The sequence below is a fragment of the Panicum virgatum genome, chromosome 1K (assembly GCF_016808335.1).
Source record: "Panicum virgatum strain AP13 chromosome 1K, P.virgatum_v5, whole genome shotgun sequence".
NCBI classification, from domain to species: Eukaryota; Viridiplantae; Streptophyta; class Magnoliopsida; order Poales; family Poaceae; genus Panicum; species Panicum virgatum.
The window spans coordinates 40,431,604-40,499,588 of NC_053136.1; the positions used below are offsets into that span (position 1 = coordinate 40,431,604).

Sequence of the window (67,985 nt, forward strand, 5' to 3'; positions counted from 1 at the left end):
CTTGAGGCCCTGGACCTGATCGAGCTCTTGGAAGTTGCAATCCTGGCTGACCATCGCCTGCGATCTCTCTCAGGCTTTGCAAACTCTAGACGGGCCTAAAATATTTTTTTTATAAAAAAGACGGGCCTAAAGCCCGAGTGGCGGGAATTTCGTACAGCAGGCCGGCCTGCAGGCCGACATCGATGCCATGATGCGAACGGCCAACCACACCGCCACACAGGCATTCTCCAGTGGCGCCAGCGAGCCCCACGCTAGCTCCTCGCCACGTTCGTCGCCGCGCCGTCGAGGCATCGAAGGAAGCCTGGTGGGCAGACCGCGAGGCGCAAACCCCACTTGCGCAAACGCACACACCACTTGCACGAACAGGCTTATCCTCCTCCGGTCGGTGGTCGCAGCTGCACGGATTGAAGGTAGACAACGCTGGAGTTATCTGCCCCAAGCCAGGTAGCTGGCCGGGAGGATCCTCTGCAGTACTGCTCTCTGCAGTTGAGTCACTAACGTGTGGGCCCGGCTCCACATGTTAGTGAGAGGGCAGTACTGCAGAGGAGTTGCTTCTGCTGGCCGAGAGGATCCTCTGCATTACTGCTCTCTGCAGTTGAGTCACTAACGTGCTCGGCCGCAGGCCGCAGCCCGCAGCTAGATATTTTCCTCTTCCGTGCATCATCCCTCACCGAGCACCGGAGCTCCAGACACGGACAGGGCGCGCAACCGGAGGGAAGCAGCCAGTCGGCACGCGATGCAGAAGCGCGCGGTGGCGGTGGCGGTGGGCGCGGCGGCCGTCGTGCTCGGCCTCGCCGCCGCCGTCCTGGGGTTCGCCGCCGAGTATGCCAGCCAAAAGGCAAGCTAGCTAGCTAGCGGCGAGCTTGCTCCTGCTCAAAGTTCGCACGTTCCTATACTCCTCCTCTGCTCTGTTTCTGCAACCTGATCCGACGGTCATGGTCGATCGCCCGGCCGCGCCGCGCGCAGGCTTTCGTGAGGTCCGACGCGTTCCGCTGCGAGTACCGGCGCACGCCAGCGCTGGCCTGGGGCGTCCTCGCCGCGGTGCTCTCGCTGGCCGCCGTGGCGCTCGTCACCGCGGCCAGCGGCTGCTTCGGCCGCTTCAACGCCGCCGCACCCGCGGCGGCCGGGAGACGGCGCGGCGGCTGCGCCAGGACGGCGTGCGCGGCAGTCGCGTGGTACGTTGTCCTCCTCCTGCTGCTGCTGCCGCAACAGCGCCGGCTCCGGTGTGCTATACACCTTCTTTCCTCCGATTATGCGCCGGCGCCGCGGGCTATCGTTGTTGATTATTCTTGCTTGCTGCCGAGCGCGCGCAGGCTGGTGGCGGCGGCGGCGATGTTCCTGTACGGCGCGTCGCGGAGCGCGGGGGGGGGGGGGGGGGGGGGGGGGGGGACGGGGGGCTTCACCGCGATCAGGCGGCGGCCCGGGCGCAACAGAGACGGCGGCGACCGCCCCTTCGACTTCGTCTGCGACGAGCTCAGGGGGGTCTTCGTGTCGGCGTCCATCGCGGCCGCCGTTGCCGTCGCCTGCGCGGTCGCGGCCTACGTCGACGCCCTCCAGCAGAGGAGCCAGACGGCCACGCCCACGCTGGGCGGCGTCGCGATGGGGCCGCCAAACCCGGTTCCCGTGGCTTACCCGGCTCAACCGCCGTACGGTGGCTACGGCGGCAAGCAACCTGCGGGTACATCTTGAGCTTCATTGATGGCGTCGGCTCCACCGTGTGTCCGTGTGTTTGTTTTTCTGCGTCGCAGTGCCACCACTACTTCACAGTTGTGTATTGTTGAGGTATTTGCCAATTTGTTAGTGGGATTCACCACTTGAATATATGCCTGTGTTTTCAAGTTGTTAATAAGATAAAACGCAAGTTTGAGCCAACAAAATGCATCCAAGAAATTTATATTTACATAAACTCTACAACAAACCAGTCTTCACAAATGTAAATTTTCAAGGAATCTAATAATCTTGTTTCTTCTACAAATGCAGTATCATATAGAAGTGTAAACTCATTCAATAAAACAGTAACCAACAAGCCAAGGTTCTAGTGTAAATTCTCTTTTAACTTTCCCTTCATTCGAGCCCTAGAACTGTTATATTGTGACCCAAATTCATTGCATAAAAGGAAAGACCGACTTCCGACGTAGCGAAGCGAAGGCCTGTCGTCGGGAAGCTTGAGCCGGAGCCCCCCACGGTACGGTTCATATACCGTTTAGGGTCTACTCCTCGACATTCTATTCCTTTTGTAAGCCGCCGCTAGGCGTTGATAACACACACCCGATATAGTAAAAATTTGCTGGCTGGCACCCGTGGTTTTTTCCTTTCGCATTGGAAGGGTTTTTCACGTTAAATCCTCGTGTCGCCTGTGGTTTGATCTTGCTGTTCTTCGCCGTTTATTTGCCGTCGTTTATAACAAGTGGTACCAGAGCTTTGGTTAGGGTTCCGCGACCGCGATGGCATCGACGAAGTATGATCTACCGCCGCTGGATTACAAGATGAGGTTCTCGCTATGGCAAGTCAAGATGCGTGCTGTTCTGGCGCAATCTCAGGATCTTGATGAGGCGCTGGAAGGCTTCGGAAAGAAGAAGAAGGATGAGTGGACCGCTGAGGAAAAGCGGAGAGATCGCAAGGCCCTATCTCTAATTTAGCTTCATTTGTCTAATGATATTTTGCAAGAAGTGTTGTAGGAAAAACATGCTGCAGAACTCTAGCTCAAACTAGAATCGATCTGCATGTTCAAGGATCTAACCAGTAAGATGCATATGAAGTTGAAGCTGTTCACGCTGAAGATGCAGGAGGGTGACTCGGTGCTGAGTCACCTATCTGTCTTCAAAGAGATCGTTGCCGACCTAGTGTCGATGGAGGTCGAATATGATGATGAGCACTTAGGTCTTCTTTTGTTATGCTCTTTGCCCAGTTCGTATGCAAGTTTTTGTGACACCATATTGTTAAGCCGTGATGAACTAACCCTTGTTGAAGTTTGCGAGGCACTTCAGTCCAGGGAGAAGATGAAAGGCATGGTGCAGGATGATGGATCGTCCTCAAGGGGCGACGCTTTGCATGTTAGAGGCAGATCTGAGCATAGATCATCGAGCGACAACAATGATCGTTTCAAAAGCAATGATGGTAGAGGCCGCTCCCAGTCCAAAGGTTACAAGAAGAAATTCTGTAAGTACTGCAAGAAGAAATCTCACAACATTGAAGAATGTTAAAAATTGCAGAATAAGGAGAAGAGGAAAAATAATTCTGATGGTAAGGCTAGTGTTGCTTCTGCTGCTGATAATTCTGAATCAGATTGCCTGGTTGTCTTTGCTGGTTATGTTGCTGGTCATGATGAATGGATACTTGATTCTGCATGTTCATTTCATATGTGCACAAACAGAGATTGGTTTAGTTCATATGAGCCTTTGCAGAATGGAGGTTTTGTGCGCATGGGAGATGATAATCCGTGTGATATTGTGGGCATCGGTTCTGTTCAGATCAAGACCCATGATGGCATGATTCGTACACTGAAGAACGTGAGACACATACCATGGATGAAGAGAAATCTAATCTCGTTGAGCACACTTGATAAAGAAGGGCTCAAATACACTGGTTCAGATAGAGTTGTAAAGGTATCAAAATGTTCTCTTGTATGTTTGCTTGGTGATCTCAATGCTTCAAATTTATATGTTCTCAGAGGTAGTACTGTGCATGGTTCTGTTGTTGCTGCTGCTGTTAATAATTCTGAACCTAGTAAGACTGACCTTTGGCATATGTGTCTTAGACATATGAGTGAGCTTGGCATGACAGAATTGATGAAGAGAAACCTTCTGGATGGTTGCATCTTGAGTGGCAAGAAGTTCTGCGAGCATTGTGTCTTTGGTAAGCACAAGAGGATAAAATTCAATACCTCTGTTCATACCACAAAAGGTACACTTGATTATATACATGCTGATTTATGGGGTCCTTCTCATAAACCTTCATTTGGTGGTGCTCGTTATGTGCTTACCATTATTGATGATTACTCTAGAAGAGTGTGGCATTATTTTCTAAAAAATAAAGATAATACCTTTGCTGCTTTTACAGAGTGGAAAGTCATGATAGAAAGGCAAACTGAAAAGAAAATCAAGGTACTTCGGACTGATAATGGTGGAGAATTCTGTTCAGATGCTTTTGATGATTATTGCAAGAAGGAAGGCATTGTTAGGCATCACACCATCCCATACACTCCGCAACAGAATGGTGTGGCTGAGCGCATGAACAGAACCATCATCTCGAATGCTCATTGCATGTTGTCCAATGCCCGCATGAGCAAGCGTTTTTTGGCGGAGGCTGCTAACACGGCATGCTATTTGATCAACAGGTCGCCTTCTATTCCACTCAACAAGATGACTCCTATTGAGGTATGGTCTGGTAAACCTGCAGATTACTCACAGTTGAGAGTTTTTGGCTGCACTGCTTATGATCATGTTGATAATGGAAAATTAGAGTCTAGAGCTATTAAATGTCTGTTTCTTGGTTATGGTTCGGGAGTCAAAGGATATAAATTATGGAATCCTGAAAGTAGAAAGACTTTCATGAGCAGAAGTGTTATTTTCAATGAGTCTGTGATGTTTACTGACAGCTTGACCACAAATAATGCTTTAGTTGAAAAATTGCAGCCACATGTCAGTGTGCAGGTGGAGCTTATGGATGACAAGAAAAATGAAGTTGTTGGTAATGATGTTCCAGATAATGTTTCTGATACTGTTCAGCAATCACCTCCAGTTTCACAGTCTGTTTTGCAGCAAGAGGAGGATCTAGATGCACTTATTGCTCTTCACAAGTCAAAGAGGAATTGTGGACCTCCAAATCATTTAATTGAGGAGTGCAATTTGACTTATTATGCTTTGAGTTGTGCTGAACAGGTGGAGGATGCTAGTGAGCCAGCAACATATACTGAAGCCATTGATTCTGTTGATAAGGATAAGTGGATCTCAGCTTTTCAGGGCCATAGAAGGGAGTGTGATTTGTTCCAGGGCCTTGCAGGGAATTTTCTCTTTTTATATGGGGAGCTTGAGGAGGAAATATACATGGATCAGCCAGAAGGATTCATAGTGCCAGGCAAGAAGAATTTTGTTTGCAAATTGAAGATGTCCTTGTATGGTTTGATACAGTCCCCTCGTCAGTGGTATAAAAGGTTTGATTCATTTATGTTTTCACATGGCTTTAAAAGACCTAATTATGATAGCTATGTATACATTAAATTTGTTGATGGATCACCTATATACTTGCTGTTATATGTTGATGACATGCTTATTGCTGCCAAGAGCAGAAAAGAAATCACTACGTTGAAGAAATTGTTGAGTAGTGAGTTTGATATGAAGGATCTTGGTGCTGCTAAGAAAATTCTAGGTATGAAGATTACTAGAGACAGAAAATCTGGTTTATTATTTCTTAGTCAGCATAATTAAATTAAAAAAGTTCTTCATCATTTCAATATGTATGATTCAAAGCCAGTTAGTACTCTATTGCACCTCACTATAAATTGTCAGCCTCTCAGTGTCCAAGTTCAGATGAGGATGTTGAATACATGTCAAACATTTCTTATTCTAGTGCTGTTGGTTCTTTGATGTATGCCATAGTTTGCTCTCGCCTAGATTTATCATATGCTATGCGTTTGGTTAGTAGATACATGTCTAATCCTAGTAAAGAACACTAGAAGGCAGTTCAGTGGGTTTTCAGGTACCTCAGAGGAACAATAGATTCTTGTTTGAAGTTTGGGAGAACTGACCAGGGACTTATGCTACTGATTTGGATAGGCGCAGTTCACTCACAGGATATGTGTTCACTGTTGGCAGTTGTGCTGTGAGTTGGAAGGCTACTTTGCAGCCTGTTGTTGCTATGTCTACCACAGAAGCAGAATATATTGCTATTGTTGAAGCATGCAAGGAGTCAATTTGGCGGAAAGGATTGTTTGCTGAGCTTTGTGGAGTTGATTCTTGCATTAACCTGTTCTGTGACAGTCAGAGTGCTATTTGTCTCACCAAAGATCAGATATTCCATGAGAGAACAAAGCATATTGATGTCAAGTACCATTATGTTCGTGATGTCATCTCCCAAAAGTAAATTAAAGGTATGCAAGATCAGTACTCATGATAATCCTGCTGATATGATGACAAAGCCAGTGCCTGTTGCTAAGTTTGAGCTTTGCTCAAGCTTAGTTGGTTTAACAGCTTAGCCCAAGAGGCTATTTGGCGCCAGAAGCTTTGTTGTGTTCAGGTAATGATTTGATTCATGCTACAAGAAAGAATTTGTCTCAAGATGAAGTATGTTATATTGTGACCCAAATTCATTGCACAAAAAGAAAGGCCGACTTCCGACATAGCGAAACGGAGACCTGACGCCGGGAGGCTTGGGCCGGAGCCCCCACAGTACTGTTCATATACTGTTTAGGGTTTACTCCTCGACATTCTATTCCTCTTGTAAGCCGCCGCTAGGCATTGAAAACACACATCCGATAGTGAAGATTTGCTGACTGGCGCCCGTAGTGTTTCCCTTTCGCATTGGAAGAGTTTTCCACGTTAAATCCTTGTGTCTCCTGTGGTTTGATTCTTCGCCGTTTATTCGCCGTCGTTTATAACAAGAACTGGGATGGCCAATTAAAGAAAATGATAATGAAAAGGAAAAGGATATAGACGGATAAGGAGCAAATAATTTATGCCCCCATTCCATACTGTGTAAGAGGCCCAGTCCGTAGGCCCATTGACTGGTCTTAGACGTTGGGCCAACCAAGCACCGCCCTAATCTCAACTGTTGCAGTTGTATTTACAAGATTTTCGTTTCTAAAAAAAAAGGAAAAAGGCTGACACGCGACAAGTCACGCCAGGGACCAATTGCGCGACCTGCTGCTGCCCCCAGGCGCTTTTTTCTTTTTTATATTTTTAAAAAATCAAAATTTCAAAAATATATGTCCGTTTTGAAAAATTTCAAAAATCCCCCCGGTCGCCCCCCATAGGGCGACAGGCCCTAAGTGTAATTTTTTTTCTTTAAATTTGCAACGAGGTCTCTGGAAAAAAAGAGGCCTGTCGCCCCCCAACGGGCGACAGGGGGCCTGTCGCCCCCCTTCGGGCGACCGGGGTACCCCCATTATATAAGCATCCAACCCCCCATCACTCCTCATTTGAGCCCGAAAATTCCACCAAAAATCCAGAAAAAAAGAGAGGGGTGAGGAGAAGGGAAGCGGCGAAGCCCTGCCGGATTCAACACTTGTGATCTGCAGGTTAGTACATTTAGTTTATATATTTTTTCCATTTAAGTAGTACGTATTTAAGTAAGAGTAAATTAAGTAGGGGTGAGTAATTTAATTTAATTAGTGCTGTAGTAGAACCATTTAAGCAGGAGTTTAATGATACTTTAGTTTGTAGTTACGTAGTAGTAAATTAGTTTAGAAAATTAGTAGTACGCATTTATTATTACAATTGCAGTACTATTAGAGACGTGTTTATAAATTAATTATGATTTAGAATAGAATTTGGCATATGCAGTATAGAATTTGAGTGTCATCACGTAGTTATAAATACTTATACGTTGTAGTTGAATTTTATATTTAGTTTTTACGGATTATTAAATAAGGTAGTGAAGTAAAGAGTATAACTCGATAAGTATTATGTGATATACAGATATGTCGAGCAAGATGCAGTTTCAAGTATTTTATGGTGACTACAATGTTTTGTATGGGCCAAATGGAGTAGATCTTTCTGCCTTTAATTGCACATCTAGCGCCATAGATAAACCTCTGGAAAGGAGTTTTGGTTCCATATGTAAGTGGCTGCAGCGTGGGTTCCGTGTTGATCCGTTGACACATGTAATCACCGTCCAGTCTCTTGTTAATTGGGAGGTAGAAAGTGATTTATTGGAATTGATGATGATACACAGCACTGATGACTAGCAGAAGTACATGCAAGCAGCTCTAGAGCGTGGGTGGCCTCTGGCCATTCTTGTTCAAATCCGGGAGAATACACAAAATGAAATCCAACATTGTGCAGATCAAGGAACTCCGAGTATTCGAAGAGAGACCAATTATGTTGAGTAAGATGAGTCAGAAGAGACAGAGAACCAAAACATGGGACCACAGGGCCTTGCTGATGAGGGAGAGAGGATACATAGCATTGTGGACGAGATGGAGGCAAAAGACCAAACCGCAATAGAGATGGAAGAATATGAGGGCTCATCTGATGACGAGCAGTACTCATTGCCAAAAGAGTGGAAGGAGCATGGTTTTGGCAGTCATGTAGCAGAAGACGCACGAAATCAGGAGTGGGAGTACAGAGGTAATGAGGTAGTGCAAGGTGCAACATATTCAAACATTGAAGCCGTAAAAGATGCTGTGAGACTATGGGCAATATCATTGAAACGAGAATTCAGAGTCGTAAAGTCTGGCAGTAAAGAATATGACGTGAAGTGTGTGAATGTTGGATGTCCATGGCGAGTACATGCATTCAAGGGAAAATGGAAGTCGAACTGGAAATATTCTATTGTGACAGAGCACACTTGTTTGCTGTCAGAAGTTCTTCCCTCGCATCGCAATATATCATGCGACTTTGTTGCAAAGCAAATGTATGGGTTTATTATGGACAACTTAAATTATGAGCCAAAAATGATTGTTCGACACATTTAGCAGACTTATCAGTACACCATTAGTTATTTGAAGGCATGGCGGGCTAAACAAAGGGTGTTCGAGATGCGGTTCAGCACATACGAGGCATCATATGATAACCTACCTCGTATGTTATCCCAGGTTGCTGCTAGAAATCCTGGAAGCTTTTATGACACATACCTCGTACCAGCCGTGACTAGGGCCAAAGAATTATGCAACGAGCCTTCTTTTGCATAGGTGCTTGTGTTAGAGCATTTCAGTGTTGTCTTCCGGTGATCTGCATTGATGGCACATTTCTGACTGGAAGGTATAAAGGTCAGATACTCACCGCAATCGGGGTAGATTGCAACAACCAAATAGTTCCGCTCGCATTTGCATTTGTTGAGAATGAGAACTTAGACAGTTGGTATTGGTTCCTTGAACGAGTGAAGGTTCATGTTGTTGCTGCACATCCAGATGTGTGCCTTATTAGTGATAGGCATGCAGGTCTGCTGTAATCAATACTGAAATTGCAACGTAGAACTGCGACAACGCCTCCATTGTGGCCCGATGTCCAAAACAGGTGGTGTATTAGGCATATGGGTGCAAACTTCTATGACCACTTCAAGAACAAGGATCTTAAGAACCTGTTTAAGAGGTTGTGCACCCAAAATCAACAGAGAAAATTCAATGCATTATGGCAGATGCTTGATCAGTTGACTGCAGAGCTAGTGAAGGTAAGGGCATCAGGAGTAGGCACTAGTCAGGCTGCAGAGGCTAGTGATTCAATTGAGAAGCCATTTTCACACTGGATTCGAGGTGCACCTAAGGATAAATGGTCATTCCTTTATGATACCAACGGAATACGGTAGGGTATTCAGACAACGAACCATGCAGAGTGTTTCAATATGGTTATGCGTTCTTGTCGTGCCTTTCCTCTTGTGAGAATTGTTGAGTTCATCATGTATGGGTGCATGAAGTATTTCAGAGAGCGTTACACGGCTGCAAGCATAAACATCAGCAACCCCCAAATTCAGTTTTGCAAAAGAGTGACACAATATATGCAAGAGAAGATTGAAAAGGCCAAACTGCACCGCGTCATATCGACAGGTACAATGGAGCATAGATTTGAGGTTCTATGCAAGGATAGAACTGGTCGTGGTATCCGTAGAGATAGGGTGGTACAGGAGAGTTTGATTATAGTAGATGGCAAAACCTTCTGCTCCTGCATGAAGCCAAAGTTATTGCATTTGCCATGCTCCCATCTCATTGCGGCATGTGCAGAGTCTGGGTTGCAGCCAGGAGTATTTGTTTCACCTTACTTCAGCAACAAAGCAGCTGTATCCACCTGGGGACATGAGATATACGCGATTGGAATAGTGGGGCCTTTCATTCATGATAATGAGAATAAAATGTTTATTCCTGATCTAGCCACTAAGAAAGGCAAAGGCCGCCGTCAGACACGTCGTATTCGGAATGGTATGGACGAGTCCGAAGCAAGCAAGGCACAAAAGCGTTGCAGCCAATGTGAAGCATTGGGTCACAACTACAAGAAGTCTCCTCAGAATGCAATTCACGATGCTGCTGACGTCGGTCCTTCCGGAAATCCCAGAGATGGAGAACCTCCTACGTTCAGACGACCATCGGCGAGAATTGCTCGTGGAAGGCATTCGGTGTCATGATCCACAATTGTATTTCATTATTTGTAATATGTAGTAATGAAATATTGCAGGTATGTAATGAAATATTATTTGACCTATGTGTGCAGTTTGTATGAAACATATATGTACCTATGTGTTCTCATATATTTTTGAATGCAGGTATGGAGATGGACTCCTTGCTAGACCCAGTTATCGACTCGAGCCACAGGTCTTACTTTGCAGCAGTTGATCACCGAGCCCTAGAGGTACTACGTCCTCGTCCACCTGGGGAGGCGATCTCTATACACCACGATTGGTGTGACAGGTATGTAATGAAATATTATTGTTTATCACGTATGTATTCGTCGGTATTCCTTTGTTTCGACAATTTTGTTTATTGCAGGTTACGTGAGGCCGGTCTACTGACTCTGAGCCATCTTGTCGAGGTTGGGCCTATTCAGCTCGACCGATCCCTCTTGATGGCGCTCGTTGACAGATGGAGGCCGGAGACACACACGTTCCACCTCCTGTGTGGGGAGATGACTCCTACGCTGCAGGACGTGGCCTACCTCCTCGGCCTCCCTATCGTCGGGGAGGCTGTAGGTCCGCATGTGGTGGCGGCCTCGTGGAAGGATGACCTGGAGGCCCGTTTTGCCCTGGTTGACCGCGTCGAAGAAGCATGTCCGATCAACCCGCACCCGCGAGCAGCAGGTCCTTCGAAGACCTGGTTCCTACAGTTTACAGTACGTATTCATTCCATATTTAAATTTAATTGTTACAATTCACATGTGTCCATTGTCAGTTGAATTAATTAATCTTAATTGTTTATGCAGCCTGCCCTGTTGGCTGCGGATGCCAACGAGTACAGTGTGACCAGATCGCTGGAGGCATACCTACTTTGGTTGTTTGGTTACATCATGTTCAACAACACTCATGGCAACTCGGTCGATAGGATTCTCCTTCCGTATGCACGGGAGATTGCGGAAGGGGATGAGGACGTACTGTCCTACAGCTAGGGTGAGGCGGTACTTGCAGCCACTTACCGTGGACTCTGCGATGGCTGCATGAAGACACATGGGAACACTATCCTGGCAGGGTGCTCACTACTATTACAGCTTTGGTCGTACGAGAGGCTAGCCGTTGGTCGGCACATGGTCAGCCACGAGCCTTACCACGGGGGCATGTACGGCGACGAGGAGGACGAGAGGCCCACTATGGGAACTATCTGGATCTGGCGTCAGGTACGTTCGCAACAAATCTAATTTTGTTATTCATTGTTACATGATGCATTAGCGCACTTTTAATTTTACTTATTCAGAATGCAGAGGTCCTGGGCGCATGCGCAGGTTAGACGCGCATATCCTGAGTTTGTTTCGGAGCTCGACATGCTGACGCCCGATGACGTTGTCTGGGAGCCTTACAGCCCAGAGGCTGTGGCTACCCGTGCACCAGCAGGCCTGTCTTCGCACTGCTCCGCGAATGCGAGCCTGTGGCTTACTACCGCCGTCCTGGTTTATGACATCGCGGTTGAGGCATATTGCCCATGGAGAGTCAGGAGACAGTTTGGGCAGCGCCAGGAGTTTCGGGTGCCCACCGCGTTGGAGCGTGTCAGTCGCCAGGACCACAGGTAATTATGAATGAACTTGGCTCATACATTCGTGTCGAATCTAATGATTCTTCGTGGTCCACTTTTATAGGTTGTCAATGAGTGGCTTGCCGTGCTCTGATGATTGGCTCACCAAGATGCAGCCGTGGGTGGACCAATGGGAACAGGCAGACGAGCACTTGGTCCATCCAACAGGACCACACATAGACAGCTCCTTTAGGTCTTACCTCACCTGGTACTTACCCCGGACTCGGGCTCGTCTGGTTTATGTTGACACTCACCCGCAGCCACACCAGGCGAGGCCTCAGGATGGCTATGCCCAGCACCACGTGGAGGCACTAGCTGGCGCGGTGAGTCTTTTGATCATATTTGCATATATATTAATATTCATAAGATAATTCATGTGTTTCTAACTGTTCCTTTACTGAATGGATGCAGTTTCGCCTTTGCAACATGATGGAGACGGACTGCTCGACTTACCTGACGAGGGTACGTGCCGGATCCCCAATGACCCAGTTTGAGCAGACACAGGCATGGTCGAGGCAGCGTGACCAGTTGCGTCAGGTAGTGCACAACTTGGGAAGCCGTGTGCAGTACGAAGACAGCCACGGGTCGTCGCAGGCCTCGTCCTCGTTCCCGTGTCCGTCGACCGTGCACGGGCCGATGTCGCAGTTCTTCCCAAGTGCAGGTAACGTACATATCTCTTTAAAATTGGATCAAGTGTTCTTATATATTTACTAATATCACAAACAGGATACGATCCAGCTACTGCGTTCGGCCATACTAGAATGTTTAGAGGGACAGCACCAGTTGGCGGACCGTATCCAGGGATGGTACCGGGGCCACAGATACCGGACTACACATGTTAGTTTATGTTTCGTATTTCGGTTTCTACATGTCATGACGAAAGACACGAGGGAACGCTAACATCCGCATTTTATGCGTAGGATTCTATCCCGATGCGGGCGCCGGACCTTCTTCTTCCTCCTTTCGGCCAGATAACGAGGGTTTCACCTTAGACGACCTCGACAGCTTGACTCCAAAAGAGCCTGCCGCGCAAGGTGACCCCGATGTCTTGGGGTATTCACAGCTTGGAGGAGCACCACTTGGGATCTCTCAGCAGCAGACACCGCAGCCCCATGCGCGTTCTGAGCGACAGGTGAGGTCTCCGGATGTTCTCACCTACTCCGAGGGCCATGTCCGTGCCCAGCAGAGGGCTAAGAGGGTCCGACGCCCTAGGGGTGGTTAGATATATGTGATGTTTGTATCTCTGATGTTTATTTGTAATGAGATAGCTGTGGACCGCTTATTTGTATCCGATGTTTATGATTGTACTAGTTTACTTGTCATTTGTTTCTATAGATACTATTGATGTGAACTTGTTATGTTTGTGGGTTCCATAATGCTCGTGAAATAAGGGAAGTTATTGCGAATTTTTTTCCGTGATTTAATGAAGGACAAGTTAGGTGCGGTAGGAATTAGCGGCCGAGATCCTGCCGACGATGATGATGACTACACGCTCGAATAGCTCAAAATAGGAACCATAGTGTATCTAGCTGCGAGTACGAGATCACAGGTTGCCACTGCTCAGCACGGCGATCACGGGTTTCCCAAATGTCGCATTCTTTGCCCAGACATACGTGACAAAAGACGACAACCCAATAGCAGTGCCCTTCCACCTTTTCAAAAAGATGTGACAACACAACAACCAGACCAGCTCACCTTCAAAGCAGTCTCTCTGGCGAGGACGACGGACCTGTCATTCTACAGCGAAGGTCTGTGGCGTGTAGTGGGGAGGCGACATCTAGGCGCGATCGACCGAGCGGCAGCAATGCAGTGCTGTGAGTCAGCATGCACAGAGATGCATCGAGTATTCATTTCGAGAATCGAATCTAGCCTTTTCAGTGTTAGGTCATCTAGCCTCTTCACTGTGTTGTCATGTAGGCTTTTTAGGTGCATTTACACTCCACACTCCGGGTATCAGACCATTGTGCGCCTATAAATACTCCGAAATTTGTGAACTCCCAGCAGCACTCAAACACCAAAGCTCATTGTATACCCAATGTCTAGAGGTGGGTCTAGCGGGAAGAATTACTACGGTTTTGGGAAAGGAAAAAGGGAAATAAAGGGAGACCCCATAATATGGGAGGGGCCTCTTGGACCTGATTCCTTTCTGGAACCAGTGTTTGAGTTTCCGCCACAGCAAAAGAGTGAATTTACCTATGAAACTCCTCTTCGACAATACGATAACCGTAGAGAACCGTGGCCAAAATGCAGACATGGTGAGGACTGCTTAGTGCAGATGTGCACCGACGGGATGGATGGCGGTCGGCGTTTCTTTAAATGTCCACACGCATGGGTAATACTCGGTTGTTTCATTTCTTTTTCTTCAATGAGACACCTTACATGAAATTTGTTTTGCAGTCTTCCGATGCTCCAGAAAACTGTGGTTTTACTAGGTGGGTCGATCATGCACCAATTGATTCTGTTCAGGAGTTCATCGAGTACCTCCAGATAAAGATCTTTGATCTGGAATGCAAGGTGAACCATTATGAGGAAGTGAGCGAGGGTAACAAAGATGACGAAGTTGATGATACCAGCAATGCTGCCGGCTCACAGGATGAACCATGCACTATTCCTTACTGCAACTGCCCTTGTCACAAGAAGAAGGGCCCTGCGCCTTCGGCACCACCGCCTGCACCACTTGCAATGGGTGGATACTGCGGAGAAGGCTCAACGCAGTTTGCTACGTGGGGGTACGGCTACTAGGACTACCCTAGTGCTAGTGACATGCTGCATCGTTGTGTTTGTTCTGTTTTTTTAAATTACCTAAGGCATGTTAGGTTAGTCCGGAATCTGTTTACCGTAGTTTGCAACGGGTTCTGCCATGCCACTGCATGTGTGATGTGTGTTTCATTATCGTTGTATTATGATGTAAAATTTGATGGTTCACATTATGTAATGCATTTCTTAGTTCTTATTTCTTATCGTTATATTATGTAATGTTTATTTGTAATGAGATAGCTGTGGACCGCTTATTTATACACTTCAACGTTCGCCTCTGATCACTCTCGTATTTTCCATTACATACAATAGATGGTATGTTTATACTTCGATGCTCCATTACGACTAAGTACGATTCAAACTCGACATTATGTACATGTCCAGTGAATGCAAAGTTAGGTACGAGACATACATACAAGCATAATACAACATTAACAATAGTAAATGCGAATACATCTTAAACCGATGAATATCATATGTTATAGATCATGACATGAAATCATCTAGGTCGTCATCCCAGTTGACAGATGGTGGTGCTGCAGGTGGTGTAGTATGGCTCGACGAACCTCTTGCCTTTCCCTTTCCCTCTTTTCTGGATCTAGGTTCATGTAAAGAGGGAGGAACATCATGTGTTGGAGGCCATGGTTTGGGGGGCATGAAATCATCCATGTCATCATCCCAGTTAACACAAGTTGGTGGTTGAGGTGCTGAAGCATTACTCGACGAACCTCCGGGCATCTGTTCTTGCGCAGGCCAAGTACTATCACCCGAAGATCTTATCCACCTCCTTCGTCTAGTTTGCGGCATAAGTCCACCGAAGATACATACCAATTTACGGAAATTTGGTATCGTTTTGTTAATCAACTCCGTGTCCTCGGGGTAATCCTAGCATATAATTAAAAAAATAATGTTACTGTTTCATAAATATGGATTCGAAATGACGGACGAGATTACAACTGAATGAGAGTTACCTTAATGTGCATCTCATGCACCTCTGGCCGCATCCATATCTTACAAGAACTTTGTAAGAATCCAATGATATTAGGATGATTCGCAAGTTCACATACTCTCATGTATATCTTCCGACGTTCTAGCAGGTGTCCCTTTACATCTTGCGAAGTAATACCTCGAAATAATGTGAAATCTTTAAACTCTACTACTTTGGACAACACCATCTCTATCGTACCATCCGCTAACGGATCCAACTTCTTACTAATAACAAGATGGGTCATGATATCAAGTATTATATTAGATTTTTCTTCGGTCCATGCAAATCCTCCACAATTGGAGGCAGCCATTGCCTTATGCTGCAATATCAATAAGGTACTTTCATAATTCTATTCTAATCCATAATTAATTTAAAAACTAGTCTGTAATAGTACTGAATTGTAATACTAAACGAGTGTTCTAAAGCACCAAATCTAATTCAGCTAATCTGCTAATTAAATTAAATTGTTATACAATATCAATGGATTCATACGGAAGTTACCGGTAGATCACAAGTACGCAATTCGGCAGAGCTTCGCCGCTTTTCTTCTCCTCACCCCTCACTTTTTTCCTGAATTTTTAGGCTCAAATGACAACGGGAATGGCAGCGAATGGCGGTCAGGGCTTATATAGGGGGGAGGGGACCTTGTCGCCCCCCCCAACGGGCGACAGGCCCTGTCGCCCGTTGGGGGGGCGACAAGCCCCCTTTTTTTCCAGGGACCTCGTTGCAACTTTAAAGAAAAAAATTACACTTAGGGCCTGTCGCCCTATGGGGGGCGACCGGGGGTACTTTTGAAATTTTTCAAAATAAACATATATTTTTGAAATTTTGATTTTTTAAAAATATAAAAAAGAAAAAAGCGCCTGCCACGGCCCATGCTCTTTTTTATTTCAGATTTCACCAATTAAAAATATTATAATTTTTCTCTAAATTATCCGTTTTCAATTTCGATCATGTCACTATATTTATTACAACGAGATCTACAGAACTAGATCCCACTTATATATATTTTAATGATACTTTGCACTAGTAGTAACTTATGTTATAACTTTCTCTCTTTTCATAGCAACTTATGTATATATTGGCTTACTATGGTGACAACTTATGTATAAATCAACTTTTGTTTTGTGACAACTTCTGTGTATAAGTGTATGATAGATTTTGTTGGTAATAACTTATATCTTATATGTATAGCAACTCATGTTTATGTCAATTTTTGTTTTGTGGCAACTTTATTTTTATGACAACAAATAAAATATTTTTTGTTGTAACTTTTATCTTATATGTATAGCGACTTATGTATACAAAATCTTTCATTTTGTGGCAACTTATGTGTATAACAAATAGCAACTTGCTACTCGTGCAAAATATCTTCAAAATATATACAAATGGGATCTAATTCTATTCTTCTTATTTAGTAGAACATAATGATGCAATCGGTTTTGAAAACAAAGGTAGTACGAAGAAGATAAAATATTTTTTACACAGAATGTTGATGCTAAAAAGACATACGTACGTGGGGTAGGTAGCAAGACAGAAATAAGGTGAAGGGGTCGCGCGCTCTCCGTATGCACGACTGGTCGCGTTATATCCCAGCCCAAAAAAAATTACAAGATTTTTTGGACACGAAAGCCCGTACAAAACTGGCGGGCGCTGCATGATACTAAGTTTCCGAGGTATGCCTTAGGCAAGGATGAAAGTGCTAAACCTGAAAGCATGGCCGTGGGAACCCTGCCCATGAGAAATAGCTTGATGGCACATTGGCAGTGCGTAGAATGGAAGTGAGGTAATTTGTGGAAAGATAAATAAGCATAATAAAAATGTAATAATACATTGATCCCAGCCTCCCAGGCAAACAGCCAGTTCAAACACATACTCATATGTATAAGCACGAGCCGTCAATTACAATGTAGGAGTAGTGGATAAAGCTTAAATCTTAAATAGAACAGGAAGACTATGACTAAACCTAAATAGAAAGGATATATTCATTCTGTTCGCTGCGTTCAGCTAACAATATTTTTCTCTCACATCAAACCAGCACCAGCCAGCAGTACTTTTTTCTTACAAAAAGTCAGCACCAGCCACAAGACACAGCACAACGAAGTTATGTGTGCGCAGGGACAGATAACTCCGTTGAGGCACTGGAAGGAAGCCAGGTCGGCAGACTACTGCGAGGTGTAAACCCAAACGCACAAACACTTCCACGAACAGCTGATCCTTTTTTTTAGGGCGCCACGAACTGCCGATCCTCCTCCGGTCGCAGCTGCACATTTTTCTTTTCTTTTTTATCTTGTCGATGAAATCATCCGTTTGACTGATCGTGCTCTCGTGATGGTTACGATTTGAATGTTTCGTTGCAGGAGAGCAGGTCGTACTACGATAGTGTCGCGTGGTGGTCGACCGAATCCGGGAAACGCGTGGATCGGAGCACGTCCTTTTTTATACCCCAAAGCCAGCCACTCCTCTGCTGCAGCCTGCAGCCTGCAGGTAGACCTTTCCTCTTTCGTGCATCTCTCACTGAGCACCCGAGCTTCAGATTCAGACAGCGCGACCGGAGGTCGGAGGAAAGCCAGTCGATACGCGATGCAGAAACGCGCGGTGGTGGTGAGCGCGGCGGCCGCCGTGCTCGGCCTCGCCGCGGCCGTCCTGGGGTTCGCCGCCGAGTATTTCAAGCACAAGGCAAGCTACCATCTCTGCCGCTAGCTTGCTCCTCCTCATCAAGTTCACTGTTGCTTGTGTCCTTACCCTTATCGGATCGTGACCGCCGCAGGCTTTCGTGGGGTCCGACGCGTTCCGCTGCGAGTACCGCCGCACGCCGGCGTTCGGCTGCGGCATCGCCGCCGCGCTGCTCTCGCTGGCCGGGGCGGCGCTCGTCACCGCGGCCAGCGGCTGCTTCGGCGCCGGCGCCGGCGCTCCCGCGCCCGCGCGTGGCGCCGGCAGGAAGGTGTGCGCGGCGCTAGCGTGGTACGTTCTCCTCCTCCTACGCCCACGCCGCGCTGCCGATTACCAGTTTTGATTCGCGCTAACTGCTGCGGCCGATGGGCGCAGGTTGCTGGCAGCGGCGGCGGCGGCGATGTTCATGTACGGCGCGTCACGGAACGCGGGAGGGACGGGGGGCTTCACCGCGGTCCGCCGGCGGCCCGGGCGGCGCAGCAGCGACGGCCGCGCCTTCGACTTCGTCTGCGCCGAGCTCAGGGACGGAGTCTTCGTGTCGGCGTCGCTCGCGGCCGCCGCCGGCGTCGCCTGCGCGATCGCGGCCTACGTCGACGCCCTCCGGCAGAGGGACCAGCAGACGGCCACGCTGGGCGTCGCGATGGGGCAGCCGCAGTGGCCGTCGCAGCCACCGTACCCGGCTCCCGTGGCTTACCCTCCGTACGGTGGCTACGGCGCCAAGCAACCTGCAGGGTCAGCGTGAGCTTGATCGATGACGTCGGCTCCAGCGTGCGTTTGCTTTCCCTGCGGCGATGTGCCGGCGCCACCAGCTGTGTATTGTTTTGTAGTGATGATTTCATTCCAAATTATAATTTGTTTGACTTTTTCAATCTAATTTAACCAGTACGGCGCGAGGCCTGCGCAATCGGCTCATGTCGAGACACCTGCGCCAGCCCACTGGGAGTGTCAACTTGGCATTCGCTTGCACGCAGGCCCACCATTTGTTGCACCAGCCCACCGATTCCGGAGCCCAGGAAAAAAAACCACAGACAATTTGTTGCGGCCGATCGTATGGTGCGGCATACCCTAGGTTAGTACACGTACTCTCTTCATTCCACACTAAATCAATTTCTAGATCTTAAATTTACCCAAAATAAGTGTACATCTACAAATAGGATAAACTAACTCTAGTTTTTTTACTTTCTCTTCACTCGAGGTACAAGGATTACATCTTGATAGGAGTACATACATATATTTACACTAACATTGATCTCTTCCCTAAAACTTTAGAAGTGCACTTATTTTGGGACGGAGGAGTAGCTGTCTGTCGCCTCCTCCGACCGGGCTTGTACCCTAATCCCTTTGTCTTGGACGTTAGAGTCTTGCACGACACACCCGCTTCACAACTCGTCCACTCCCCTACCCCCAGGCACCCCTCGACGTCTGGGCGGCGGTGCCATCGTGGCTTTGCCTTGATGCGTCCCAACCCTAGACGGGCAAACGACCATACCTGCGGATGTCAAAACCTGGCCCCGCTCCTATCCAGCCGCCGGCGCCCAGTCCATGGTGTCATGGCCGGTGGCCTACTTCAACCCTCCTATGTGCTGGTAAAGTGGTGAGCAGCTTTATCATCTGTTTGTTCCGTGTATACCCCCCCCCCCCCAATCTCTAACCTTAACTTTTCTTTGATGCAATCTAATTTGTTAGCTAGTTGTTGTTAGATTTTACCATTTAGTAGTTGTGTATCGTATTGCAGCGCAATTTTATGAAACTTTACAGTTGCTAAATGGATTTTACCGGTTCGCATATGAAAATTTTGGTTCGGCATACCCCATGTAAAAATTCTGGCTACGCCGTTGCTCACCAGTCACCACCAGAAAACATATCCATCTTCCGCAAGATTTTTTCCAACTTACCTTCCAGTGTTTGAGATTCGTGCAAATAATTATAGCCCTTAGATCCAACCACCGCGGCCCCGCCGCCCGCACCCAACGTCGCCGTGCAGCCGCCGGCACCGGAGAAGAAGATGGAAGAAAAAAAAAATTTGTTCAACATTTTAAAAATTGATTCAACATTTTTTAAGATGCTAGTTCAACATTTTTGAAATGTTGGTTCAACATTTTTGAGATGCTGGTTCAACATTGGTTTAATATTTTTGAGATGTTAGTTCAACATTTTTCAGTAAAATTTTAAATGGGCCATCAGCTGGGTCCTAATGGGCTTTATAAATAAATTAGTTATCCATCTTGCGGAAGACATATAGGAGCCCCCGTCACCACCACCTCTCGTCGAGACTCGAGAGGCCTCATGGCCTCAGCCTCCTCTCCCCAGCCTTCTAGCAGAGTGATGCTTATAATGAAATTTAAATGCATTTTTCTTAATTCTTGTATATGTTTTTAAAACCGTTTGAAGCATAGTGATGCTTATAATGAAATTATTAGAACGAGATCTGATATGAATACACTTACTTTTATTTTTAAATATAAATGATATCAAAACCCTTGTTCGACACTTTTTTACAAAATATTGTAGCATTTCCTAAGCGTTGATATAGTTTTTGTGAAATATGTAAGGCAAGTGTTGATAGGTGGAAAAGTTCATCAACATTTTGAATGTATTGGTTTCAACATTCTCAATCTACAATTTCAACGTTTCAAGTTTACAATTTCAACATTTAAACACACAATGTTGAACATGTGTTAAAAATTATCAAAATGGATTTCAAGACATGTTGAACTAACCCTTTCAAAGTTTTGCAAGGTACATAATTATAAACTTAATTGATGCACGTATCTGGAGAAGGTCGTTCAAACAAAAGTACAACAAAAAAAGGGGGACTGGACTTTCTTTCTCTTTAGCATATCTACAGTCCACGAGCCTCACGCTCCAGCTGGCGTAGTCGGGCCTCCTCCTATTCCCACGCTTGCTAGCTGTTGGGCTGCTCATAGGCCGTGGGCCTGTTCGATGGGCTGCTCTTGTGGACTTCAAAGATGAAAGGAATTCCAAGATGAAAACGTTAGCGACCTTCCAGAATCCAGAAGATAGACGGGATTTTCTCAAAAAAAAAAAAAAAAGATACACAGGAGTCTTCCCCGGCTCCCCCCTCTCTCTCGCTCGCTCGCTCGGCCGCCTTCTTTCCAAGCGGCGACGATAGGGGAGTGGCGCCGCCCTTGCCAGTTCTTCGTCGGACGCTTCGCCGTCCGACAAGGTATGTCCGCCCTTTCCCTTCCCTTCCTTTCCTTCTGTGCGAAATCGAACACCCAAACCCCCTAACGTGTGCTATTTGTATTCAGATCTGACCATGGATTTTACCTACTAACTTTGCAAAAATTATTGAGTGTACATGTGTACACCCATGTCCAATACTGGGTCCGCCCCTGCCTCCATGTTAGAGGAGTTGGCGAGGGAGGCAACAATCGACGATGTGGCGGTTCTCGTGGAGGGGAATGGCGCAGAGCAACATGGCAATGGCGAAGTGCTGAAAAGTGCTGAGGTTCCCCAGGTTGGAAATGTCGAGCTTATTTCAAATGTTTAATTTTGGCGCTGACTGCTACGGAAACTTGTAATGTGTCGTTTTGTTCGCTAGGATTTGGGGGGGATTTCGGCCAAGGAGGTGCCGCTGCACGAGGGCAAGGAGGTGATACTCGTGGATGATAATGATAGTGGACAGGAAGATGGTGGGAAGGCTAAGGTGGATGAGAACACGCCACGTTTCGGGCTGAGATTCAAAACTTACGATGATGCGCTCAAGTACTATAAACAATATGCGGAGGATTCTGGGTTTGCAGCGATCATTCTGAAGTCATCCTATCTAAAGTCTGGGGTGTGCCGGAGGTTGGTGCTTGGATGCAGTCGAGCTGGGAGGGGGAGAGCAAATGCGTGCTATCTGTCTAGAGAGTCAACCAAGATCAATTGCCCAGCAAGGATCTCGTTAAAGTTAAGGCAAGATAGGTGGCTTCATATTGATGATGCTAAGCTCGAGCACAATCATCCACTTAACCAGTCTTCCGCGTCACTCACTAATTGTTACAAAAAGCTAACAGATGCCAAGAATGGGGAACCTGCTTCACGGTTGAAGGGTCGCAGGAATGCTCCATCTGAAAAAGAGCAAGGGAACTTTACTGAGATAGGAAGACTTAAATTCGGGGAAGGAGATGATGAGTATATCCAGAAGTTTTTTGGGAACATGCAGAACAAGAATCCTTACTTCTTCTACTTAGTAGATTTGGATAGTCAAGGGCGTTTGAGGAACTTGTTCTGGAGTGATGCTAGGTCAAGGGCAGCAAATGATTACTTTGGTCATGATGTTGTTTACTTTGACACCTCATACTTGACAGAAAAATATGATTTGCCACTTGTTTTCTTCACTGGGATGAATAACCATGGGCAGCCTGTTCTCTTTGGTACTGGTTTACTTTCAGATCTAAGTGCTGACAGTTATGCTTGGTTATTTAGGGCATTTTTAGCATGCATGAAGGGTCGCTGCCCAAAGGCAATCATCACTGAGCATTACAATGCTATTCTAGATGCTGTTCGAGAAGTTCTCCCTGAAGTTAGACATCGCCTTTGCCTGTATCGTATTATGAAAGATGTATCAGAGAATTTGAAAGAACATGCAGAGTTTAAAACAATCAAGAATGCTCTGCAGAAAGTAACATATGGATCTTTGAAGATCCCAGAGTTCGAAGCAGACTGGAAGAAGATTATCGAGGAGCATGGACTTGGAGAAAATGAGTGCCTCAGTTCCTTGTATGAGCACCGCCTACTCTGGGCACCTGCATATCTCAGAGACAAATTTTGGGCAGGCATGTCTATTTCACAGTGTGGGGAGTCTATTTCCTCGTACTATGATGGTTTTGTGTACCCAAAAACTTCTTTGAAGCAATTTTTCAGTAAATATGAGATGATATTAGAGAACAAATACAAGAAGGAGTGGCAAGCAGATGAAGAATCCTCCCATAGGACTCCATTAACAGTAACAAAGTTCTACATGGAAGAGCAGCTGGCCAAAGCCTACACAATAAACATGTTCAGAAAATTTCAGGATGAGTTGAAAGCAACAATGTATTGCGATGGTATGCCAATTAAAGTTGATGGTCGACTTGTCACTTTCGAAGTAAAAGAGTGCTCATACATGGAAGATGGAAAGGACACAGAGAGCAGGACCTATGAAGTGTACTTTTGTAAAGAAGAGAAGGTTGAAATTGAGTGTGAATGTGGTTTCGTTCAGTTCACCGGCGTCCTATGTAGGCATGCATTATCTGTGTTGAAGTTGCAGGAGATATTTGAAATCCCATCAGATTATGTTCTGGATCGCTGGAGAAGGGACTATAAGAAATTGTATTCTAAAGCAAACAAACCCAATGAAATGCCCCTTGGTGGCATTGTTGAACGCTCTGATTATTTGTTCAGTCAATGCAGTCAGTTGCTCAATCTAGGTTTTGTATCTGAGAGAAGGTACCTTGTTACTCTGAAGTTACTGAGAGAAGCAGAAAGATCTCTCCTGGAAGATGGACTAGCTGCTAGAGACAGGCAGTCAACACTTCTTTCATTTGAGGCTGATGCACCAGAAAATGGTCAAGGCCTTTTCAATCCCCAGTTTTCAGAGAGCGTAAAGCATTCTCAATCAGCTCATGCAAAACGTCGCGGTCGGCCACTGAAGAAAGTGACAGAGTCTAATGCTGAAACTGTAACACAGCCAAATAAAGAACAGGTTAGTCTTAGTTACCTTTTTTTTTTACTTAAGGCATGACTCACGAACCCCAGATGGCCAGACCTCACACTTCAGTTTTTTGTGGTTGACTTATATTCTTGTTAAGCAGGATTTTCTGCGGTCATCATTTGTCACAGACGATACGAATATGATCCAAGGGTCCTCAGCCTCGCATCTTGAAGGTCCTCACATGGGAGTGCAAGGAGGAATTGATTTAATGGTACACATTATTTTTTTTTGTCTGCCACTGCTATTAATACTCGAATATATTTGAAAACTCTTGCTGAAAACTTGCACAGGAAGGAATACCAAATCTCTCATTTAGTAATAATTTTGGAATGGATATCAATCACCAACATCAAGTACCCAGCCACCAAAGGATGCAGCAGAGCAATTTCATGCAGGTTTCTGTCATTCAATTGGCCACATGTTTATAACGTCATATATGTTCTTTGTTTGCAACTATTTAGTTCCTCTGTTTTTCTCTCAATAATGGGCTCCCTGTGCATCTTTGCCATGTAAATTGTTGACACCTTGTTTTAAACATTTCAGGTGCAGGTAGAACCCCATGGGTTCACAAATCAGTGGGTTTACCACCCAATGTTGCAGGTATTTCTAGTCAATATTGGTTCTTGACTTTGAAGTTTATCTGCAGGTATTGGAGTGAAAATGACTCATATGACCATGTTGCAGGATAATCCAGTGCTAAGAACTCCTACGAGAAGAACAGGGTAGTGCGTGTTGTTTGCATTAATGTTTCAGTAGAATTTTGGTAAGGGCCCAGCTTATCCTTTTCTGTGTAGATATTCGACCTCATAATTTTTCCTTCATCTGCCAACATCCAAGAGTTTTAAGTTTTCTATTTCGGTATACTTTCTATTTTTAAATCGTGCCACCCATGCATATATTCTGTGTTAAATGCTATTGCTTATTTACTTAGATATATATACCTGTTACTGTATGCTTGTGCAAGTGCGTCAAACTGTCGATATGGCCAAAGTTTGCTTACTTAGTATTGACATAACATCATTGGTTCAATCTATGTTGTTTTGTGATCAATGGTCATCATGTGAATCAATAATAAAAATCACATCTTTTGGCAAGATTCTATAGCATTTGTCCAATACTATCGAGTCTAAGTATTGATACACTTCATCTTATACGCTATCACTGTTACATTTAGCCTTTCTATGGCATGAACTTTTTCTTCCTTCATTTTTTTTAAAAAAAAAGTCAATTCATGTTTATTTTGTATTGTTGTGTAGAAAGTACTCATGTATAATGAGGGCGAGTGATTGTGATGTCGAGTTTGCTGCTCATGGCTGATGTGACGTGAAGAGCAGATCCTTGTAGATTCTGCTTTTTTTCAGGCATAAAGCTTATGTTGAAACTGATTGCTACGGTTTCTCACATGACTACTTTTAATGTTTTGCATTACTGTACACTGTTTGCTGCTGTCAATTGTCATACTACCTTCTGCTAATCATGCATGTTTAGATGTAAATTCTCACCATTATAATTTCTTTAGAACTGAGACGAGCAACAATTTCTCTGCTTCACATGTAGTTATGACTCTCCAGATTCAGTAACCCACAGCATGTATTTGAGCCTGATTGCTGTTAGTATAATGTTTTTTTTTTTACATTTATGCACCTAGGGATCTGCATGGGATACCTTATTTCGAATAATATAGCTTGTGCTGATGACTGATTTGGCTTAGTAAGATTGCATGTATTCGCAATATGTATCAGATGTTTCCATAGCCAATTCCTACTTTAAACTGATTCCAAAAGCAGAAACATAATTGCCTACTTTGTTAGAGTCCTTTACAATTTACAATTATGGAAATGTATCATGTCAATGTCGTCAAGATTCTACATAGCTATAGTTGCCCTATAGCTAATTTCTGAGCTGACCACAAAGTCAGAAACAGATAGCTTTTATGGCCACGAGAACCATGTGACTTTTATAACCTCAGTTAGCATCACCACCAATATCCTGGCTCAGCAATCCATTTGTCATAATAGGATTTCCTGTGTAAATTTCAGGTACAGTGACTTCTCTGGCTCCTGTAACGACTGCCTGAAGTCCTGAACTAACCTGAGGACACGGAGGCTGTGGCACTCTTGACGGCAAGAACTTGGTGAGGGTCCACTGGATACTAACATTTTTGTTCTCTGGTACTGTTAGCTGTAGCTGCTGTGACCAGGCTGAAATTTTCAAGCTGTACATAACCATTAGCCCCATGTGTAAATCGTCCAACGCTATAGATTAGGTTATTAGAGGACTTTACGTGCCCCTGCAAAGTTTAGTGGTCAGAATGTTTCTGGATACGGCACTGCCGCATACAATTAGGAAAACTAGGATTTTCCATTGCTTTCTGGCAAGGCTGGCAGCTTTGTGCGGAAAATTGTCAGTTTTTGAAGGTTGTCCTTGTCACCGTACAGGGTGCGTCCGTACAGATATGCTCCGGACTCTCTTTTATAATTGCCTACTGCGTGCCAGTTTTGATAATGTGGCAGTGGACGTATTGTTTGTTGGGTATTTACAGTATTGGTTTGTTTCTGGCTTGAGATGAGATATATACGCTATAATTAGCTAAACATATAGCTGCGTCCATTTAGCCTTGATATTACATGTTTGTGTGGTAGCGTCGGGATTTTTTTTTTTTGTTTACCATACTAGTAAAGTGTAGTAAATAAGGTTTAATATGTATACAACATTTTTATTTGAGTAAAACTAATTTTATTTTTATGTCAAAGGAAGCCTGAATTTTCAAAAAATATCTAATAAATAACAATTTTAGATTGAGTAACCAGTAATTTAACATCACATATAAAATTATTCAATAATCACAAAAGATTATCATGGTCCTGAGCCACAATTATTTTCATCAACTTTGAGCTTTAGCAATCTAAAAATGTTATATATCTCCCAGATACATTAATGAAATAAAATAAACTTAGTAAACAATAATGTTTCATTGAACTAATGTAGATACCAAAACAACATATATAACTTATCTAAACCAAAGTTTAAATTCGCTAGTCTAAATGCATTTCAACCAATTAACACCGCCATGTAAGATTCTGCAATAAGATCTTGCAACCGGACATTTTCAAATGCTTCGTATTGTATAGGCTTCTCTTATAGTGTCCGTCAGCCCACCTGAAAAAAAAACTGCAACACCAAAATAAATGCCCCATTAGATACCATAGTCTAAATTCTCACATATGAGTAAAATGCTGACATGACAGCTCAAAATGTCTTCTGTAATCTGTACTGTACCACCATATTAGTGATGTGAGGTGGTTGATCTAGAACAAAAATCATTTCTTGGACTCCACCAGTTCGCAACTTCTGAATTCTAATCTCTCTATAACTTCCAATGAGCTTGAAAGTTCTGAAATTTTCTAATTAGCTTTTATATAATATTTTTTTAAAAAAATTCTAGTGTCTCCTATGTTGGAAATAATGCTTGTTGGGCCTCCTTGTTAGCAATCATCAGTGTGACAATATTAATGATTGGAAAATTACAGATCACAATATTAATGGTGCTGGTTTGCCTGCTTTGAGCTGACAGGAACTGAAAAAGGATGCAAGTCCAACAAACCTGCTGTGTTGTGGCCTTGAGGGGCTACTTTTGGAGGGAAACGGCGTCCTTAACATTGCCAGACTCCTTGCTAACGGCGTTGCTGAAGTGCACCATCTGCGTGCTGATGCACGGGCGACAGCATGACGAAATCTATCTTCTCTACTTCTTGCTAACCCGGCGGATAGCCTGCGTAGCCCCGCTGATAAGCACGGAGCGGCCCCAGCGACGTCGTCGAGGTCGCCAATCTTGATCACTGGCCATCTTCCGATTTAAATAGTTTTTTTCTTCCGATTTAGATGCCAGGCCTTCTCTATCTATTAGAAAAAAAATGTATTTCCGAGTGACCGTTCTTGTAGGCCCGTCGCATCAAATCCCTCTATCCAAGCTCCGCGGGCGTAACAGAGAGACGCACCTACTGAAACCAAGGATTGAGCCGTTCAAAAAAAAAAGGCCAAGGATGTGCTTTTGCTCAACTATATTTAAAACAGGTTCTCCTGATTCCTCATACTTGGATGTGCTTTTGCTCAACTATATTTGCCCTTGTAACAACAGCCATATCTTTCTTCCCAGGTTTTCTGCACATACAAGGACTTGCTGCAGTGACAAATTTTACAAAGGGATGCCGGCACTAACAATTACTTCTTTGTGTCATTGTGTGATCCGAGTATCTGCACCGGCAATGAAAATGAAGCTGGGGAAAAGCACTGGTCTTCATTTTGATCTTCCTGGAGTTCTGAGTGTAGAACTCGGTTTACCTGCGCTTTTTTCATTCTTTCTTCTCGCTGATTCCAGCAAAAAATGGCTGCATCTAATTTCCTCAGGCACGGCACCAGTGCAATGTACGAGTCCCTGCGTCTTTTTCCTTGTGTAATTTTTTTTGTTGGATTAGCTGTATCATGGCTCATGAGTACATCGTCAGATGCCTCTTAATTTTGTTGGATTAGAATGTTGGGTACTTGGGTATCATGGCAAAGGGGGTCACTATTGGAATTTCACTTACAGTTTACTCTTTAGGATCTTGCACCATGTATTCCTAGGTTTAGGAGTTCTGAAGTTGAAAAGAAACAATCAGCAGTGGCATGCAGTTTTTTGAAGTAAAAGGTGCAGAACGAAGTTGCAACGTGTTGCTCGATAGTAGAATAATTTTGATGGGCGGTTCCTAGAAAAACACCAATCATTTGAAAATTCATACTCCTAAGTTTTTGAAGAGACGATTGATCATCTACTGGTTTCATGACATGTCTGGTTCGGCATTTTACAGAAGGTCCGCCTGCAGATTCTAACTCCACAAATGGAGGATCTGTCCTTCGACGAATGGTGGGCTAAAGCAAGTGGGAGAGTGGATGGACAGGTCCGAAAGGGGTTAAATTCCATCATCATTCTAGGAGCTTGGTCCATTTGGAAACATCGCAACCATTGTGTTTTTGATGCGATCCTTCCTAATCTGATTATCACTGCCATGACCTGCAGCAGTGGTCAGTGGTCTCTTGCTGCTGGGGCTCGAGTTTCCCGCCTCCTCGCTCTAGTGCCACTAGTTGCTTAGTTTTTTTTTTGGGTCTAGTTGGTCTGGTCTTTTATTTTTCTTTTAGGAGAAAATAGCTGGTCCTGTGTATGGATGGGTTACAGGCCCCTAATTCTGTAATGCTCTCCACTTTTTACTTCTTAATATATTGATAGACAGGCACACAGCTCTCCTACGTGTCCGAGAAAGAAGAAAGAAAAACTGCTTTTTTTTTAGAATCACACAGTACAACGAATACGCCCACAACACGCACGCACATTCACACCCTATGAATACACGTACGCAAACCCTACCCCTATGAGCACATCTGAAGGACTGAGCACCGACAAATCTGAAGATTCCCGAAGTCACCATTGGCGCCTCGTCGTCAACGGGAACGTCGCTTACCACTTAACGTGTAACACCGGTAAATCCTAAGAAAATCCTAAAAAAAGATGCGAGCACTAGGGTATGAACCCTAGTGGGTAGCGTCCCACTGGACCGTCCTACCATTGGACTACAAGCCAATTCGCAAAACTGCTTTCTATTACTTAAATAGATGCGAGCACTATTTTTTGTACTAGCAATATGTATGACAACTTGTATGTTCAGGGTTACTGGCAGAACCCAGCTCCAGTTGTAAGTCCATTCGCATGCAGAGTTCCAAAACGGCTCCTGATCCCATCGCCAGATAAAACCTGAAGGTCTTATTCGGTTTAGAGGGATTAAACTTTCAACAAGTTTAAATCCCCCTTAATCCCCTCCAGTCCCCTTATGGAGAGGATTAACCAAACAAGCCCGAACTAGGAACATTGAGGTATAGATTTGCTATTTTAAATTTAAACATGTGCAAAATTATTTGAAGTAGAACAATGTAGGAACCACGTCCACAATAAAGCTGCTAAAACCATAATCCATAAACGGATCATGCATTACCCGAACATCCACGAACTGTTACTTAAGAATTTAAAGTAGATCCACTTCCATAAGCGGATCTGTATTTCCACTTCCATAGCAACCAGTTGAGATTTTGGTTGTGATTTACCTGCCGAACCACAGCACTGCAACCATACGCATGTCAACATCTTTAAAGCAAGTCTATCTTACTAATTGGAAGTTACCCTATCGAAGTCAGACCAGAGGCACAAAAAATGGATGCAATGCTTTTCAATTTGCACATTGCACACTGCAATTAGTAGCTCAGATCTCTTGAACTTTCTGCCCGATGAGATAGTATAAATACGCCACCTATCTAAATAAGATTGATGTTCCCAAATGCTTGACGCCTGTACCAGCTACTGCCGTGCTTCCTCTTCCTCTTCATTGTTCTCTGTTTGTGATGCTAGCTTCACAATGTCTTCGACAAGGATCTTTCCTTCTGTAGGTGTACAAGAAGAAAATTGTCAGAAAGATAAGAAAATTGGCCAGATGCTACAATGAAATAGCACGTAGATGTCATGGGTGAACGAACCTTTATCTTTAGAAAGGTTGCTGATGAGCTCTTGGACTCCTTCCTTTCCTATTGTGTCCTTAAGATAAGCTGCCGCTGCCGCCACCTCTTCAGGGGTCACCTTGCCATCATGGTCCCTGCAAATTATAGTGAAACGATATCAAAATGCTGAGGATCTACATGCAAAAATGGTTATAGTGGCGTATTACAAATGACTTATCTGCTTTATAAAGTAATCTATCCCACATGGTCACGTATATTTGTTACTGGGATCACAAATACCATGCTTTTACAGTTACTTTGGCAAGGAAGCTATGAGTTATCACAGTAGTGTATTTCATGAAACAATCAATCTTTGGAATCATTGTCAGGTAAATCACAGAAAAGATGGCATAGAACTGTGCGGTGCAAGGCAAATCAAGTTACCACTGACCGTAACTTAAAACAAAATAAGTTTCCTTGTGAGTAAAAAATTACCAACAACAAAATGCACTGCTGACAAGCAAACAACATAAAACAACTCCATACATAGAAGTGACTTTACCTATCAAGAAGTTGCCAACGGTTTCCTATTTGTGCGTCCACATCATCGATCTCCTTTTCTAATTCTTGAAGCATAGCATCAACCTGAATGCAGCAAAGGCCAAAGCTATATGTGATTCGTGTGAATAATGAAACCCTCAAATCATAAATATATATTAAAAAAGAGAATATAATAGCATACAGACGCCAACAGCATACTGAAGGTACAAATGCATGCAGATGCTTGTTTCCTTTTGTAGCCTTTTTAAAATTTCAAATAAGAAAATGTTTAATTCAGGTAGACTTAAATTCAGAGGTCATTTAGTTGACAAGTCTGAAAAAAACAGTTTGCACTCTTCATCTCAAACTTTTCAGATATTTGTTTATAGTTTTCACTGTCAATATTCAAGGCTATTTAGGCAGCAGAGTTCCAATAGTAGTAGCATAAAGATATAGGAAATATAAACATATTTTAGCAAGAGTGCTCAACTAATGGCTATAGAATGCACGGAAGGATTTCTTACCTTCTCAATCAGTGCTGATGAGACTTTCTCTTCAGCAGCGGCCTCAGCCTGGTGGTCTGACTCCTCCCTAGCAGCTATGTATGCTCTCTTAGCTTCTTCTTCACCCTCTGTGCCCTCCTTCTCGAGCATGGAGTTATATAGTTCTATCTGCAATAGCACAAAAGTCCTACTAAATCTCAAGAGTACATCTTATATATGCAGTACAAAGGAAGATGGAAGCATAAGTTTGTTAGTCTAATCCGCTTCACATTATACCTCCTTGTTGACAAGGCCCAGGAACTCTTGACGCTCCTTGCTTACAGACTGAAATAGAAGTTAGAAAAAGGTCAGATAGAGAGGAAGGGAGAGATACTAGTATTACAGAAGTACATTGCTATTACTGTCAGCGTGTATAGTTACTAAAAGAAAAAAAAACAAAGGTCACTAGGAGCATACAGATGCAGATGCGAGCACCGCCAATGCTCGGCTAATATTACAGAGTTTTTCCTTGTCATGCTGTTTTGCCTTTTGCAGTTCTTCTTCTTCCCTAGCAGTAGCTTCAGTCATTTCTTTCAACGCTAAATCTTGAGAGGCACCATCTGGTTCTTTGAGCTTTGCCTTCTCTTCTTTCTCTTGTTTCGCTTTTTCTTCTTTCTTCTTCTTTTTCTCTTCCTCCTGAACGTGTTTGGGATTCAAAAGCATCAATAACAGAGTTGGATCATTGCATTAAAAAAAATAAAAATAATCAAGTTAAAGCTAATTAAATGCTACTACGAATATTGGATGACTATCAAGTAAACTGCGTTATCAGATTTGTGAAAGAGAATATAATCAACAATAATTACAGTATGAATCTTCAAGTAGGTTAGACAAGATGACAGCATTCGGATTAGAGACTACACAAATTGGGAGCATGCCTCAGATAAAAATACAGATAGGGGGTGGAGTGTTGGCCTAAACACGAAACAGTTGGTCACCTATTGTTTAGCTATTTATTTTGGCTGAACGGCAATTTAAACAGGCTAAACAGTCATTAAACAGAATAAACGGCTCATAAAACGGACACGGCAAGCTACTGTGTAGCATTTACACAATTGCACGAGCTAAATGGATGTGTAAGCGAACAGTTAGGAAAATAAATTGCAAAGTTTCATTTACAATAACATTTCCATTAAGGTTCTCTCAATTGAATATCTTCTGGCTTACCATGGAATTGCATATTCCCTTTAAATAGTAAGGGGTTCTAGTTCGATATCCCTACCAATCCCAAGGGATTATAATCCCTATCATCCAAACAAAGTCTAAGAAATTGTGTTCATCTGAACATCTACCGCATGAAAATATATGAACAGGAACTCCTATGAGGTTTAAGCATAAAATCTAACTAGGGGTTCAAGCATGAGAAATAACTAGGGTGCAGCAGGGTATGCAATATTGGTGCACAAAAGTAGTCATTTCAAAATCGGAGACAGTGCGTTGGGCAGTCAGATAAAACTGAAATATGTGGCTTCAGTCTTTAAGAAAATGTGTTTTGGACCAATAATAAAACATAAGTTCTAAAACTATGAGACAGCACAAGCCCACTCCCGCTAATTCAATGGAGGGAGGTTCTCTATCAACATATTAATGCAGTGGTTTTATATTCCCAAATATTATAGCTGCATTAGCAGAATAGGAGGTTAAAAACCACAATCGTTTAATTGTTATAATCTATGTGTCATCTCTACTGACAATAAAATAAGGTCATCCTATGTATACATCACCTTGATAAGTTCTTCCTGCATCTCAAGGAATTCCAGTTTTCTCCTCCTCTCTGAAACAGAATCTTCAGATGGCAGTACTGTCCCAACTGTATCCACAACTTCATCTGGTAGTGAAGATAGTGTTGCTACAACAACCTCCTCAGGTTTCACTTTACCAGATACAGTAAAAGTTCTGGCAGCATTTTCAAACATAAGAATGAAAGCACAAACAGAAATAGCATGACAACTGGGAAAAAGCCTACTAAACTTTTTTTTTTTAAACAGCCTACTAAACTTACCTCGAAAGTATGAGAAGTGAAGATGGCACAGAATGATTTAGTGAGAGATCCAACCAGTCTCGGAGCTGGGCAAAACAAAGATGCAATGAATGTTATTAGCATAGTTTTGTATGCATTTACATGGCCCCTCCCTCCCTCCCTAAATAGCTACCTTGAGCTTGTGGCTAAACCCAGAAGGTCCTGCAACCCAATTTCAGCTGTGTTTAATTCAAAGTGCAAGCTAAGTGCTGTAGTAACATACTAACATTCCTTTGACAGTACAGAGACTTGAACGGGCATGCAATAAGGCCATAAAAAATGTGAACTAACAAAGACTAAATAAAAATATAATAGCTACTAGGACAAGTAAACATGGTATCACATTATTTGGAAGAACAGAAATCAGGACCTACATAGAAATGGATGGAGTATGGCCCAAGTCTTTATAGGAATCCAGGATGACTACATTTCATAGTAGTTCCAGTTCTAGGCACAAGTGTTTAAGTCTGTCTCAAAATGATCAATAACATTCTATAAAAAGTGTCTAGGCACTTGGCAGATTTGAATCATTAACTAACATTCTATAAAAAGTGCTGCAAATCTGTCTCCAAAAGACAGGAGTTGTGGAGTTAAACAAGAATGGACAGCACAATAAATAGCTAAAAACAAGAAAATAATTGAATTACTTGAGGCCATGCAGTACAAAATTAAGGGCATATCATCAGCATCAGTGAGATAACCTGTTGTCGCATCTCTTCGGTTGACAGCAAACCTAGGAGACCACGTTCCCGGCAGGCTTGACGAAGTTCCTCTTCAGAAAGAGACTCAACACCCTCAGCTTGAATCATCTTATCATCATTCTTAATGCTGCAATCATAAGTACCATTACCAAAAGAAAGGACAGCATTTTAAGAAGACAGTTCGAATGGCAGTGTATTAAAAAAAAAAGAAACTGGACAAAGGGATAAAGAACTAGCAAATTGTGTAAACAAGAAAAGGAATCATAACACTGTCTCATATATAGAGAACACAAATCTAGTGCTGATTGCTGAACCTAGACTATTATTCAACCGAAACACAATTTAAATCCACTAGAAAGAAAGCAGATAGTCAATATGATTTAGCAAGCCTACTAAGCTTGCACGTCTATTAAAAGTACTGCACATTCTCTTGGTGAACGAAAAAATATTTCAATTTGATAATTGCCAAATAAGCTTTCTGAACAGACCATAGACACTATTTGATCTCCAAAATTGACCATTTCTGTTCTATTGGCATTAGGTAGATAAGACCATAAGAATATATAGATGCTCCAGATGCAATCATGCAAACTAAATCAGCATTAACTTGTGTTTTCAATTTAAATACTTACTCTTGCAGCTTTTTGCGAAGCATGAACCTCAAGTAGTTGTCTGTACCAAAAGGTCGGATACCCATATATTTGCACATATTTACCAGGCGTGGTCTGCAGAATAAACGTGAGTCAACTGTTTGGTCCTAGAGTATTTTTGATGATCAATTTACACAGATGATAAAGAATGTCTAACCTGCTCATATTATCCAAAGTAAGTTCATCATTGAAAAGCTTCGCGAAGCTCAAGATTTCATCATTCGAGACCCGTTCACCTCTCCTAACCTAATTCAATTTAACTATATTATCCAATCCAAAATAGCAGAGGCAGTTTACAATACATAATGAGTAATGATTGGATCACAGAAAGAATTCATACCTTGTTCATAAATTCATCCAGATCTTCAGCTGTCTGTTTTATGTCTCCACTACGAGATGTTTGAACTTCCTTTGCCATTTCTTTTGCTGTATCTTGCAAAAATTTTGCATATTCCATCCTTGCTTTTAGTTTCCTTTTCAATGCTTCCTGCACAGGAAAATGAACCATGGTTTGATCTATATAATTACGATACAAATGGCAGAGGAGTGATTCAAACATGACATGCAAAAAAAAGGATTAATCTACAGAAATGAGAGCGACAGTAGGGTATGCTGCTCCGTGGAACTAATGTACTGATACCACATGTGTGACAGTGAGTTTTATACATTGTTGGCAGCATTCACATGCAGAAAAATGTAACACCACACCAATATAATCTCAGGTTGTTAAGACCAGTCAAACACATACCTCTTCTTTCATTTTGTCCTGGAAAGTTGATGGCAGCATGTTTGGAAATAACTTGAGGAACACTGGCAGCAAGAATTCCATGAAAGGAACAATTATGAACACAGCAAATGGTACCAGCCTGAAGATATCAGCTGTTGTGCGTGTCAGCTGTCGTCTCTCTCTTCTAGAAAGGCCTTTTCCACCAGCAAGTTTCACCAGCAATCTTGATGAGATCCTAACATCCGCCCAGAGTAGTTTTGTCCCTAACCAATAATGCTGCAGTGTAGAAACAAATTCATCCTTCCAATGCTTAAGCTTTGCAGCCCAATCAGCCCTGGACAAACAAATAAGTAAAGTTTCATAAGTTAAGAAGAAAAATACCAATCATTCTTCTTATATCTATGCATTTAGGTACAAATGAAAGAACTGAGACCTGCTCATAGAAGCAATAGCTCGCAGAGCAGGGCCAATACCCAGAAGCCTTGCCCAGAATTTCTGTATGACTGATTGGCTAGCCTTCAGAGATTCTGGTACCTGCTTAGCTTTGGCTTTAGCTTTTGCAGTGCTAAGACCTTCCACAGCTTGATCACATTCTTCTGGGGATGCCTCTTTTTTCTTTGTATTTTGCTTTTGATCCTCACTATGTTCATCATCAATATCCAACTTAGGTTGCCCTGCAGTTGCAGTTGATGATGTGTGGAATGACTGCAGCATAGATCTAGCTCCCAACGGCAACCTGAAGTCATTCTTTCCAATTCCACAATAAGAAAGAGATATCCCATGAGCTGGGCATCGCAGAAACCCATTAGCAAGGCCTGCCAAGTTCCTCTTAGTCAAATTCACACTACATTGCCCCTTCTCAGATTTTGAGTCCCCAGAGATTTGCTCCAGAAACCGCTGTGCTGTTCTTGGCTCAGCCCCCAAACCAATTCCTCCATGTTGGAAGGTAGAGGAAGATGAGAGGATAGGTGTGTTAATATGTTCCAAAAGATATTTCCTTCTCCTAGCGATTGCTCGTGCAGCCATCTTCTCACTTTCCAGGTGGGAAGGCCAAGTTCATGCCTTAGGGTATAATCCTGAAGTAATCCCATTGTTGAAACAGAAGTATAAGCTTTGACTATTGACAAAAAGGAAGAAGATAGTGGCAAAGAACAAAGATGCATAGTGAAAAAAAGACTTAACAACCATAACAACAATTTGATAGTTCCAAAACAGGCAAATGTCAATTATTTTCAAGGAATCTTAGGATGTTGTGCCAATAGTCTCCTAAATTTTCTGAAAACATAATCATTAAAAGAAACACAATACTGCACAGATTTCCACATAAAAAGCAACTACCAACTTTGTACCCAAAGTCAGCTGTTCAAGCTGTAAGAACCACAAGGCCCGGAGTCCTAGTTCTGATATATTGTGATTAGACCAAGCTTGCATATTCTGTCCAATCGAATATACATTACAACAAGCAACTTTAGAATGTTGTTTTCTTTTGGGGGGCATGTGACCTCAGCATTTAGTGCATGTCCTCTGCTGGACAAATATCTAGAGTCTTCTGGCAGATGCTGGTAAGAAGTTAATAAGAATCATACTTATTCCATGTCTCAATTGTTCAGTTTTATCACTACTAACTACTCCCTGCGCTCCAAATTGTAGGTCATTTTTCCTATGTATCTAGACATTACGTATATCTAGATGCATAGCAAATGTTATGTATCTAGAAAAGCCAAAATGATCATCAGTTTGGAACGGAATGAGTATCATAGACGGTGATGGAAGTTTGATAGAGGTTTGCCCTCAAAAAAAGTTTGATTGAGGTTTCAGAATGAATCACGAGTCGACAGTTTGTGAATATCAGTAACAGATGGACTACAAATCAGTACCCAATCATTCCAAGCAATTCCTACTTCCCTTTTACAAATTCAAATTCCTTATATTTTACCAAAGTCAACTAGGGATTTGATTATCCACATATCAACAGAAAAACTGCACATATCTGTTAGGATGTAATCAATCTATATTCTATACCCACACTTCTACAATCAGGAACAGTTCAATTCAGATCTTTCAGTTTACTAAGCTCCATGCTACAATCGCAATCCATATCAATGCACCCATCCTAAGCGACTCAACAGCATATGAACAGATGGGTCTTCTTAATAGAATTTGTTTGTGGAATCCATTCATCATAATGGAAGTGCAAGGTCAAGTAGAATGTCAATACCCCCTATTTACCATCGTCCATCATAATTGAAGTTCATGTGGATGGATGGAGGCACAAACCACCAATAATTACAACAACAGAGGGCAACAAGGAGCCAAACGACGCGTATCACTAGTACATCACTGCAACATTTTATAGTTCTGTAAAAAAGGTAAATAATCGACTCATTGGGATCGATAACCAGTTAAGAGCAGTTGAAATTCGGTCCCTTTCGCTGGCCCCGAAATGCCCAAAACTCAACGATCGCCAGCACTGAAAAAAAAGTCCCCCTAAAAATCGCAAAATTAAAAAAAAAAATGAGCCGCGCGCGGAGCCACTAGTTGGCGATCGCACCGACTAAACCATCCCAGGGTCATCACCAAACACCGAAGGAATCGGAGAGCAAACCCTACTCGCACCAAACAGAACCATAATGCCGACCAAAAAGTAATCAGGGAGGGAAAGGATCCGCCTCGAGCGAGGCGACGGGGCGCTCACCAGGAGAGGGACGCGGCGCCGAGCGGAGGCGGGGTGGATGGGCTGGCCCGGGCAGCGGCGCGGGGTAGGGTTTAGGGCTTTGGATGAGTGGGGAAGAGGGAGGGGAGGGGAGGGGGAGGGAGTCAAATGAAGCAGCCGTGCGGAGAAAGAAAGAAAAGGAAGGGACTCGACACTGCAGGGGCCGCGAGCCGCCGCACATGTCTTGCAGTGGATGGCCAGTCTCCTCTCCTCTGCTGCTGGGATCTAATAACTAACCGAGGCTGCATAATTCTGAACGGAAGTCGGAAGTAATTGGGTTTCAAAATTTGGCCAACCAAATTATTGGCATACTAAAATAAGGGTAGGTTAAATTTATTTACAAAAATATGGTTAAGAATAAATGAGATAGCTAAAATTTTGACCATTAATTGGTTTGATGCTAAAATACAAGTACTGGAAGTGGGAATTGACACAAACAGCTAAAATCTGGGCCATGTGAACGTTTTCAATTTGAGTAATGAGCAATGCTAATTTTTTGGAAATCAACCAAACGAATACCAAAAGTTATAAGCACGCCTATATTTTAACATGGCATATTTTAGCACTCAACTAATCAGGCTCATACTCGATGCGTAACAACCTCGAGACTAGCCTGCGTTATCGTGTACGCTTGCGAACGATGCTGTTTTTTCGTAACTCCCACTGGATGTCTCTTATTTCAAAATTCAAATTTGCAAATCTGCAAATTTCTGAAGTTGTTGTTGTCGTCGAGTAGGCAGTCCCGATCTTCTCGGCAGCCCGTTTTAAAAAAAAAAACACGCGAACTGACTTTGAAAAATCGCCCGGAATTGTTATCAGTCTGATTTGTGGCGGCGCATACCGTTCTGCAGAAGATTCCCATTGGGTGCCCTCCGCAGATGGCATGCCCTGGGACCTGGGTGGCTCACTGCGACACTTGTCACTTTGTCAGCTGCGAACGTGTCTCTTCGCTTCCCCCGCTCGCTCGCTGAATGTGCAGCATATTTCTCGGGCATATGCTTCGTCTTCTCTTTCAGCACACAAACAGTCCAAGCATCTTCCACCCCACCCGGGCACCCGTGCATTGCCTTTCGGTATCAAGTTATCAACTCATCAAATATACCAAATAAAAGGTTACCAGCTCATCCCCCAGCGCCTTAAAAAAAATCCCCAGCTGGTCTGCTCGCATCTGCGTGCCGCTTTCCTTATCAAGACGCGAATTCGGACATGCCAATCGTCCAAATAAAGGGAAGGAACCCGTATAGAATTTTCGACGGTCACATGACGTATAGGAGTTCGCAAAAGAAAGTGGGAATGTTCAGAAAAATAATACACTGTTCGGGGCGTTCCAGTTTGGATGAAGACAGCTCAAGAGAAACTGGGGCGGAGGCATAAGCCTAGACAGTCATACAGGCTACACAAACTATATTCTCCTTTTGGGAGCGTATAGAACCTGAGAAGGAGCGGCTTCTATTTCGTGACTCGGTGCGATTTCTCACTGTGTTTACTCACATTTGCTTTTGCTAAAGGGAAGGGAGGAAATCTCTGACGACCGCCTCGAAGAACTTTACAGCTATCTTTCTCCAGCATGTTTCCTGTGTCAGGTAAAACGTGAGAGTATGAGACCCACGGCAACGCAGATTCTGATGACATATCAGTTAGCCATCAGAATGGACAGACAAAGTTGACGACTATCAAGCTTGCAGGAAATGGCAAACACTACTTCAGACAGGAACTGAATTTGGGGTTGATAGACGAATTCGTATGATAAGATCAACCAGAGACGTACCATGGAAGTTTGAAGGTGTCTCTCCAGCGAGCCTGCTTAGCACAGCTTGCGTGTATCTTGTTCAGCCGCACAATTATCTCCGCGAAGATAGGCCTCACGGAAGGCGTAGGATCCCAGCATTCTTGAATCAGCCTGAAGCGTGCCAAAGAAACATCATGAGTGGCCACATGGCACGACGCTAGACAAAGCCTTTCACCTATGCAAAGTATCCACTGTGAGTGACCCTGAGCCTAGTGGGGTTCCATTCCGCTAGTGTGGTCGAGTTGGCAACAGGGAAACTTGCTTGATCGAAGTGAAAACAAAGCTAGAGCGTGTGATACACTCACTCTTTCACATCACTGGGATAGTTTTTGGGTTTATTCTTGAATGGTGGCCCCAGCCCCTCCAAACAAATCATCTTAGCTGCTTCCTCCTGTGACTTCGGGTGGAAAGCATGAGTTCCTTCGATCATCTGAACCACCAATAGAACGAGTAAGTAATGTAAACGTGGATATTGCCAAGCCAACTCAGAATTTAATCTCAGCTGAATGACGTATCGCCTTAGATGCAGCAAATGATTAACCTGGATTCCTTGCATGAAGATTGGATAGATTTGTGTACCTCATAAAGAATGAGACCGAATGCAAATACATCTACACTTCTATCAAATGGTTCGTTTCTGTAGATCTCTGGAGCAGTGTATACACCTACGCACATTGAGAAAAAAAAATTCAAAAGTTTGATCAGACCTTGCCCAAACCACCTATCAAGTATCTCTAATCATGAAGCATAAAAGAAATTTGGCATGAGATTGATTATAGGAACAAACTAATACAGCATCCACAAAGAAGCCACTAATGAAAACGAAACTCATGGACTTACATTTCAACAACAAAGGCATAGTAAATAAAGAGGACCGATAAGGACTAACATCAGTAGTATATCATATTGATTGGACTAATTTTGCCTAGATGGTGACAACAAGGTCCACAAAAAACCTTTTTTTTTTGCAAATGCAAAAAATCAATGTGAATAAGTGCAACGTACTGTCTAATTGTGTCACTGGCTGAGCCATTTGTAGTTTATCTTCGGAGACTTTAATCAAATTCAGTGATCCATAACCGGCCACCTTAAGTTGTCCTTCATCGTCCCGCACAATGTTTCTGCAACCTTACCAAAGTATCATAGCGTACAGTGTACATGTAGCCACTATTTAAAGTCTTGAGCAGATTCAATGATGAAATAATGCTTAAACAACTTACTTTGGTGACAAATTTCCATGAATGATTGGCTCAGGTTTGCACTCGTGGAGATAATTCAGTCCCCTGAACAAGAAGAAAGAAATCATGAAGAATCTTTCTTTTCAGTTCAATGGTAGAGCTAACAGAAACAAGTTTCATAGTGTTATTTTAATTGTATTCAACTGAAGCAACACAAAATTAAAATATGAGAACACGCATCTATGCTGCCACAACTAAAAATACTAACTATCCTGCCATTCTGATCAATAAGCTGGAAACCAGTATCTTATTTCCAGGGGAATAATGAGTATCTTTACACTTCAATCAACAGTTTGCATGGTAAATAGAACTTCACCATAAGGACAAACATATACAGGAAAAGATAGGTGTCATGAATATTCACATACCTCGCAATGTCAAGAGCAAATCTTATAGCTTTGTGAGACTTCAGGCGACCTTTGATCTCAAGATAACTCGCTAAATCACCCTAATCATTAATCAAGAAAAACAGATATAGTCATCAATGACAAAAGAGTCATAGTCTTTATGTGGAAAAAAGCGCTACATGAAATTGAAAATAATCAAACTGAACACATGCATTTGTCTTGTTAAATCATCCATAGTTACTTACCTTTTGATGATACTCGGAAACAATCATCATTGGTACATTTTGTGTGACAGCTCCCACAAATTGGACCAAATTTGGGTGTCGTGCTTTTTCAAGTAAGGTAAGCTCGTGTTTGAATGCATTTCTGAATTGAAATAATGACAGAACTTAGAAATATTGCATGGAAAAAGAAACAGGAAGCTCAAAAGTTAATTAATAGGTTAATCACTGTGGAAAAGAATAAGAAATAACAACACTTCAGATTTCTTTTAGATTAGTTACAGTTTAATTATATGACAAACTCCCTTGTACTATCATTTATTAAACATAATGGATAACAAGCCCGAATACACAATATGCTCTCTAGATGACCATGACAGCCCAAAGTCTCAAATTTGGATATGCCTCCATAATGAAAACTTTAATCTGCTGAAATTGTGGTGCACATGAAAGATAGGTTCAGAGTGAACGAGAAAGAATAAATGACAGTAGTGATTATTCAGCGCCATTTGACATAAAGCAATGTGAGAAAGAATGGACACTGCAATTAATATCGAAGGTTACTAAAGAGTTTGTGGAGGCAGCTATTACATGCTATCTGCATCTGAGAAGCTGTCTTTGTCAAGTATCTTAACAAACACTTTTGAGCCATACCATTTCGCCAGATAGGTACCCTGTAAAAATAGTATGGCAAGTAGCACTGTCAACATTCTCTCCAAAGTTTAATTCAAAGCAGTGTGCATTAGCATGAATGTATACAGAAGGCATAAACCATAATTTAATAAATGTAACACATATATTGAGAATGAATATATACGAAATTATGGAATCATCCTTGGAGTAGCTATGTGGAAGTAAAATCTATCAGAAGTCGATGAATAACCAAAACCCAAAGTTCGTGAGAACATGCAGAACAGAGCAAAATGAAGAATAAATGGAGAAAGTTAATAAAAACACATGCCTTTGTGACCTCCTCCCCTCTTCGGAACTCAAGTTCAAGTGGGTTCAGTTCATACTCTGGAACCTCTTTAGGATTTGACACGGCCATTGGAGTCTTTTTGGTTTTCTAGTAGGGAGTAAAAACAAGCACATGTTAAATTTACAGGTATATGTGAAATCAAAGCTCCATTTTTGCGCAAGTGAAATATTGTACCGGAACTTTTGCTCCTCTTGCTCTCAGAAGGTTATATACTTCAAAGTGGCCGTAATGTTTCGCGTCTGCCGCTGGCTGAAAAACGTGCATAAAAATGCAGTCAGGTTTAATCGAGTCAGTTAGATACGTACTTCCTCTTATCATGCAGGTCTAATCAAACTCGTTGACTATTCTCTGTCAATATCCGATTCCACGGGTTGAACCATAAAGTTCGTTCAGTTCGGTTTACATGATCTAGCATTGCTCTGTAGCCGTACATTCAGTACCAACTGAAGTAGTGCAGCGAAAGTGAAAGGTCTATGTATGCATAGGCTGCGATTCAGAGAACTGAACAAGACACCACAACTAGAACGATCGTCTTCGCGTAAGAGGAACAGAGAGAGCTAGTACTAGTAATTCATTAATGAAGTGCCGGTACGGTTGACGCACCGTGCTTCCCCAGCGGTCGCGGGCGTTGATGTTGGCCTTCCAGTCGAGCAGCAGCCGCACGACCTCCCCCTGTCCCTCGCAGGCGGCGATGTGCAGCGCGGTGCGGCCGTCGAGGTCGATGCTGTCGACGTCCACCCCGCCCCTGAGCAGCTCCTCCACCCCGGCGGCGTCCCCCTGGCACGCCGCGAAGAGCAGCCGCATCGTGGCGTCCAGGTTCTCCGGCACCGCGAGCTGCTGGTGCGCCGACGATCCGTCCGGCCCGCCCCGCGGCGTCGGGTCCAGCGACGACTGCCTCGCGATCGCGAACCGCGTCGGCCCGCCGCGCCGCGGGGTGTGCGGGTCCAGCGACAGCTGGCGCCACAGCCGCGCCGCCCCCGACGAGAGCTGCCGCGAGATGCTCCGCGTCATCTTCTTCGCCGCCGCGTCCATCGCTCGCTCGCGCCGCGGCCTCCACCGGAGGCCACCGCCGCGGGAGGAGGGAATCCGCTGGGGGGGCGGTGCGCGTGGGATCTCGCGCGCCCGCGAGAGGGGTGGGTGCTTTTGGGGATTGGGGGCGGATGATTGGGCGTGGGCGATGCTCTGCCCCCACCAATAACCAATTGGCCGACGACTCGATCGAGGCCAGCAATACAAATTTATATATATGGATCGCTGGGTTTTGGTTGTACGATTACTTCTACTGGTAGTGGTAGTAGACTAGCAGTTGAGCTCGAGCACAAGCAGCAACGGGATGGGATGGAGATGTGGAATTGTTTCGAGCGGCGCGGCGTGGGGAATAAAGACGAGGCGACTGGGCGAGTGGCGAGTAACCGCTCGGGTGCCGGGAGGAAAAGCGCGGTGAGGTGAGGTGGGAGGGGCTTTTAAAACGCGGCCGAGTGTAACCTACTGGGAGGCTGTGACGCTGGCTGTCACTGAGAAGCGGGACCGGAGTGGGGATGGGCACGTTGTCAGTGAGGGTGAGCGAGGAAGGTGGGGCCGTGGGCGGTGTTCGTGATGTCGCTTCGTGAGAACGCTTGCCGACGACTTGTTTTCTCTTCTCTCTTTTTTTTTTGGTTTGCTTCGCGGTTGGCAGTTGGCACTGTAGTTTTTTGTTTGTTTATATATCTGCCAACCTGGAACGCTGGATGGGCTATCAGATCAGAGAGCCTACGACTTGTCTTTGTTGAATTTTCTTGGCGTGCTTAATGTAGTCTTTGAAATACTAGTACTAGTATTACCCGAGCAGTTGCTGAAGTAATTAAATGATAAAGTGCTACTCTTTCTGTTTCAAATTATAAGACATTTCAACAATTTTGAAGAGTCAAATTTTTTTATATTTGACCAAATTTATATAATAGAATAATAAAATTTATTATATAAACTAAGTACTATTAGATTCTTTATTAATTATATTTTTATAGTACATCAATTTGATATATAAATTTTTATATTTCTCTCTATAATCTTGGTCAGACTTGAGATTGTTTTGATTCTCCAAGATTCTTGAATTGTCTTATAATTTGAAAACGAAGGGAGTAGATTTTATCTGGTGAAAACGTTGATAGAAAAACACATTGGTGAAAATGAAGCCCTGGTTGTGAGTGCCATCACTTTAGTGTTGGTACTGTGATTTGGTGGCTTCGCCGCAGCGGCGCCATGGCTTTCGGTGGCGTTCTTACCGCTTTTGTGCCATCACAGACGAGATGCGGACAGCAGCTATTGGAGTATTGGTCCTTCCTTTTCATGGAACCATCATCAGAAAAAAAAAAGAAGGGGTGGTGTGCAGCACGTAGCGCTTCATCGAAGAGTCTCTTTGTTTCGGCGTCGAATCAAAAGTGGCTGCCGACCTGCCGTGTCTGGGATCGGGGGATCTCTGTGAGTGTGCGCGCTCGATCTGGTTAGCTGACGAGGCATTTTCTCGTGGATGCCCGATTATCCGACAGGAGCACTGGGGGGGGGGGGGGCAAAAAAGAGATGTTACAACACGTACGCCTGACGGGGTTTTTAAGTGAAAAATCCTAGTCGTTGGATCAAGACTGCACGGCTCATGCACTTGTCCCGTCGGATCACTGGAGATTATTCATTTTCTTTGTCTTCTTTCCCATCTCTTCTTCCGTTCTTGGTATGAGCTGTGTTGCAAAAAGTATGAGAAAATTGTTTGCGAAAAGTATTGTAGTACTTTTTGTTTGTATGTGGTAAATATTGTCCTATCATAGGCTAACTAGGCTCAAAAGATTCGTCTCGCAACATACATCAAACTATGCAATTAATTTTTTTTATTTACCAACATTTAGTACTCCATGCATGAGTCATTTGTTATATTTAATGTTTCGATGTGATTTCAATGTGATGGAAAATTTGGAAAGTTTGGAGGAGTTGGGTAAACTAAACACACACAGGATGGTACGGTTGTGGTTTCGTCAGAGCCGGGGCTGCTGTGCGTGGAACGTGCCCTTGGACTCCCTTCCGGTCACGCGGACTGAGACCGTCAGACCGACTCCACCCGCGGACAGTGGTAGCAGGTCACTGGTACTCTCTACTGCACTGTTTGCTTGCGAGTTGCGACCCGGCGGGTGGGGTCCGGTGGTGAGGTACGGTCTACGGTGGGCCGGTGGCAGCTCCCTTGCCGTCGACGCTAGCAGTAGCAGCGCACCCGATCGGTCGTCGGTGTCCTCCGGCTGATGAGGATAGTTAGGCCAGATACGTCGCATGTGGTTTGGACTTCCTCGTCGTCATCATAATGGAACGCGACCCGATCGACCTGCCCACCAATTATCCCTTCTTCCCGGGGGGGGCCATGTCGGCCGTCGCGCGCGACCGCGAGCCAGCGCCGGGTCGGGGCGGGCTCGGCGCAAGCGCCAGTGGGGAAATCACAACTCCCAGCCGACCTGGTGTGTACCAACCAGCCTCGTGCTCCCGCCCCTTGTTCTCGCAAAAATCCCGGCAAGGAAGAGCCCATGGGAGCGTGCGGAGACGCGGTGTGGCCGGGGCTCGGCTGCCGGCGTCCGCCGCCATCGGCACAGTTTGATCGGAGGGCCGGCGAGGTTCTGTGCCCCCGTCCGTCTTCCCTCCTCTATAAAGCGAGGAGTATAGTATTGATATGGATAGATGGAGCAGAAACACGGAAGCAGACAAGCGAATCAGCATCTCCTCCCCCGTCGCTCTCCCAGGCGACACGGGGGCCTCCATGCACCGCCCAGCCCAACCCACGCCGTAGGCCGCCTCCGGGGGCCGCCGCCGCCGCTGCCGACTGTCCGGGCGGCGGCGGCGGCCCACGGCCAAGCTGAAGCTGACTTGGTTCGCCCCTCCCTCTCCTCTCCCTTCCTTCACTTCTCCTCCCGCCGGCCTTCTTGCCTCAACATGCCGCCCCACCGCCGGATCCGGCCTCTCCCTCGCCGGATCCGGCGGTCCCAAGACCGGATACGCGCGTTGGGCCGGTGCCGCCGCCCCTCCGGTGCGCGGGGGCCTGTGGCCGCGCCGGGGGTTCGGGCCCCATGGCCACGCCACCGCCGTCGGGGGTTCGGGGCCCCCTGAACGCGCCGCCGCCGGGAGGTCGTCGCCGCGCCGTGCTCCGGTGGTTAGGGGACCCCTAGCCACCGCCGCGGGGGTTCGGGGCCCCTGCCGCGCCGCCGCGGGGGGCCGTCGCCGCGCCATGCTCCAGTGGTTGGGGGGCCCTAGCCGCGCCGCCGCCGCCTCGGGGGTTCGGGGGCCCCTGGCCGCGCCGCCGCTCGCTCGGGGCGGTCCTCCTCTCGCGCTGCTCGCCTTGGAGGCCTCGTCTCGCTTCGTGGGGATGGGATGCCGGCGGCCGGCCTCCGTTTGGGGCGGTGACCTCCTATCCCTCGTCCGATCGGTTCCAGTTGGGATTGGGGTGAAGGCGGAAGCCTTGGTTCGCTTGCGGGCCGGTGACAGCAGCGCCCGAGGGCGCCGCTTACCTTGTTGAAGGCGTCACTCTATCCTCCATGCCCTCTCCTCGGTCGGACGTCGGCGGCGCCTTTTGCGTCGCTCCCTCTCTAGCCGTGTGTCGGTTGTCGGCTCTGGGTTGGAAAGGGGTGGTGGCGAAAGCCTTGAATCCGCTTGCGGATCGATGACTACGACGCCCTCGAGCGCTGTTTACCTTCTTGAAGGCGTCATCTTCCCGCCCTTTTCCTCCCTCTCCGGCTTGCCTTCCGGGTGAAAACCTTGACCATATGTTGGTCGGACGACGACGGCGTCTGTGGCGTCGTTTCCTTCCTGGAGGCGTTGTCTTGGAAGCCTTGCTGGTGGCGGTCATCTCCTCTCCTCGGAGAGTTTCTACTTCTGCGCATGTCGTCGCTTCATTCCATCTGCATCGGCTGGGTCGCACTTGGTCGTCGGTTGCTCTTTGTTGGCGGATGCTTTGCCGCCGTTCCAGACTGGCGGATGCTTTGTCGCAGTCATCGCGTTAGTTCAAGTTGCTTCGGGCGGATGCTTTGCCGCCATGGTTATTTGTTCAGGTGGATGTTTTGCCACCTTTTTTAAGTCGTCGACCTTAGCGCCCTGGTCGTCGTTGTTTCTACTAGCAGGTTCAGTTGTAGGGTCTGGTTTGAGGAGTGGGTCATGTCATGTGTCCTCCCCATATTGCTTTGATGTTATTCGTGTTGTCGTTGTTTTTTTTTGTTTGTGTGTATATATTTTCAGTGTTTCTCTATTTTTAGTCTTTTGTGCTCTTGTGTTGGTCAAGCTCTGCTTGGCCGCATCAAGTTTGTGTCCGTAATTGCTTCCTTCTTGATGAAAAATGTGCCCAGGCACGGTCGCGAAAAAGATATGGATATATGGATATTATTATCGGCAGGTACGAGCAGGTTTTTTTTACCAACCGGTAGAATGAAACCGGCGCCGTCCGGTTCCGGTAAATGTGACCGGTTTGACCGGTAATCGGAAAAAACCGGTCAAATTCAAATTCCAAATAAAAAATGATAGTTCAACCGGTTTCCACCGGTTAGCCGACGGTTAGGCCGGCAAATCGATCCGGTTTGAGTGAGAACCGGAGAGTTGAACAAAAAAACCGACCGAAAACCCATTTTAGTTCAAAATTTGAATGTTTGTATAACATATTTTAGCCTAAATAAATCCTCCAACCCTCTTTTGTACTACTTTTACATTAATACATTGTATAACATGTTTTACATTGTATTTGTATACTTTTGTATGCATGTTTTTTTATTTAACATCAAATGTCCGCAAAGTATACTAAATGAATGAATATTTGAAAAAATTTGACACCATTAGATCCATCGCAACTTGAAGTATTTTTAAAAAAAATTTGAGAATTTTTTTATTTTTTAAAATTTGAATTTTAAATTTGGACCGGTTTACAACCGGCCGGTACCGGTATAACCGGTCCGGTCGGGATAAAGAACCCTGGGTACGAGTGGTGTGCGATGATGACATTGGTAGGGATGTGGTTGTCCGCTGTTGCAAATAGGGACGCGCGAGGAGACTGGAGGGCGACGGGCACCGCCGCGCGCGTTCGTACGTGCCGAGAACGGTGGGCCAGGGAAGGTGAGAGCGACTGAAGTAGAGTCGTCTGGATCCTCGGCGCGTCCGTCTTCCACGGTAATTTCTTTAGTCGACCGGTTTTCTTGCGTCTCAACAAGGTGTCTGAACTGATCGATCCAATTACTGGAGGGTGTGATGAGGAACTGCTGAACCAAACACTCTGGCCGGAAGATGCAGAGGTGGTTAGAGCACTCCCAGTGCGTAACGACTTGGATGATGTGCTGGCATGGCACTTTGATGTGTGAAAGTAGAAGAGGTCTGGCCTCGACAGCAACTAATGCGAGAGGAGGTGATGCCTTTTGGAATAAGTTGTGGAAAACTGAACTGCCCCGGCAAGATCAAGCATTATCTGTGGAGATTGGGGCACAACAGTTTGGCAGTACGTGCCGATTTGAAACGAAGGGGGGTGGAGCTGGACACTCGATGTGTGATGTGCAACCACCGTTTGGACGAGGATGGAGGGCACCTGTTCTGTAAATGCAAATGGGTTAAGCATGTTTGGAGGGAGCTGAATATGGAGGAGGTGAGATGCAGATTGGCCAGCCAGGAGTCTGCTAGGACGTTCTTGTCCTTGATCTTGGAGATGGAGGAGCATATGCAGCTGAGAGTAGTTACATTACTATGGCAGTGGTGGCTGGAAAGAAATCGGGTCCGGGAAGGCGAGAGGTGATCAACTTTCAGAGCTGGGGTCGTGTTTGGTTTGCCTTGAAAAAGCTTTGACCACTAATTAAAGGTATTAAATAAAATCTAAATATAAAACTACCTCCACAACTATGGTACTATAGCAGTTACTCTAACTAATGAGGTCTTTGACCGTACGATTGGGGGATGATTAGACGTAGTTACTGTAGCACCATTGTAGCCAATCATGATGGAACTTAACTCATTAGATTCGTTTCGAAAAGTTACACCCATCGGTGAAAATATTTCGCAAATAAACTTCGTTTAGTGCTCCATGCATGCATTCATCTTTTTGTGAAAAAATTTTCATGGTGTAAACCAAACATGGCCTGGCCTATGTTATCGCTGCCCAGTCTGATGAATTTCTGGCCATGTTTGGTTCGTAACATGAAAAAAATTTCACAAAAAGACGAATGCATGCATGGAGTACTAAACGAAGTTTATTTGCGAAAACTTTTCACGGATGGGTGTAATTTTTCGAGACGAATCTAATGAGTCAAGTTCCACCATGATTGGTTACAGTGATGCTACAGTAACCACACCTAATCATTCTCCAATCATGCGGTCAAAGGGCTTATTAGCTACAGCATATGCTACAGTACCATAATTGTGGAGATTGTTTTATAATTAGACTTCATTTAATACCTCTAATTAGTGGTCAAAGAGCCGAAAAAATTTCATGAAAACTTTTTCACTCCTAACCAAACACGGCCTCTAAAAATAGGAAGCAAAAGCACCAGTTCAGAGCAGCACTCCCAAACGCTGGTGCAAACTAGTGGGAGACCCTGAAAATTAATGTCGATGGTTCATACATTCCTGAAACAAGCTGTGGTGGTTGGGGTTTTGTGATTAGAGATGTAGAGGAAGCAGTCATTCATGCCGGTGCTGGAGGTATATCTTGTGCCATGGATGCATTTCACGCCGAGGTTTTGGCTTGTCAAGCTGATCTGAAAGCAGCAATCGAAAAGGGGATGTCCAGAATCGTGGTGGAGAGTGGAGAAGGACTCCATCATGCTTCGTTTGGCTCTTTAAGGGCAGCTCCTTCTCGTTGGCTTCAACTAGAGATGGTAATAAGTCATAATTTTAATAGTCACTTCATAACCCAACTTGACCTTTTAATTTTTTAGTTTAAAATTGTATAAGATTAAAGCTCGATTTTTAAGGTCCGGTCTTTAAATTATTTAGATCAAATTTGACGGACTTTACCGCTCCTAGCTCCAACTGGAGGCCTCATCCATGAGATCAAGGTGTTGGTTTCATTAAATTTGGTATCTTTCGCTATTTTTTTTTCCGCTATTTTGTACTGTCCTCGAGTCTGTAACGGTGTGGCACATGCTTCGGCAGTGCGTGGGTGTAAGTGCTCTTCTAATTCTGTTTTGCTCTGGGACGGTGCCTGTGCCTACGGGCATGGAGAACTTGGTGGCCGAGGAGTCCCTTGCGCCGGCCAGTTAATGGAATCACTATTTCCATAAAAAAGCACACACTATCTCCGTCAATCTAAATCTCTCGGCCTCGCCCCTTAGGGCCTCGGGAAGGGCGAAGCTAGACATTACTCCCTCCATCCCAATTTAAACGCAATTGTAGCATCCAAAAAAGTCCCAAATTAAACACACAATAGCACATACTCCTACTCTCCTAGGCACCTGGGCACCTATGCATGTGGGCCCATTTATAAAAAAACTGAAGCTCCTAGCAAGTCGGCATCATGTGGCTACTGAAAAGTTCTCGATCCTTCCCACACCTCGTTCCAGCTGTTCACTGCATGTAGGGGCAATTATGTCATTTCCTATCCACACTATGCAAAACTTTTCAAGAAATTGTTTTCATGACTCCAACCAAACACGGCCCTAATGTTCAAATCCTAAAAATGCACTTAAAATGGGACAGAGAGAGTACGGAAGGTGATGAAAATGATCTCCACAAATTTCACTTTCTCCATCCTCGCTCTCGTGGCACCCACCATCCTCATCTCCTGTGGCTCTCGCCACCGAATATGTGCCAGCCTCTACTCCATCCTAGCAAGCACTTCACTGTCTTCAACGCCCTCCTCCAGCCCGCATTGCCGTCCTCCTCGCCTTCAAGCTTCACCGCTGTCTCCGCCACCAGCTCCACTACAGGCGAAGCTTGCCACACTTCCCCTCCACCTACCCTATGCCACTGGATGTCCTTCGCCACCTGTCGCCACCGTGCCCAAGGATCCTCATCTACAGCTGGAGGCCAACACCGACCGTAACCACGAATACCAAAACCCGAAGAGCTGAACCGGACTCGCGAATGCGAGGAATGGGGAGGACCTATTGGGTTGCGTTGAACCAAATCGAGGTACCGTTTCTCTTCAGGCAATGGATGTGATTTTTTTTTTAACATAAGTGATGTGTAGTCAGAGCGTCTTAGGGAACCAAAACTTTTCTTTCTTACAATGGAATCACTTTTTTATTAAGACTTCCCTTACAATGGACTTAATTTTTTTGAGATTACACATTACAACTCAAACACTTGCAACACACGCACACTCATCCTCTATGAACACACATACGCAACCCCTACCCCTATGAGCATATTCAAATACTGAGCTGGCAAATCCTCGAAATTGATGAAGTCATTACCTCGGTGTCAACGGAAATATCGCCTACCACATATGATTTTTAAATCATAAAATATTCGCTCTACGGGAAGTCGGACTCATAATCTGCGCTGCCGAAGCTCTGTAGCATACCAAGAGGCTGCGGGTCCTTTCGCACAATGGATTGACTAAGCTGGCCCAACAAGAGCATATCGGGCTTATATTTTCTTTTGGGCTGGGCTTGCTCTCGAGGGGATGCTGTTTCACTTTTCTTCCTGGATTGGACCAAAATTGCGTGGATGCCGATGCAATGCATTTCTTGGAGGAATAAACATAGAGTAGGAAGATGGTGACAACGTGCTGACAAAAAGCTAAAACGTTCGCTCGTCCCCGGCCTACTATAACCATTTTTCCCGAGGAAGCAGTGTATCCTCCCATAGCGCTTAAGAGTCAAGTTGGCACGTGGAAACATGTCCCGACCTCCACGAGTAATAAGTATGACAAAATTCTTTTTTTCCCAACTTCCATAGTAGACGGATAAAGAAAATCACGGTGAGCGTAACAAAAGGCAATCCCCGTAGCACACGACTTGCATATACAAAGATATACACTATAATAAACCGCGCCTATCACGTGTCAGGCTGACAGCAACCATTTTTCGCGAGTCAGGCTGAGACACCTCACACGAGTGTGCACGACAAAAGAAAAGCCCAGACGCGATACGTTACGGTGATGAAGAGCCAGCGCAGTGCCGTGCGGGCGATCGGAGAATGACGGATTAGCCACCGCGGCGCACCTATCCGCCACCGGCGACCGGGCTAGAGAACCCCGGGACGCACGGGGGGCGGCGCTCTCGGGTTGGCGACGAGTGTCGGGGACGTCTATTCCTAGCTCGCGCGACTTCGCGCGGAGCTATCGCAGCCAGTCCTGCCTCATCCTCCGCTCCGGTCTCCCCGCCGCTTCTGCCCGCCTCCGTCCCCTCCAGGCCTCCACCCACCGCCTCCGCCCACCTGCGTCGTCTCCGTCGCCTCCGCCCACTCCGCCTCCGACCGTCTCCGCCTCGACCACCGCCTCCACCTCCACCTCCACCTCCGACAGCCTCCGGTTGCCTCAGCCTCCGCCTCCGCCTCCGGCTGCCGCCACCTCCGGCTCCGCCTTGTGACCTCCGCCCCCGGCCGCCGGATCTCGCCGCCGCCAGAGTCCGCCGCCACGCGAGCTCAAAGTAGAAGATAAACAGTGCTCCCTGCTCACGGGCCCACATGTAGGGACGGAGCACCCTCTTCTGCGACGTGAGGTCTCCCAGTCGCGCGCGATGTATAGACATCCCCCGAGCGTCCGGCACGCGTGCCGCGCCCGCGAGGCCGCGACCGCGCGGCCGCGTCGCTCCGCCCGGGCGCGCGCGGCTCCCGCTCAACGTCAACGAGATACCGGATGGGAATCCGCGCGCACGCACCCGGCCCGACGCGACAGCAGATCACACCACCCGTGACGTGACCCCAGCGCGATTCGCTCGCCGCTCGCGGATCACACGCGCAGCGACAGGGCGCCGCCGGCGCCGCTGCGGGGGCAGGCTCGTAATTCCTCCCGACGCCCCTTCATAAACCCTACGGCTAAACCAGCCCACCAACCACTAGTCCACTGCTCCATCCGGCCACCACCGAGCTCCGAGCGAAGTATCCCTGCCAAGTGCCGCTGCCCCCCCGCGCCACCTCCGCGCCCGAGGGCATGTCCGTCGCCTCCTCCCACCACCTACGCCCGGCGCCGGCCGGCGCGGCGCGGCGCCCTGGCTGCACGGCCGCCGTGGCGCTCCGGCCCGGCGGTGCCTGGCCCCCGTCACGCGGCCGCTGCGCCGTCGCGGCGGCGGCGGCGGCGGGCGCTGGGGGCGAGGCGGCTTCAGCCCCCGCCGCCGCCGCGGTGTCGGCGGCCGCCGCCAGGGACAGGTAAAGGCCCGCTCCCCCCCCCCCCGAATGTGGCGTCCTTGCTTATAATTTCTTCTCGCGCCGCGCGGTGGTGGCGCGGTTTAGTGTTCGTGGACCCTCCGCCTCTTTTTTTCACTTGTTCTAATTGGGCTGGTCGGGTTTCTGGCGGCAAATGCAGGGTGCGGCGCCACACGATTTCGGTGTTCGTCGGGGACGAGAGCGGCATGATCAACCGGATCGCCGGGGTGTTCGCCAGGAGAGGGTACAACATCGAGTCGCTCGCCGTGGGGCTCAACAAGGACAAGGCGCTTTTCACCATCGTCGTCTCGGGGACCGACAGGGTGCTAAACCAAGTCATCGAGCAGCTCAACAAGCTTGTCAACGTCCTCAGTGTGAGTTCGCCACCCTGAAATTTCAGCAAAGCCATGCCAATTCGCACTCGATTATTTGAAATTCCCTTTTATTTTGGTGGTCTCGGTTCGAGCACCTGGTGACATTTTACTTATACGCTCAAATTCTGGTTCTCTATGTTTAGCTCGCTGAATGCCCTTCCCCTTTAGTCTGTTAAGATAATTTCCACTTTCGTAGATCATCTTCTGTATATAGTATAATAGACAAAACCTTTTGCTTTCCTGATTCAGACACAATCCTTTTTTTGATATTCTGTTACTTTTCCCCATAGAATCACTGCTCGGCAGTCATGTCAACATCAGGGACATACTTCTTTCTAGGTGATACCTCAAATGTGCATTGATATTATACGCACTGTCATGCACTTTCTTTGTGCGCACATGCTCCTTTCTAGGTGGCGCCTCAAATGCGCATGTTATTATTCCGGTTGTGTAATGCCTCAACAGTGACATTGTCACATCACGTTTGCTTTGGTTAATCATCGCCAAAAAAAAACGTGGCTCCATTATTTTGATCATGCCGTAGTTAATTAGTTCAAATTTAATGATATACTGTTGACAAGTCTATATTCTAAAATGTAAAGCAGCCTTACAGTTAGAAATGGGATGTTTCTGAATTTTCTTGGTTCGTGGGCCGTGGCAATGTTGATTTCTTAGGTAAAAAGTCTCTGAAAAATACTATACAGATATTACTTAGATTAGTTAAATGTGCTTCATGGATCATCATTCCTGCACTGTTTATCTCTGTTACCATTCAGATGGGTTTTAATTCTGTGATATTTTCTTTTAGAAAACATTTACTACTATTGTTATGTTGCAATAAGAGTAATACCACTAAATATTTATTTATTTATTTTTTGGACCCAATTAATCACAGGTCGAAGATCTATCTAAAGAACCTCAGGTTGAAAGAGAGCTGATGCTTATAAAACTAAATGTTAAACCTGATCAGCGCCCTGAGGTATGCTATGGTGTTGACAAGTCTTTGTAGTTTGTAATCCAAAAGTTGAATAGCATACTGTATTTATGATACTCAATTACATGGTGAGTCTTACTTCAGTGCTTATGATGACTGACAGGTCATGGTTTTAGTTGATATTTTCAGAGCAAAAGTTGTTGATATATCTGATAGCACACTTACCATGGAGGTAAAAGAACTCAATCTCTTACCAGTGTTCACATCTTGATCCGTATCCCTTTTCCTGCGCTGAACTATATGTTTGATGGTTATTTAACCAATGTTAGGTAGCTGGAGATCCTGGAAAAATTGCTGCAGTGGAGAGGAACCTTAGGAAATTTGGAATCAAAGAAATTTGCCGAACGGGAAAAGTAATTTCTGAATACTCTTTCCTACATCGTTGCGAATATTGTTTTCATAGTACTAATTCTTGATGCTCTACCTTCTTAGATTGCTTTGAGACGTGAGAAGATTGGCGCGACTGCCCGTTTCTGGCGATTTTCTGCTGCTTCTTACCCAGACCTTATAGAGGCATTGCCAAAAAATCCAATTACATCTGTAAATAAGACAGTTAATGGCATTTTTGTTCAACCATCCAGTGCTGGGGTATGTTCCCTTTACCTTTCCCTTTTATTATGTCCTGCTCTGTTTGTAATTTTATAATACTTAGTTATGTTGAGAAGATGCACTTTTTTCCCTTGAACAATGAATATAAGCAATTTGAAGTGGACGATTTAAATAAAAAACCTGTGATATTAGGAATACCTGTTCACTTAACCAAATATAGTTGAACTTCTATGTAAATGGGTAAAAGGGCTGATAATCACCTCTGTTTAAGCAATTACCTGCAGTGATGCAGGGATATTAGTTTACTGAACCTAGTGTACTTGAATAATTACCTTAGAGTCTTGTGTGGGCGTTAGGGTTAGTTCACCAAAGATAATACATTTTTTTTCGTGCATGATACTATTTTCAGAAGTCACAAAATGCACTATAAAAATGCTCCTTTCAGTTATCAAGCAGTAACTGAAGGTACATATTTCATATTTGCGTGCATAAACAGCTCTCCTATTGGGCAAGTTGCTGCAGCACCATGACAATTGGTACATTAAACTTGTGTGGTGTGGACTGCACATATTTTATATTATGTTAATGCAGGAACATAGTGTTGGGTGTTGCCCACCATAGTGCACAAACATACATAAACAGCACTCCTAATGGGCTAGCCATCACAGTCCAAGTCGCAGTTCACATCTTCCCTACATGTGAAACTCAGACTGATACTAAATCATTAATGAAATTGTTCAGCCATTGAATTTATGTGATGCAAATAGGACAATCTATATATTTCTATAACATATGTTGTTTTGACTTTTGAACTGTTCAGGGTGATGTTTATCCTGTGGAACCTTATGAGAGCTCATCGATGAACCAAGTACTTGATGCCCATTGGGGTGTTCTTGATGATGATGTAAGTTTAGTGATTTCCATTATTTGATTAGTGTTTAGTGATATGGACTGTATTGCTGTATGCATAATTGCATCCTCAATCTAACTGGAGTGAGTTCCCATTTACCACTTTTATGATGTTTTGCAAGAAGTCAATCATAGGCAAATCCCATATAGATTTAAGCAACGCTAAAACTGCCTAATCTCCATGTTTATGTATACTGTAGTTATGGTGCAGCCACTAAACTAGTGCTAATTTTGTTTGGTACAGTCAACTGGACTTCGCTCACATACGCTCTCCATCCTTGTGAATGATTGTCCTGGTGTCCTCAACATAGTAACAGGGGTATTTGCTCGCAGGGGCTACAATATACAGGTTTTCCTTATTGAAAAAGTTATCTTTCTCGTTATATATAGTACCAGGCTAGTTATTAATGAGAGCATACTTCTCGTCAGAGCCTTGCTGTTGGCCCAGCTGAGAAGGAAGGCATTTCACGTATTACAACAGTTGTCCCTGGTACTGATGAATCCATTGAGAAGTTAGTTCAGCAGCTTTACAAGCTTATTGATGTGCATGAGGTAAGCTGCATGTAACTTTTGCTGAAATCATCTGCGATTGCAATTTTATTATGTTAACATAAACACAACCCTTGCAGGTTCATGACATTACTCACTCACCTTTTGCTGAAAGGGAGCTGATGCTTATTAAGGTTTCTGTAAACACCGCTGCTCGGAGGGAGATCCTAGATATTGCTGAAATCTTCCGAGCAAAACCTGTCGATGTTTCTGACCACACAGTTACACTGCAGGTTAGCTTCCTAACAATTTTTGTATTTCTCCCAGATTTACTTTAGTGGCTTTACCAACATGATCATAGTAGAGTCAGTGTTAGAACAAGCTTTGCACACAATCAACAAATTAATCATGATGTGCTTTTAATATTTTCTTTGGCATAGCACTCTTGTAGTAGCAGTAACATTACCATATAGGACCGGTGAGTTTGTGATGCCACTACTATTCTTCACTGTGCTTTATCTCACTGCTTCCAATTTATTTACGTATGGCAAAACTCTAATATAGAGTTCTTATTGATAATTCACAGCTCACTGGGGATCTTGACAAGATGGTTGCATTGCAAAGGTTATTGGAGCCTTATGGCATCTGTGAGGTATGTGTGCGTTTTATTTGGCCACGATTGTTACTTTATTTTGTAGTTATGAACAGACATTCCTTTCAAAGATTAGTTCGGAAACCGAATCTAACTACGCTAATAATGTCAATCAAAGCATTGTACACAACATTACACGTGTTTAATAACACTGTTCCAAATACTCAGACGTTTTTTAGCAGCCAATTGATTCATCTGCCTCCAAACGGGATCATTTCTAGGTTTTCTTAGGACCACTTATGTAATTTGATTTATTCATCTGCAGTTAGAGAAAAGGGAAAATCTCGTAGCAGCTACTAAAGCATTCCCAATCAGTTGCACACCTTGTTTATCATGTTAGATTGATAGTTTAGCTTTCCTTTTCTCTGCGAAGCAATTGCTCTACGCTCTCTTAATGTATGGTTTCTCCTCGCCTCCTCGGTCCTCACCTTTGTGTTGCACACATGGCAGGTCGCCAGAACAGGCCGTGTGGCGCTGGTCCGCGAATCCAGAGTGGACTCCAAGTACCTCCGTGGCTACTCTCTTCCGTTGTAGCCTCTGGCGTTTGTGATGATGGCCCAGGAAATCGCATACCTGGTTGCTAGAGCAGAATGTGTAGGACTCCTTTGTTAGGTTGTGTGTATCTGCAAGAGTTGTTTCCTCCATCTCGTCAACTCCTTGACTGTCTTGCTTAATTAATAATATGCTCCTTGGTGGATGTAAGCTGAAGTTGCATATGTATCCCGTTGACAGTCATAATAAGATACATGTGCATCCTCTTAGTTCAGTGATTCAGTCAATCAGTGGGGGCTTGGGAGAGATGTAGCCAGCGTCCAAAATTAACTGGCAGCATTTTCCTATTATTCCTTCTGTCCACGGTGATTTGGCCATGAGAAAACATACATCTGAAGAGGAAAAGGAGGATGTCTGTTCAAAAAGAAAAAGAAAAAAAAGGATGGTGCGCTGGAGCTGACAGACCTGTTGGCAAATGGAGGCGGCTCCGTCAGGCTGCGGCCTGGCACCGAAACGAACGAGCGCGGGCCAAGGAATCGCACGCCATCTTGGGCCGATCGCCCCGGATGCGTGGCTTGAAAAGGGAAATGAGCCCAGTGGCCCACACAGCGCGGAGGAGGATGGCGGCGTGGCATCCGCGGTCCGGCCACCGGGTATTCCGGCAGGCGAAGGTTCGGGGAGGTAAAGCAAGGAAGAATCCAGACTCTCCCTCGACGGGCCAGGGCGGGCGCCGATCCGAATCCGATCGCCGGAGAGAGAGAGGAGGAGACCACCGGCGACTGAGAGGGTAGCGGCGGCGGAGGGATGACCCGCGGGAAGCAGAAGATCGACGCGCAACGGCGTAACGCGGAGCGGAACCAGAAGGCCAAGGGGTCCCAGCTCGAGGCCCGCGCCGTGGGCCTCACGGTCGTCTGCCCCATCTGCAAGGTAAAGCCCCTCCCCGATCGATAGCCTTCGCCGCCTGGACCTGCCTGGTCGCCGGATGGCAGATCCAGTCCATCCACCGATTCCTCCGTGTCTGTGTTTTTACCAAATTCAGGAGATAGAACAGTATCAACCGCACTGCCACGAAGACCAAAATAGCCGGCCTGTATCAGTAAAATCAGTACTAGGAAGTTGAAATGTTACCTGCTGATTACTATAATTATTAATCCATGCTTGCTTTGGATAGTAACCAGCCAGTTCGTAAGCCAAGCGTCGACATATGTTCTTCTGTTACTAAGACACGGTAACTAGGACGGTGCGTACTCAGAAGTGTTTGACTCTTGCTACAGCAGTTGCTAGCTGCTAGTTAGTAGCAAAGGTGCTACATGATCTTCTCCTGCAGCACGCATGAATTGATCCCATGACTAAGAGACTTTTTATCACCTCTTTTCCAAACAGTAGAGCTGCAATACGTCCTGTTGCCGAACGTTTTGTGGGTTTGTCTATACTTGTTTGAGCTGTACAATTTCATCGAGTAATTTCTTCATATCATAAGTTCATAACACACTGGTTATTATTGCACATTGGCTCTCATCATCCATATTTTCTGAATTCGATTGAACTCATAAGTAATATTGTTGGTTCATTATGTGGTTGGCTGGTTGCCATGCTTTCTTGCACTTGAGGAACGAGCCCACTTATGCAGTGTTGCTATTTGTGTAGGTACAATTGGCAAATGAAAAACAGCTGACTGATCACTATGGATCGAAACATCCCAAGGAGAAACCTCCATGCACATCAAACACATAATAACCATTGCTGGCTGTGATGCAGAAGCATAGATTCTGCTTTGGCTGATTTGAGGATCTTCAGTCCGCTCCATGCTTGTACAACAACGTCAATTCTACTCCATAATGTGTGCATTTCCTCCTGTTTCAGACAAGAGCCTTGATAAGCATGTGTGTTCCTACAAGTACATTGTGTTGTCATACTGTCAATGTATCTCCAAACTGTTGGTACCATAGATAAGGTAATGGTAATATGTCATAGTCACTGCTGTTACCCTGGAAGCTTAACGTTCCTCCTGTTGCTTGGTTCGATGTTATAGGCGCTGAAACATTCATATGACTTTCAAAAGACTTAGATTTAGCACATACTAATTGGGGAATGTTGCATTAAATGAGATGGTTTTCTTTTGGAAATGTTTTCTTCTCATGCTAACTCATCACATTCGTAAAAGGTGCTGGTACCTTTGGTGCAGATCAATGTTTGTTCCGAGTCTATTGGTGTGTTTCTCATAGCTGGTTAATCTTCACCATATTTTGATTTGTGTTCAAGGGCATGTTTTGATGAACAGATATTTGAGCCTCCTAGGTAGGAAAAAGATGTCTACAGTAGAACTAATTTGTAATCATGAACATATAACAAATCCAGTTGGTTAATCCTGCAAGTAACTTGGATATTAGATAATGCTTGAGTGATGGAAAATGCTGTATAATTTTCTTGATGGGCAGTGCTCATTTGTGGGCTATGTGAGTAGACCGACAACGAACAAGATAACATGCTCCTTATTTTCCCCTAATTTCTTCAGGAATTAATTAACTTGAAATTCCTGCATTGCAAACAAGGAAACAGACTCTTTGACAATTTAACATAGCATTATGGGTAATGTAAGAACCATGTGACATTTGTCGTGTATGAAACAATCATCCAGTACAACTCTTGCATAAATTCCCAAATTCCAATCTGAACGGAGGCCCACTGCTGCAGCTTCTGAGCTGTACCAACTAAGCCATCAAAGAATTAAGTGCAATCTCCCTGTGGTCAAGACTGATTCCATTAAATGAATGAGGTAATGCTCAGCGCAAACATCAGTTAACCTTGATTTTCAGTACACTACTACATTTGCTTGCTTCTGGCGCTGAATACTATGTACAATAGTTGAAAGTTGTAAATAGAAAGAGCACTTGAATGTTTGACATTATGCCATTGTTGACCTACTACAACAAAAGGTTGGCCGAAGCGGCGAAGCCTTTTGAATCCCCATATAAATCTGTAGCTTAACCAGGTTACAGATCCCATCGTTTCTTCACATTAAAGAGGAAAGCAGGATTTTGGAAATTATCCAGAGGCACTTGAAGCATAAGCTGAAGTTTTGTTTTCATTGGCGCAGTCTTCGCTTTGCCCTCTTCTTCTCCAACCTAACATCAAAGGCATGCCACAAAATTCATGTATTGCTCAGGCAGGTCATATGCAATTCAAGCTGTCAGAAGGCAATGATAACTTCAGTGTAGATATCGTAGTCATAGATGTGAGTCTGGGTTTGCAAGCATCAGCTATGAAAGTTCGAAATGATTGACGATATTTTAAAATAGCCATTTCAACAAAGGCCTCGGAGAGAAGAGATAAATCATATTTTCAAAGCTTTAAATGTGTGCAAAACAAGCTGATATTTTCTGTACCTGTATACTATATTTGCATATTACCAAAAAAAAAACATATTGCAAAGTGCAAAAGCTGGCTTTAAGTGACAAAAGTACAGGTGGTCACCAGACAAATTGAGAAACAGCAATATCATAGGGCTTGGGACTACTGATGGAAATCTACCACCTTAGCAAGTATACTGCTCAGGACAAGCACAGCTGACAAATAGTCTTTTATATGGCAAAATGACACTCCATTTAGCATATTTCCATAAGAGCGCCACGTTTGATTTATTATCACCTTGAATACATTGTAACAAAGGGCGCAACCACTAATAAGGAATAAAGGGTGGAATGCTTCTAATTTTCAAAATCTCTGCTCCAGTAGAGATATTTCCAAATTCATCAGCTCGATTGCTCCATAACTTATAACTGAAGCAAGATATGCTTTTGAAGCATAAAAACACAGTAACTGTAATGTACGTACCCAAAGGGAAGCCCATCCAACTCGCACCTCAGAATCATAGCCAGCTTTCACTTTGAAATTTTTACCCATTGTATACTTATAGACAGCATTCCAGTCATCAGTGTCGAAGTTGTAACGATAGCTGAAAAGAGGGGGAATCAACTTTAAATATCCAGTGGAAAGCAAGCCAACTGTTGAAATAATCATAGGATAATGCAAGCACTATGCAATAATTCATCAAACCCTAGCAATATTTTCAAATTTAGCATTGCCAATACAGATGTCCCTAAGTGCTACTGTGCTAGCAAACTGTTTACATTGTAATGTTAACTCAAAAAACAGTAAGCAAATGATCAACAAAAGGGGAAAGTAACGCTCGAGAAGCCAGTTACGGTTGTATTTTCTTAATTATGCTTTGCAAGTTCATAACAAGATACTTAGAAAACAGAACACTGCAGACTAATGATCATGAACACTACTAACATGTAAGCAGATGATGTTGCTGGCAGACATTGAAGAATTTGAATAGAAACTTAAAACGTGTTGAGCACATGCAAATATGATCTTCAAAAAAATAAATCTACTCATAAGATGATGCTTATGCAGAAGTTGCAAAATGCAAGCGTGCTTTTTGTCAATTTGTTCAGATCCTTCAGGTTTAGTGAAGCAATTTTCCTGTGCAGATAAAGTAATTCAGTTTTCCTTTCTTTGCTGAAATCTTCATGGTGATTTCATTAATGAACATATCAAGAAAGCTTTGTTAAATGTGCGGTGAAACTGAAAGAACACAAATGCAATTTACATAATATGTACTGGAAGCAACTAGAGAAATTAAAGACCTAGAGCATTAGCAGTGCAGAATGTTTAGCTGACGCATTTATTAATGGCCATGAGAAAAATGATTGTAGCCTCACCTCAATTTATCAGAAGAACCAAAACGCCTTTTGAAGTCTATGGATACTGCATGGGAAGGCAACGAGACACTTGGAACCAAAGTCAATTCATTGTCCTGACACATAAAAGGTATGAACAAAATCAAATTAAGCAGAAAGCTTGAAAAATACAACAAAGGAAAGGATGAGATAGATCACCTTATAACAATATCTTAGATTAAGATTATTTTTATCGTAGTGAGCAGTAAGAACACCGTCCAAGAAATCAGATTTCGCAATCCCATCTACAAACAACAGTTTCTCCTCCTCTTCATTTCTACTCTCTTCCACTGAAACTTGACCAATGGGAAAATGGAATGTTGCCCTCGGCTGCCATATAAAAAGGATAAATCTTTTATATCTAGTAGGGATATTAGGCATAAGAGAAACAGATGATTAGATGAATCCTTGCTCCTAAAGCATAAATATCTCCTAATTACAATTCCTGTTAGTAGCATTTATAGTAGTTCTCAAGGATAGAAGTGGCACCGGAGCTCATATGAACTTACCAATTTTATTCCATAACTACAGAAGATCAAAAACTTTGGTCTGAATGTATAACAACCGCAGCAAACTAATAGGATATATCTGAATCTCGTTGGAATTTCTCAGTCTATTTGATTTGATAAATGAAAAATAAAAAGGTGTCATTTGTGCAGGAACGTAGATACTCACCAGGCCACTATAAGGCACCAAAGATGATAGCTCGAGTTTATACAATGGGTCACCCAACCTAGTGATCACCGAAATTTCCCCTTGTTGCAGCTGAGAAATCAAGGAAAGGGAGATTAGAACAGATGAAAGGAAGATATGGGCAACTCAAGTCAACAGACTGTGAGCATGACCTTTTTTTAGATAAGGACAGTGAGCATGACCTAACAGATGAAATATATTAAGCAAAATAAAAGAATTTTTATATGCATGTAATATGCCAAATAAAAATGCATATATGACTACACGAAACAAGTGCATACAGCATATATGAATGAATATATGATTACCTGACCACTTTCAAAAAGGCGTTCTGATTCAAAATAGGGGCGCAATACCTTGACATCGTGCGAGGCACGGAGCCGGACAGCGCCGCCGGGGAGCGAGGCGTCGCCGCTGAGCAGCGCGTTGCGTTCCTCGATGTCGTAGAGCACGGAGAAGTGCTTGGTGATGAACGCCAGCAGCGGCCTGGCGAAGAGCTGCTCCAGCGGGTCCCCTTCCTCCCCGCCCCCCTGCCACTGCCCCTGCGGGTCGCTCTGGAAGGAGAGCCGCAGCTTGGCGAGGCCCCCCGCGAGCTTGCACGACACCTTGTTCGCGAACACGCCCTCCTCGCTGTCGTACTCCGTGGTCACCCGCAGGCTCGGCAGCCTCCGGGACCGCGCAGCCGCAGGCTCCGGCGCCGGAGGCGGAGGCGGCGGGGGCGGCGGAGGAGGCGGAGGCGGCGGGCAGAGGAAGGTGAAGGGGCAGCGCAGCCCGCGCAGCCATGGGGGCAGGTTGATGTTGAGGTTGAAGGGGTTGGGGTTCTGGGAGGTGGTGGAGGCGGATGAGGAAGTGGTGACGGCGGCGGCGGCGGCGGTCGCCATGGAAGGCGGCGGAGGAAGCGAGGAGAAGCGGCGGAGCCGGAGGAATCGAATGGAGGACGAGGGAAGTGGAAAATTTTCGGGGGTGGGACTCGGGAGGCCTAGGAATCCTGGGTCAGAGTTTTTCGATTAGGACCCTGGACTGTTGGGTTATTCTCTTTTTTTTAAAAAAACTACTGTTGGGTTATTCTGGAATAGGCACTGCTTGCTGACAGCCGTGACAGGTACTGTCCTTACCCATCTCGTTGTACTTGGCGCATTTGCTCACCGCGCTTTGCGTGGCTCGTCGTACATGGCCTTTCTTCAAAAAAAACGCAAAGAACATGGCCTTTTTCAAACACGATTTAAAACGTGAAATGGTAGTTTGGTACCACAGATTTGCACGAGCACAACAGGTTGAGCGGTATTGATCTTGTGCCACAGACAAATTGGCTAGCTGTTGGTTCAGTCCAAGCTGTTGACAGCTGATAAATTGGCTGCCAGGAATTGGGACTGCAATCTTCAGTGTAGTATCTGTGCTTCGCAAAGGAATTTTGGTCAGTACTCTCAGGGTAGGAGGCACAGGGTTTCGTTTAGGCTGTTTCCAGCCGTGTGCGGGTGCGGATAGGCAAAAGGGCATCTTTGCGCAGGGTGTTGGGAGCAGGCAGCACGCAAAAACAAAGCTTTCTTCCAGCAGAATGCGAAGTCGCATGCGCAAAGAGCTTCGTGGGTCCCACTGCCAGTGATTCATAGGACACGACTCACAAGGATTGCACCAGCGCGGGAGCCGACGGAAGATGCTTGCAGGAGTTTTGCGGGTAGGAGAGAGAAGCCGTAGGAATACACATCCTCTTTCCTGGTTGCGGGCGCTCCGCATCCGCATGCGGGACCTGCTGGAAAGGGACACAGTAGCTCCCGGCTCCCCATTTTCCGCATGCGAGGCCGGATAGGAGAGCCGCTGGAAACAGCCTTACCGACTGGATCGGCCAAACCGCCGGGGTCCGGTACCGGTATACCAGTCCGGTTTGGCCGGAAACCGGTCGGTACCGGTCAAATTCAAATTTGAATTCAAAAAACTCAGTTCAACCGGTTTGTACCGGTATACCGGCCGGTTAGACCGGTTTACCGGCCGGTTTGATCGGTTTACCGACCGATTTGATCGGTTTGAATTCAAATCCAAATTTAAAATCGCATGTGTAACCGGTTTGGAACGGTATACCGGTCGGTTTGACCGGTTTACCGGCCGGTTTGACCGGTTTACCAAGTGGGCTTTAATGGGCCGTCTCATTTTTTTCCTTTTCTTTTTTGGTTTAATTTTAAATGCCCGAAAAGTATGTTAAACGAATGAATTTTTGAGAAAATTTGACACCATTAGATTCGTCGCACCTTGAAGTAGTTTTAGAATTTTTTTGAAAATTTTTCATTTTTTAAATTCAAATTTGAATTTTGAATTTGTTCCGGTTTGGTACCGGCCCAAACCGGAACCGGACCAGACCGGTTTGACCGGTAACCAGTCAAACCGGATCGGTTCCCACCGGTTTTGTAAACCCTGAGGAGGCATGGTCAGAGTGCCAGATAGAGGTTGAGGTCTGGTGGTCTAGCAGTTTAAACCCTCTTCCAAAGAAGCAGAGAAGATCGACGGCTTCAATTTGATGTACACAGCTTGGAACATTTGGAAGGAGCATGGCATACCAGTTTTTGATGGGGAGATCTTGCAAGCAGACCAGGTGTTGTCTTTGATTCAGGCGTCGAGCTTGTGGTAGCCCAAAAGTTGGGTCAGAGTTATTTACCTATCTATGTTAGTGAAGAGAGAGTTGCTTTATTGATATAATATTTCCTAAAATGCATCAGCAGTGCTTCTGCTTCTTTTCAAAAAGAAAAAAAAACTACCTTTGCACTGTTGCACATATATGATCAAATAGAAAGCAAGATGAGCTCGTGTATCTTGGGTGAATTAGCTAAAAAAAGACAAAAAATCATTATCCAATAGAGACTATCCACCTCGTTTTCTATCCAGAGATACCGCTGAGCATCTTTGCCTAGCGCATATCCCCTTTTAGATTTTGGAGAAGGTGTTGGATTTCATTTTTTTTACTAGCTATTTCATTTTACATAATAGTTATATTAAAATTTTAACTATTCACGGATACAAAAACTCTTGAAGATGCTCTTACATATGCATATTTGCCTTAGAAATGCCTCAACAGGCATATGTATAGTCAGTTTGACGCGTCAATGATTCTTGGAGGGCCATTTTCATGTGACCTTGTCGCTACTGCATATTTTTGGATAATACAGCTCAGTTACAAAAAAAAAGTGTCAAAAAAGTTTTGCGCCAAGAAATTAAAAACATGGGAAAGTATTTCTGACAACAAACCTTACTGTTGTATTGTGGTGGTGGCTTTTATTTTTAGGATGACTGACTGTGTTCTTTGGTTTAGATCGAATTACATTTATCTCAACGGGATTGGCATGATCAACACACACAAAAATGGCTTACACTAACGCAAAATAACAAATTCGATGCATTTATGATGCATTGACACCATCGTAGCAAGAGGCGGATAAGGTAGTAATTGAGAGACAGATAATTGTACGGAAAAATTGCGTTCATGTTCAAACTCTTATAATAAAAGCACTACTGTATTACTGCAAGCTGGCTGCACATGACTGTACCATGACACCTGCATCTGCATCGCAAGCACAGAGTTTGGCAGAGCTTCAGGTTCTCCGAAAACAGCTCCGGTTCTTCTAGTGGAGCGGCATCTCTGATGGAGCTGTAGCTATTTTGCAAATTATTTGACAAAACATCTTCACCTGTTAGATTGAAGTTGTAAAATATCTAAATTGCCCTTCTCTATATTTCTTTTTTTCTTTCTTTTCCTTTTTTTTCTCCTCTCTTTTTCTTTTTTCTTTTCTTTTTTTCTTTTCTCTTCCTCTCCTCTTATCCATTCGCCCACCCTGTCCCTGTCGCCTTCCTTGC

General features: G+C 44.7%; 7 protein-coding genes and 1 long non-coding RNA gene across 10 annotated transcripts; 5 read left to right on the forward strand and 3 right to left on the reverse strand.

The window, feature by feature from the left end:
• Positions 1 to 628: 628 nt before the first annotated feature.
• LOC120655303 lies at positions 629 to 1,689 on the forward strand. Its single transcript, XM_039933058.1, has 2 exons — positions 629 to 838; positions 967 to 1,689. The coding sequence occupies exons 1-2, from the start codon at positions 737 to 739 to the stop codon at positions 1,687 to 1,689; spliced, it is 825 nt and encodes a 274-aa protein (XP_039788992.1). The 5' UTR covers positions 629 to 736.
• Positions 1,690 to 18,191: 16,502 nt separating this feature from the next.
• Positions 18,192 to 19,023, forward strand: LOC120655308. Its single transcript, XM_039933070.1, has 3 exons — positions 18,192 to 18,287; positions 18,379 to 18,572; positions 18,657 to 19,023. Exons 1-3 carry the CDS (start codon positions 18,192 to 18,194, stop codon positions 19,021 to 19,023), a joined length of 657 nt encoding a protein of 218 aa, XP_039789004.1.
• A 2,278-nt stretch (positions 19,024 to 21,301) lies between these two features.
• Positions 21,302 to 26,517, forward strand: LOC120707941 (protein FAR1-RELATED SEQUENCE 6-like). Its single transcript, XM_039993005.1, has 8 exons — positions 21,302 to 21,468; positions 21,554 to 21,762; positions 21,847 to 23,973; positions 24,083 to 24,193; positions 24,273 to 24,377; positions 24,526 to 24,582; positions 24,667 to 24,745; positions 26,022 to 26,517. The coding sequence occupies exons 2-7, from the start codon at positions 21,604 to 21,606 to the stop codon at positions 24,706 to 24,708; spliced, it is 2,601 nt and encodes an 866-aa protein (XP_039848939.1). The 5' UTR covers positions 21,302 to 21,468; positions 21,554 to 21,603; the 3' UTR covers positions 24,709 to 24,745; positions 26,022 to 26,517.
• A 576-nt stretch (positions 26,518 to 27,093) lies between these two features.
• Positions 27,094 to 28,662, forward strand: LOC120707951. The gene is made up of 2 exons (XR_005689194.1): positions 27,094 to 28,056; positions 28,139 to 28,662. It is a non-coding gene; the product is annotated as an uncharacterized LOC120707951 (long non-coding RNA).
• A 1,306-nt stretch (positions 28,663 to 29,968) lies between these two features.
• LOC120707958 (mitochondrial proton/calcium exchanger protein-like) lies at positions 29,969 to 38,589 on the reverse strand. 2 transcript variants are annotated; one of them, XM_039993022.1, is made up of 15 exons: positions 38,377 to 38,589; positions 36,115 to 36,757; positions 35,703 to 36,015; positions 35,295 to 35,441; positions 35,112 to 35,200; positions 34,937 to 35,029; positions 34,305 to 34,431; positions 33,586 to 33,650; positions 33,308 to 33,479; positions 32,001 to 32,219; positions 31,821 to 31,868; positions 31,566 to 31,712; positions 31,064 to 31,146; positions 30,541 to 30,656; positions 29,969 to 30,447 (listed from the first exon to the last, which is right to left on the reverse strand). In XM_039993022.1, exons 2-15 carry the CDS (start codon positions 36,705 to 36,707, stop codon positions 30,365 to 30,367), a joined length of 2,295 nt encoding a protein of 764 aa, XP_039848956.1. In that variant the 5' UTR covers positions 36,708 to 36,757; positions 38,377 to 38,589; the 3' UTR covers positions 29,969 to 30,364. The 2 variants fall into 2 exon arrangements, with proteins under 2 accessions (XP_039848956.1, XP_039848962.1); XM_039993028.1 differs by lacking the exon at positions 34,937 to 35,029 and having other exon boundaries at positions 38,377 to 38,571.
• A 1,051-nt stretch (positions 38,590 to 39,640) lies between these two features.
• On the reverse strand, positions 39,641 to 44,390 carry LOC120707974 (integrin-linked protein kinase 1-like). Of its 2 annotated transcripts, XM_039993042.1 has the most exons (12): positions 43,572 to 44,382; positions 43,143 to 43,217; positions 42,951 to 43,055; positions 42,581 to 42,663; positions 42,014 to 42,134; positions 41,790 to 41,869; positions 41,404 to 41,466; positions 41,189 to 41,304; positions 40,763 to 40,848; positions 40,489 to 40,613; positions 40,163 to 40,294; positions 39,641 to 39,968 (listed from the first exon to the last, which is right to left on the reverse strand). In XM_039993042.1, exons 1-12 carry the CDS (start codon positions 43,998 to 44,000, stop codon positions 39,947 to 39,949), a joined length of 1,437 nt encoding a protein of 478 aa, XP_039848976.1. In that variant the 5' UTR covers positions 44,001 to 44,382; the 3' UTR covers positions 39,641 to 39,946. The 2 variants fall into 2 exon arrangements, with proteins under 2 accessions (XP_039848976.1, XP_039848980.1); XM_039993046.1 differs by lacking the exons at positions 39,641 to 39,968; positions 40,163 to 40,294 and having other exon boundaries at positions 40,483 to 40,613; positions 40,725 to 40,848; positions 43,572 to 44,390.
• A 9,567-nt stretch (positions 44,391 to 53,957) lies between these two features.
• LOC120707985 (acetolactate synthase small subunit 2, chloroplastic-like) lies at positions 53,958 to 58,981 on the forward strand. The gene is made up of 12 exons (XM_039993055.1): positions 53,958 to 54,251; positions 54,409 to 54,622; positions 55,518 to 55,601; positions 55,720 to 55,788; positions 55,886 to 55,969; positions 56,049 to 56,204; positions 56,986 to 57,069; positions 57,319 to 57,423; positions 57,504 to 57,626; positions 57,704 to 57,856; positions 58,150 to 58,215; positions 58,666 to 58,981. The coding sequence occupies exons 1-12, from the start codon at positions 54,037 to 54,039 to the stop codon at positions 58,747 to 58,749; spliced, it is 1,437 nt and encodes a 478-aa protein (XP_039848989.1). The 5' UTR covers positions 53,958 to 54,036; the 3' UTR covers positions 58,750 to 58,981.
• Positions 58,982 to 61,300: 2,319 nt separating this feature from the next.
• LOC120707995 (outer envelope pore protein 37, chloroplastic-like) lies at positions 61,301 to 65,146 on the reverse strand. The gene is made up of 6 exons (XM_039993067.1): positions 64,502 to 65,146; positions 64,128 to 64,217; positions 63,612 to 63,782; positions 63,435 to 63,529; positions 62,542 to 62,662; positions 61,301 to 61,832 (listed from the first exon to the last, which is right to left on the reverse strand). The coding sequence occupies exons 1-6, from the start codon at positions 65,024 to 65,026 to the stop codon at positions 61,701 to 61,703; spliced, it is 1,134 nt and encodes a 377-aa protein (XP_039849001.1). The 5' UTR covers positions 65,027 to 65,146; the 3' UTR covers positions 61,301 to 61,700.
• Between the last annotated feature and the right edge of the window lie 2,839 nt (positions 65,147 to 67,985).

What these genes read in the sequence shown, in the direction of transcription:
- LOC120655303 (XM_039933058.1), top strand. Translation starts at nt 737, where the DNA reads ATGCAGAAGCGCGCGGTGGCGGTGGCGGTGGGCGCGGCGGCCGTCGTG. An exon ending in CCGAGTATGCCAGCCAAAAG is followed by an intron (nt 839 to 966) that starts GCAAGCTAGCTA and finishes CGCCGCGCGCAG; the next exon opens with GCTTTCGTGAGGTCCGACGC.
- LOC120655308 (XM_039933070.1), top strand. Translation starts at nt 18,192, where the DNA reads ATGCAGAAACGCGCGGTGGTGGTGAGCGCGGCGGCCGCCGTGCTCGGC. An exon ending in CCGAGTATTTCAAGCACAAG is followed by an intron (nt 18,288 to 18,378) that starts GCAAGCTACCAT and finishes TGACCGCCGCAG; the next exon opens with GCTTTCGTGGGGTCCGACGC. An exon ending in GTGTGCGCGGCGCTAGCGTG is followed by an intron (nt 18,573 to 18,656) that starts GTACGTTCTCCT and finishes CGATGGGCGCAG; the next exon opens with GTTGCTGGCAGCGGCGGCGG.
- LOC120707941 (XM_039993005.1), top strand. Translation starts at nt 21,604, where the DNA reads ATGTGTACACCCATGTCCAATACTGGGTCCGCCCCTGCCTCCATGTTA. An exon ending in AAGGAGGAATTGATTTAATG is followed by an intron (nt 24,194 to 24,272) that starts GTACACATTATT and finishes AAACTTGCACAG; the next exon opens with GAAGGAATACCAAATCTCTC. An exon ending in AGCAGAGCAATTTCATGCAG is followed by an intron (nt 24,378 to 24,525) that starts GTTTCTGTCATT and finishes TAAACATTTCAG; the next exon opens with GTGCAGGTAGAACCCCATGG.
- LOC120707958 (XM_039993022.1), bottom strand. Translation starts at nt 36,707, where the DNA reads ATGGCTGCACGAGCAATCGCTAGGAGAAGGAAATATCTTTTGGAACAT. An exon ending in CATCAGCACTGATTGAGAAG is followed by an intron (nt 31,147 to 31,565) that starts GTAAGAAATCCT and finishes TGCTGCATTCAG; the next exon opens with GTTGATGCTATGCTTCAAGA. An exon ending in CGTTGGCAACTTCTTGATAG is followed by an intron (nt 30,657 to 31,063) that starts GTAAAGTCACTT and finishes TATAATTTGCAG; the next exon opens with GGACCATGATGGCAAGGTGA.
- LOC120707974 (XM_039993042.1), bottom strand. Translation starts at nt 44,000, where the DNA reads ATGGACGCGGCGGCGAAGAAGATGACGCGGAGCATCTCGCGGCAGCTC. An exon ending in TTCTCAGATGCAGATAGCAT is followed by an intron (nt 42,135 to 42,580) that starts GTAATAGCTGCC and finishes ATTTCAATTCAG; the next exon opens with AAATGCATTCAAACACGAGC. An exon ending in TTTCCGAGTATCATCAAAAG is followed by an intron (nt 41,870 to 42,013) that starts GTAAGTAACTAT and finishes ATTAATGATTAG; the next exon opens with GGTGATTTAGCGAGTTATCT.
- LOC120707985 (XM_039993055.1), top strand. Translation starts at nt 54,037, where the DNA reads ATGTCCGTCGCCTCCTCCCACCACCTACGCCCGGCGCCGGCCGGCGCG. An exon ending in AGCTTGTCAACGTCCTCAGT is followed by an intron (nt 54,623 to 55,517) that starts GTGAGTTCGCCA and finishes AATTAATCACAG; the next exon opens with GTCGAAGATCTATCTAAAGA. An exon ending in ACCACACAGTTACACTGCAG is followed by an intron (nt 57,857 to 58,149) that starts GTTAGCTTCCTA and finishes GATAATTCACAG; the next exon opens with CTCACTGGGGATCTTGACAA.
- LOC120707995 (XM_039993067.1), bottom strand. Translation starts at nt 65,026, where the DNA reads ATGGCGACCGCCGCCGCCGCCGCCGTCACCACTTCCTCATCCGCCTCC. An exon ending in TGGTGCCTTATAGTGGCCTG is followed by an intron (nt 63,783 to 64,127) that starts GTGAGTATCTAC and finishes TTTATATGGCAG; the next exon opens with CCGAGGGCAACATTCCATTT. An exon ending in TTGGATGGGCTTCCCTTTGG is followed by an intron (nt 61,833 to 62,541) that starts GTACGTACATTA and finishes CTTTGATGTTAG; the next exon opens with GTTGGAGAAGAAGAGGGCAA.